Below are 68,064 nucleotides of genomic sequence, written 5' to 3' on the forward strand. Positions count from 1 at the left end.
AAATCTAAACTCTAACCACTTCATTTGTAAACTCATACCAAAATATAATTTCGTTTTAATTGTAAAATCTAATTCCTAATCACCTAATTTGTAAACCCAAACAATTCATAATTTTGTTATAATTGTAAAATATAAACCCAAACCGATATATAATTTTATTTAACTGTAAAATTTAAATCAAGCCAATATTTAAATTTCTATAATTAAAAGTATACATACTCCTACTGGTAACCATTAGAAGAACAATAAGAAAAATAATAAAAAGAACAATACGAAATGGAATAAACAGTTTTTGAAGAATGAAAAGAAAATCTGCAGAGAATAACAAAATAGTAAATGGTACCCAAACAACAAATATGTTTTTAAAATATATTAAATATTAAATAAATTAAATTTCAATGATAATATTAATATTATTTTTAATGTATATATAATAAATTTTACATTTGATTTAAAATTAAATTTTAGGTATATCATATTAAATATTAATGATTAATATTAACAAACAATAAAATTTTAAGAGTAATTTAAATTTGTTTTACTATTCATACATTTCAAATAGAGCCTTAAGATTAGTTAACATAAACTTTCTATCAAAAATATTTTTTTCTGTCAATACATTGTGAAAATATGAAAGTTTTTATATTACAAAATTGAAATTTTTTTAATAAACATATTTTTATTTATTTTAAAATAAAAATAAATTTTAATAATTGTTCTTTTTTTTGTTCCATTTGTTCCTCGTCAATTTTGGGAAGGAACATTTTTGTTCTATTGTTCATTATTTTTTAAAGAATGTATAGAAATGTAGGAGAAAAAATATTACTTTCAAATGGTAAAAAAACTGTGGAATAGAGAGGAATGTGATATTCCTCCTCGTTATTTTCCTAAATTTTGTTCACCAATTGAAGCCATAATTTGTTTTTTTTTTATTTAATTTTGATTTATTTTTTAAATAATTTTTTTTAATAAAATTTTATGATTAGTTGAAAAAAGAGGAGGTAAATACAATGATTCACTATTAGAGATGAACCCAAATATTTTTTCTTTGAATCAATATTTTCCCCAACTTATAGAAACATTTTATTCGCAAGATATCTATGTACATATTTCCAATGATTGGTGTCACAACCGAATAATCGATACGATAGCAAAAATTATCATGCAATCTTTGTTTAGCATAAACATCTATTTTATAAAACTAAGAAAGCTTTTAAAGAAGTTATAGAACATAATGTACTGTAAGTTTGGCTAAAAAAATAAAATGAATAAATAATACTGTAAGTTGAAAGACTTATAATATTTAGTTAAAAATGAAATATTTTAAAAAATCAATATACAATACATATAGACAAATAAGAAACAAAAACAATTGCAAGGGCGTTTATTATGTTTAACAAAAGCTAAACAAAAATGAAAAAATTATAATACTACAAAGGTTCATTATTGTTCCTCCCTGGCTCCCTGCAAAGGTTTGTTTTCTCATTATTCTTTTTCTTTATCTTTTGTGTTAAAGTTTTTTCTTAAAAAAATTTTGTTGTCCATCTCTTAGCTAAAAACTAAGTCAATGTTATAAAATTTCCGAACCCTAAATTCGATGTAGAAATCTACTGTAAACCACCAAGGCAAAGTGATTCCCCAAACAATTATATTTTCATATTACTTAGAATAAATTTTCAGTACCATTATTTTTGTGTAGAACTGTATTTTCAACGCTCAATTAAATCTTGATACTTATACTGTGACAAAATTAGATTCTAGAACACTAAAAAAAATGTGTTGATTCAAATTAAGCGTTTACGATTTAAAAAAAAAAAATACGAAATTCATAACCTCCAAAAATCTATTTGCTTTCCAATGATTTGTTTTTGTTTTATTTATTTAAATCTAATACACCTAATTTTCTATAGAAATACAATCGATCATGTATTAACTATTCGATTGATCCTTTAAAAAAACATATTATCACCAAAATCTTAAAAATTTAACATTATTACAAAATTTTGTTTGCGAAGAGTCCTTGAATATATGTACAAACATTTAAAATTTCAGAAACATTTGGTCATAAACATGAACATTGATAATTGTTTTAAATTTTAAATTTAAAGTTCTGTATATATAAAAAATATTTCATATTTAAAAGTTCAATATATATATATATATGTAATCTTCCGTTAACTAATTTTTAATTTTATGATTCTACTACTGAACAATGTTTATAATATATATTATATGGTTATTGTAAATTTAATTGAGTTGGGTTTTAATATGATTACTACAAGAAAGTATTTGACATAGATGAAAGAATCTCTAATGATAGTATGATACATAGAATATAATCGATAAGTTTTAATATATTTCAAATCTTACCCATCTTAATCCCAGAAAAAAAAATTTGTTAGAATATAGAAATCTGTGTCAAACCACTTCAATGTTAAATACTTAAATCACTAACTTATATGATTAATTTTATGAAATCCCAATGTACACACATGTCTTAGAAAATAAAAACACCTCTTCTCAACCGATCGATAGACGTAAACCAAAATCTCTCCGTTACCATAGTCACGACCGTAATTTGCGTGTCATAGCATGACTTTACAAAGAGAATGCCACTTTGGCTTTTCTAAAATTAAAATAATTAACAAGACAAAAGAAATAAATGCTAAACGCTTTAAAAATTAAACACGTTCGTGCAACTAATAACACAATTAATTAAATTAGATAAAGAACATAAATTAATTAACTATTTTTCCACTATTCCTCCAAAACTGTTTTACAAAGCTCCTGACAAAAACTACATAAATTATTAAATTAAAAAAACAAAAAAGCTCATGAACTAAAAAAAGAAAAAGAAACACCAAAATTTTTCAGTCGCACCATAGATTTTTTTTTTTTGCTGATGGGTTTCTTCATCACTCTCATCATCATCATCATAATAATAATCATCATCATCATTAAGCAACTAATAGATCTGATATCAACGAATCATCAAAATCACTAAACATAGAACCAATATCTTTGATACTAGAACTTGTCATCAAGTCATCTCCTCCAATGTTGATACTTTGACCATCCAAGAACATATCACCAAAGATATCATCATTTCCAGTAAACACTTGACCCATGCCACCCATCGTTTGATCAAATATAGACATCTCCGGCGGTGACTCGTTGAAATAGTTGTCTAGGAACGGAGTATCCAAAGGAAACGAATCGTCTGTTTCACCAGAACCGGCACCAAACCCGGTATGCCACCACGGTGCATCTGAAATCCCCGGTTCCGGTTTAGCTGATTTGAACGGTTGTTGTACTTGTTGAATCTCTTCGGACCCGAGATTGAGAACAGAAGTGGGAGATGAGAGATGTTGGAAGTCTTCAGTTGATTCAGAACACGATGTAGTTGTTGTCGTCGTCGTCGTAGTAATGTTGATTTCCGGTTTGGTATCAAGAACCGGTTCCGGTTCTTCTTCTTCTTCTTGAGGCGGTATAGAGAAATTAGTTAAAGCGTCCGGTCCACGGAGTCTAATAGCAGCGTTATCGTAAACCACGGCGGCTTCCTCGGCCGTTTCAAAAGTACCGAGCCAAATCCTTCGGCGTTGCTCTGGATCTCGAATCTCCGCCGCCCATTTCCCCCACGGCCGTTGTCTAACGCCGCGAAACTTCTTAGTTTGGCCGGCGACGACCGAGGCTTTTAGAGGACGTTTAGCCGGAGACTGAGATTCATCTGCGGAGGAGGAAGAGAGTCGTTTCTTATCCTTCAAAGAAACCCCTCCGGTGGTGGTGTTGTTACAGGCAGGCTCGACGGTGATCTCGTTAACGAATCTTTTAACTCTACGGCGAGGAAACAAGAAATCTTGTTCGTCTTCGTCGCTTGATGAATCCGTAGCGTCAGGATCGGTGAAACAGATACTAACCTTTCTCAATGACTGATGATGATGATGATGATGATCAACGGCTGAGGAGGAGAGTTTCGCCGGTGGTGACTTTTTGGTGTATTTAGTCACTGATGTTTTGTGCTCTGTGTACTTCAATGGTCTGAAATCAATAAACTCTTCCATTTTTCTTTTTTCCTTGTTTGTTTCTTCTTTTGTTTCTCTATATTCGCATCAAAATGAAGAAAAGAAAAAGAGAATAAAAAGGATGATAAAACTTGGGAATCAAGGAAAGCTTTCTGGGTTTGTTGAGAGAGATTTCGAGAGAATCAAGGGAAGAAACCAAAATATATTATATGAAGGAGATTTTTTTTTTAATAACAAGAAAAGAAAAGATTTTGTTGTTATATCGTTTTAGGGTGGGTGAGAGAGAGAGAGAGAGTTGTAATTGAAACAGTGATTTTGTTTGTAAAGCGATTTGTAAGTTTGGAGAGGACCTTCTCAAGTTCACTCTTGCAATCCTCATTTATAGGATCTCTTCGGGGTTTTTTTAGCCTTAATTTTTTTTATTCTTTCTTTCTACTAATAAGCTATGGAAAATAATAATTATTATTTTTTTGATATCTTTCCTTTCTTTGTCGAACCTGTTCTTTTTTCCGCTCCTCCCGTAATTAACCACAAAGTTAAAGGGTAGTTTCGGTATAGAGAAGATTTTTTTTTTTTTAATACGGGACGCCGCATTCATGAGAGCAAGTGGCATGATGACACGTGGCAATACGAGATATTTGGCTCCTTCTTGTATATGCTGCGTCAGCGCGTGGCTTTCAGTCTCGAACTTCGCGATTCATGTCACGTGACCCCCAAGATACCCGGTCCCGGTTTTTTTATTTTACTTTTTTTCAGTAATTTATTTTAATTACTATTACTACTGCTTCTCAACAAAAACATTATTATTAATTTGCTATATTTAATTATTTTATATATCACTCCACTAGGCTTTGACCGACATCAAGTAATTAATGATGATTGTTGAGGGTACTTTCGTCTTATTTTTTAACTCTCTCTTTTTAAATTTTTTTTTCAAACTTGTCACGTTCTAATGTTTTTTATTTTATTTATCTTAATGTGTTTTTTTTTTCTTTCTTGACAGTTGTAAAAATAAATGCGAAGTTGAATTCAGTGTATTGTTGTTACATTCGTATATTTATGTTTCCAAACGTGGAAATGATATAGTATTAATTTAGGAAAAGGATATATAATTTTTGTTTTTTTGTTTTGGGAAGTTTATGTATAAATTAGGTGAGGAGAAAAAATATCTTTGAAGAAGATATAAGGTAAGTTAAAAAAATGTTAGTACTATAACTTACCATTTCACAGCTAGAAGTAACGTGGCGAGCAACCTAGGATTTGCCGCCAAATTTATAAATAAGAAAGAGAGAGAGAGTGTGGTGTGGTACGTCTCTAGGCTTTTCTCTGTACTCTTTGTTCCCTCACTCGCTCTTCCACCACTACTTGCTATCGGTGTTTTTCACACGCTTCTACTTTCTTTTTTTTTGTTTTGAAAAAACACAATTTTTTTTTTTGAAATTCTTGTATGATTATTTTGTTGGGGTTTACTTGGGTTTAGGGATATCAAAGCTGTACATAATTGGTTCCCAATATTTTGGACTAGAAAATAAGATCTTCTCTACTTTCTTTTTCTGTAGATGCAATGAGATTTGATTTGTTTTTTTTTGTTTTGTTTCATAAGTTGTTAAAAAGATTTATTGTATAGCATTGAATATAAATTACTCGTTTATATTAGTATCACAATGAAAATTTTACGGGACATTCACAAGATAATTTTGCAAACACATGATTAATTATTTTTCTTTAACATCAACACATGATTAAATTTATAATAATTAATATTTGAACAAATAGTGTCATTTTAGAACTATTATTTTGGTTTCTTCTCGTGACAAAATAAAAAGATTTCTTCAAGAATATCATTAATTTGACACATGTCGCGATCATATTAAGCAGTAATTTGGACACGTGTCAACATTTTATCGATATAACTGACATATGTAACAATCTCGTTAATGAATAATTTTGACGTTAAATTTTATATAATAAGATGCTACACAAACAATAGTATCTGATTCACTGAAATTCAACATTTGAAAAAAAATGAACCATAGTGGTCATTTGTAATGGACCATAGACGGTCCATCGTTTGAACACTACCGATCCAATTACATGCATGTTCTAACTCTCCCTCCATGATAATTCTATGTTAGTGATAGTTTTGGTGATGCGGGTTCCCAATCGTTGCAACCCCCAATTTTATCCGGTAACTCTCCCTCCATGAATGTCCGTTATACTTTTGATGTGATTTAAATTAAAAAGAAAAATAGTATATTCAAAACTAATTATCTTTCAGTTTAAGTCATTAGCATTTAATTAGTATCACATTAAATAGGGACATTCATTTCCCGAAGTTGAGAAAGACTTTTTTTTCGTTGATCAATTTATTTGATTCTATTTTTTACACGTTAAAACTAAATCGTGTATATTAGTAGTAGACAAAATGTGTTACACGAGTTGGGGAAGTTACATGCATAGAATTTAAAAACCAAATGCAAACTCAATGCATGTACATAAATTAAAGAGTCAAAAGACATAGTTACATTAGCCAAAAACAAAAACTGGTCTAATGTAACTTTGTCTTTTGACTCTTTAATTTAAAACATAAAACCAATCTTCAAACTATATGAAGCATTGTGCAGACAATTTGTAGAACAAATAACTTATGGTAGTTTTAAAAAAAAAATAGAAACCAAATGAAACCCAAGTGTAATTTTATTCATAATTTGCTTTGTTTAGTTTCCCTTTTTTCATTAATAAATAGTTAAAATACCAGACAATCATACATGTATTGAGGGAAAGTCAATTTTTTTTTTACTCAAATAGCTCTTATATTGAATTAAGGCTGATCAATACATATTTGTTCATGTAGAACAGAGAAGAATTACATCCCAACTGGGCTAATGAATGAGCTTCATTATTACACTTTCTTTTTTGTAAAAACAGAGTTAATAGATTGAAATTTTGATATCCAAAACTGTAAGTCTTGAGGGAAAGTCAAGTCTAATTAATACACATAGTAATATAACGGAATAACATATAATCTCTCGCATAAATAATATTTTTCAAAAATTTTCTCGGTTACTAATATTTTCTATATAAAAATTTCATGAATTTTTAGAACATCGAAAAATTATCTACACTTTTGAAGATCTGACCATATATTATTGCCATGTACTTGCATATTTGTTACCACTGATAAGTTTTGAAAAAAAAACAAAAAAAAAAAATTATCTATCACCATCATTGCATTGCAGGTTCCTTTACTGGATCAACATATATATAATAGCTTGACTATATATATATGTATATCTTTCCTAGTGAAATTTTTTCATATTTCGTATCCATTATTTATGGTTGTGTGGACTAATCTGCAGCTACGAATCAATTATAAATATAATAGTATATGTTGATGTGGTTTGTCATCTAATAGTTTGTAATGATATTACCAGTCCACTGCCATAACCAAAATTCAAATTCGAGAAAAAAAAAAAACCTCGAGAGCATTATAGACTATAAAAGGGTCATCGACCCTACACCAATTTCTTTGATGAAGTGTTAGTAGCGATTAAAACACTACTTATGATTCAAAAGTTCCGGTAAATTCCATATCAAATAAATAAACAAAAAGGAAAAGCTGGTAAACATATTTATAAATTTACTTTTAACTTAGTAAAACATCATTTAAAAGTAAACAAAAAAGAGACCTAAAAAAATTTATAATTAATATATTTTTTTGGTACATCTAATCCTACATCTATAACGGTGATTCCACAGTATTTTCAGATTTAATTCTTAGTTAAAAAGATATACATATATATATCTTTAATGGTAAAACCGTAAAAAAAAATTATAATTTAGATCTCTCATGATAGTAGTCCCTTTTCTCGAAAGTAAATATTCCAATATAAAGGAAATCGATCAGTACTCCTTTTTCTACTTTCTCATTTTACATTTCACTATTCAGAATATATTTGTTGCAACTTAAGAATAAACTTGTTATCATCAGAACTTTGTATGTAGCATATTCTGACTATATAAGAAAAAAAAAAATAACATACTCATAGAATTGTAGGAGTAGGACACAGCATAAAGAAGAAGAGAAACAAAAAAATATATATAGAAGAATGAAAAAAAGGGACGTAGGCAATATTGAAGCATGCACGTGGACCCAAAAATCTAAAGAGTAAGATAGCTTTGACCACTTCATAGATTACTGCTGTGTCACTGTGTGTAGTAGGTTGTAACGCATCACTCACACACGTCCCCTTTTGTTTTTTTTGTTTTTTTTTTCTTCCAAATTTCCCCTTTTAATTTTATTATAATGTGTCATATCAGTTTTTTTTAACACTATTCCGTGTAACGAAAAACAATACTGTTCTTTTTGCAATCTTTCTAATTTTTTTTTTGTGTGTTTATTGTAAATTTTTTTTTTAATATAAACTTCCGATTGAATATCTGTAAAATTTGAATTGTAGGTAAACAAAGTAAATCATCAATTTATGTGTTTTTTTTGTTTTTTTTAAAAAAGGGCTTTCTAATCAATTTATGTTTTTTGTGTTTTTTTTTGCTGTCACAAAAAAAAAAGTTTAAAATTTGTTTTTATCTTCATCGGCGTTGAGTGTGACACTTTGATACATCGCTTTCGATGTGAAAATCTTCAAATATAAGGGATCACATTAGTTCTTTATTTTTTTTTTCGGTATTGACATTCGTTAACCAATAATTGCATGTTTTGCCTCAAATTTTTAAACTAAATGAAAACAACATTTTCTATTACGATTGTTCTTAATTTTTTTAAATGTATCAACAAGAAAATGAATTAATTGCTGATTCTATGCTAAGACAAATTGACATCACACTTGGAAACATAGCAAGCAGATAAAGAGAATCAACCGCGCCTGGCCTCGCCATCCAACCTCCAACATATGTGGTTTGTTGGATGATCCTCATAGATAGATAGGAAACTCTCAAACCAACTCGTAAACCCTAACTGATTGCTCTTCCATAGTTATTGATTGACTCGCTCTAACAAGTTGCAATGGCATCGATTAAAAAAATTGTCGTAATGAGAGATAAAAAAAAGTGACGAGCTTCATTTCAAAATTTATATGACGAAAAATACCAATATATCAAACCAAAAAGTCGAAGTGCATGTTATTGGTGTCTTAATTATATTAACTTTTGACGAACGATTTTGCTTAAATTTAATTTTAATGAATATAATGTAAAGGAATCGAACTTACTTGTCAACTACTTGTCCAAGTCAGTAAAATACTTAGATCGAAGCACAGTGCCACTTGTTGGTTCGAATTCGCCTACTTGTCACATTTATTTCATATATAAATCCTCCATAATATTCAGGTTGAAGTTTCATATTTTAGGTTAACTAAATGGAAAAAAAAAACATAATGAAAAAACAAAAAACAAAAAAATGAGGCGCGTGGGTACGCGTGAGGGGAAGAAAAAATGTTGAAGATCCAATGTGAGGAAGAGAGAGACATGAAGAATCCTTTGGATTGGCAAAGACAAACCCCAAGGTTTAGTGCAGTGTTCTCCTCCATTGAGCCAAGTGACCCAATAATCCCAGTTTACATTTATAATTTAAATGATTATAAACGTATTTATGTGTGTCGATTATAACGACAATTAAGTAAATACAAGGAAACTTAGACAAACTGAATCTTGATTGGCCTTCATCGATAAACACAAAGTTATACGTATACTTAAGATTAATTTGTTTCATGTGTAATCACGTTTTCCAACCATATGATTAATAAGTTATACTATACTAGTAATTAGTAATAACGTTACATTCGAAAAATTCATTAAATCTCTCACCTGCCCATTAATCTTTTTCGTATGCTAATAATGGATCCTACCTTCTTTTTACTATAGAGATTGTTTCTTACACGGTATTATAGAAAGAACAAAAAAACCGATGAAAGAATTGATTTCAAGAATAATGCAAAGGTAATTAAAGGTCCAGTCATAATTAATGTAAACATCCACTTGGTGTTCGGTAAAATTAGTCAAGACTAGAGAATATAATTCATTGCTCATCAAGTCCAAGATCCTCAAAGATTCTTCCGGATTATATGCATTGTAAACATATATTTTACATACTCATTGATATACTATACGTACATGCATGTATACGTAATAAACATATAGTTTTTTTTCTCAATAATTAGCGAATAGTATAATAAAAAAATAAAAGAATGAAAAACCTGAAAAATCATTCGATCAGATTATTTTCAGATGCTTCTATTATTGGGTTGAAAATATCGTCCAAGTAGTACGACGACACTTCCGAAGAAAAATGTAAAAGTCACCGCAAAATAGTTTAGTGTATGACTTCTTCAAATTATATAAGCCTGGAAGTGATAATAATAGTACTATCACAGATAAAACGTTTTCTTTTAAAATTTTGGAGACCATTTCATAATCAAGATTCTTAAACGTAAGGGTTATTGATTTCAGCACCAAAGTTGTTTTGTCTCAAAAAACGGTGATTAGAATCTTTTTCGAATAAATAAAGTGATCAATAATTTTTAACCGCGACTTGCATCGTATCTGAATTATTAAAACTTATTACTGCATAGGCCAAGTAGTTCCATTATTTACCATAACGTAAAAAAATTATTTTGATCAGAATATTTAACACGGTGTTATAGTGATTATCAAGGCCAGCTCAAAATCCAATAATTTAAATATTATTATATCATATTTATACGTGAATCCTTTTTGATAAAAAAAAACAGATTGGGTGCTAAAAATATCGATTAATTTTGTTGGGAATCATGTGCTGCAACATAAGTGAGCCTCTCCTACAAGATGCTCCTCGATTCAATGTGATTGTACTAGTGTTGTTAGTGTCAAATAAGAGGTTGGCCCCCATCCGGTTTCGTTAAAATATATCCTAATATATATGAAAACAAAACCAACCTTTGATTCAAAATTTATTAGTTTTACAACTTTTCTATAAAGAAAAATTCCAGAACCAAAGTTTTATTAAATTCCTTTTTCACATATTTACAGTTTTTTTCAGAAAATAAGTATGAGAAACCCAAAGTAAAAGTAAATTCAGTTCTATTCTAGCTTTATATATTAGCAGCTCACTTAGAAAAGGAGGGACGTTTTTTATTAGTGACCAAACCTATATACATTCACATTTCACAATATAACGTATATGGTTGACATTTAGTTTACTACATATGCGTGATGGCTCGTATATATTATTATAAAAACATTGACATTTAAAATCGATAGTTTTAAGAATATTTGGCGGATGATTGATCAAGAAATATTGTTCAAATTCAAGAACAGGTGAATGGAAATTGACATACATATAAATGACGATACGCTGCCAGCAATTTTATGCGAAAATGACTCGTTGGGGATGATCTCTTGGTTCACCACTTCACCGTGGAAGCAATGGGGTCCATTGGGAGAATGGAACGTTAAAACTGTGAACATATCGATAAGTAAGGCAAATGGATGAATAATTTCTAGAATGGATGTTCCTTCACAGTTCACATGCATGTCCATTAGTGTATTCGAGACGTTCCATTCTCACGATACTCGTCTCCGCATCACAATGGTTCTAACCGAATTTTATGGAGCCATTCTCATTGGAGACTGGAGAATATATCTTCGAACTATTATTTTCCTTTTATTTTTACTGCTAAAACAAACTTTATCGAATACACTGCTATAATTAAGTCTCATTGCATTTTCTCATTGCTTCCTTCATAAAACTCTTAAACAGGGATAAAATATGGCAATTGAAATGACACTGCATGGATCAAAGTTTTACTAGTATTAGTTTTGACTAGTTGAGCAAAACCAATTAAAGACGTTAGACGTATGACGTATCATAAAATGAGATTGCACATACCACATGTCGAGACCGCAAGGATCAAGCTAAAGAATATCCTGTTTTTAATTGATAAAACCTTAATGAATCACAGAGGCTAAATCATTTTTGTTTGAAATCGTGTTTAGCACGATCTATCTGCCACAGTGCCTTGTGTCATCTGATGAAATCGTTAAGATATATAGGACGTAAACTGTGGTTCTACACTGCAACATGTCATCAGAAAATTTCAGTACTCACCCATCTTTTCTCTATATATTTTTCTTTTTTAATAGTTTATCAATTCCTTGAATATTAAGAACTAAAGTGTATTAATTGTGCTGTAATAATTCCTTGACAATTATTCACATTAACTAACAACAAAGTATCATTTTTACTATGTTTTTACAAAAACAAAGCATAGCTACGTATTTGTGATTAAAAATATTATATTGAAATTAAAAACTATGCTTAACAAGAAAACCAAAAAGTTATTAAATGATATTTAAATTGACACGGAAAAATGTAGACGGAAATACTTATATATATGCAGTTCTTATTACCCTTCGATTATACAAGAAAACACAAAAACAAAAAATACCTTCCATAAAAATAAAATAAAGACTTTTACCAAAAAGAGAAGAAAATAAGAACTTTAGTGACATTAAATTAGCTTTTTGTAAAATATTTGGATGATTGATCAAATAATTTAGCTGTTTCGTGTGGGTTCTTTTTGCCTATGTAAGCGACCCGCTTCGAGTGACAAATGTACTTGTAAATACAAATGTATTATGTAATATGCTAAGTTTTCTAACTGTTATAGCTAATCATAAATATAATAGTATCCATATACGTGTACATATGTGGTTGTATAAATTTAAAACCGTGATTTCAAATACACTACAATTTATGTAACGGAGATATTTATAAGTAAACAAAAATAAAACTAAGGACAAAGATCCATTCTAGAAAGAAGGGCCACGTTTCAAAACACAGAAGCTTTATCACCATTAATTATGTAAGTATAAATGTATAATTATGTAAAATAAGTGCATGTACGTTGGTAAATGTGTAGACCGTAATCAAAAGCATAAGCACGAACTTTGATGGGCAAATATAAAGACTAGAGAAAGACACACCTTGTTATTTGTCATGACTGTATTAATATCAGTAAAATAACATTCACAATATATGTATTAGTAGGAATCGATCACTTTATACATCGATACATTGTAAGGGGATATTCGAAGAGAAGGTGATTAACAGTTTATCTCTACAGTTTTTATCATCAGGTAAACTCCGATAAATTACACACTCGCTCACATAGTAAAGATTTAAGCTATATAAGTTTTGGTCTTGATCCAAATTATATATGTATCACATACAAATAACGTAACTGATGATGATAAAGGACATACATATTATTTTTAAAAAAAAGATCAATGAGTCTAATCTATTTAACATTTAGTTCGTGAGGAAAACTAAGAAGTAATAAAACTACCATTATACTGCATGTTTTTGGTACCTGATATCTAAATTCAGTTGAAATATTATTTTATAAATACATATATAAACATCATTTTTTTCCAAATATCTAAGTTCACTCTCAATACTCTTTCTTCGCAAGAACATTACTTCTTAGGAAGGAAAACACTCGTCAGTACTGGTATTATAGTCATGTAATATCTTATATATGGGCATCTTAATATTCTATAAACTCTTAATATATATTTTCTTAATTAAACATTAAATATTCTTCGATACCATAACTATTTTTTCTTCAGGATAGGTTTATCGATTTCGACGGATCAAAAATGAGGGTTCCATAATCCGCTAAAACCTAACATATATATTTTTTACACGAATCATAATATTAGAGAATTAAAATATACCTTTTATATATAAGAAACAAACCAGATATCTTATAGTAGTATACGATAATATTTCATCAGATAATACAATTTGTATTCTATCACGTTTAGTTATGACATTATTATACATGATGAGTGATAACCACATATATGTGTGTAATATATATACCATCGGTGGTGCCCGGTTGAAACGGTATTAAAATGCTGAGTGAGTGATTTTATCAAAGTAATTAAGATAGTCTTGTTTTCACTAAAGTTTTTTTTTCAGATATATAGAACTGTAAAAAATATACTACTTTTAAGTTTTAACATATTTAAAAAAACGTCAGAGTGTCGAGTTTTCCAAGGTTAATAAGTAGAGAATGTGTGTAAATATGTTTCTTGGAGAAGAAGTAAGATGATGGTTATAGTAAAGTAGCACTCAAGTCATTCTCAATGACAGTCTTGGTTTAGAAGCAAGCGATGTTGGTCCTTATAATGTTTATGTACTTTTATGCCTTTCACTAACTTATTACTGTAACTTCTTACACAGCTCCCGTAATAAAGCATCATTATCGTATGTATAAGCTTCATTATATTAGTTGATTATCTTAATTTATCTTCGTGGATATACTATCATATATTCTTCTTTTCAGGTGGCTCTATAAAAAGTACGATATATATATATATATATATCTACACACAACTAATATATATTCGATAAAAGTTCTGATGTATATCAAATATATATAGGCGTCATTGGTATGAAAAATGGAAGTATTACATATACTTAAATTAGTCATCAATAATTAGGTCATAATTTTTAAAAAAATTCATTATCTTAAGATTAGTAATTTTAATGTGTAAATATTAATGTTTTTTTTACATGAATTGAGTATAATATTTAGTTATAATTTATTCTTCTTCTCTTTCACATTTCAGTTTTTTATGCAGATTAAAAATATTATTTCCAACAAAAATATAATATTATTTTGGTAAGATGCAACTAAATTTATTTATTTAATTTTAATTATAAAATATAAAGGTAAACAAAGATATAAAAAAAATTATAAAATTTCTGAAGAGAAAAAATGTAGAATTAGATATCGAACCAACTTAACTTTATTAATTCACAAACTAGAGTATTTATACAAGAGACTCTCCACAAACAATAGACTCAGGAAAAACAGACGGGTTGGAGCTAGTAGCATGTGCAACAATAGTGCTCTTCTCAGCCCTCTCCGTGACCACCGACATTGGAAGAAGACCCACGACCTCTTCCTTGTCCGCCAAAGCCACGACCAGCAGTGCTCTTCTCAGCCCTCTCCGTCCACCAATCCGGAAACCCGACGAGCTGCCAACAATCTCGTTTCTCATGACCACTCCGACCACAATGAGAACAAGAATGAGATTTACCCATGATAGAGTTTGTTGTACCGCCACTAGAAGTATCAGAACGAGCCAAAAACCCAATTGCTTCTTCTCGTTGTTCACGAAGACGAGTAGAAGACAACCGTTGTTCCTCTCGTATGACTCTGCTATACACTTCACCAAGAAAAGGAAGAGGATCCATGGCAATGAGAGTAGCACAAAAACCCCCAAATCTGGATTCATCAAGTCCCAAAAAAAATTGGTGAATCTTCTCTTCCTCTCTTTCTTTCACAGGTGCAGATGTAGCTCCACATGTTCACAAACCACACGAACACACTGTGAGAGGTTTGTAAATTTGGTATTCCTCCCACAAAGTGGACAACTTGCCGTAGTAATCAACGACTGTTTGTCCCTCTTGTCAACAAGCATTGAGCTGACTCTTGAGTTGATGAACACTAACCTTGTTGCCAACTGAAAAACGTTGCTTCAAGTCCAACCAAAGTTGATGAGCGTTCGCGATAAAGGTAACTGTCGATTTCACCTTTGATTCACTCGAAGTCATGATTCAACCGACGATCATAGAATTCACCGTCAACCAATTCTCCAAATTGGGATCGTCACCAGCTGGTTTAGGAATCGACCCATTGATGAAACCAAGCTTACGTTTGGCTTGGAGTGCGTTCAACATCTCCGTTGCCCATTCGTTATAATTTTCACCGTTTAAAAACACCGACGAGATCATGGAACCAGGATTGTCGGAGCTGGACAAGGTGTAAGGAGACACCACCGGAGTCACCGACCGTGGAGAATCATCCTTCTTTGTTGCAGAAGAACTATCTTCTACGGAAGACATGTTTACTTGTCACGCAAGAAACAAATTTTGAACGAAGAACAAAGAGAAAATCGAAACTATCGATTAAAATAAAAATTTAGAGAAATTTTTGTGATCTTTGCTCTGATACCATGTAAAATTAGATATCGAACCAACTTAATTTTATTAATTCCCAAACTAGAGTATTTATACAAAAGACTCTCCACAAACGATAGACTCGAGACCACGAGAATATCAGACTAGAAGACCTTATCAATAGAAGAAGATAAATACGACACAAGATACAAGTTTATCCGCAATAAAAAAAATGAAAAACTTTCATAATTTGAAGTGGAGATAATAATATAATCGACCCATGTGAATTTTGATCAAAAATATAATTATTTTGAGTGGAAACTGAGCATATTTATTTTAGATGTCTCTTATAAGTTATACCAGTAGAAAATATCGAGAATAATACTTTGGAATGTCTAAAAGGGGCATCAAGCATGAAACTAACCGTAAAACACTATTAATTAGAACAGTACTGTATCACAGTCACAGCTTAGTAGTAACTACAGTATTTTGTTGACTTGACAGAGTCAGTCCATACTCCATAATAGTTACACGTGCGACAACTTCGCATTTCTCTCCACTGACGGTTTCGATTCTGCCACGTCTGATCTTTCTGACATAGCCGGACCGTGGGATCATAAAAAAAAAAACTGCATGTTGGGTCTTTGAAAAAACTAAAGCATTGGTCATTCACTTATACCAGGAGCCGAATCCGAAATATGATGATATCATTGAGTTCCAAATTTCTAATGATCTAAAACTAAGGAATTGGGTACTAAAAATCTACATGAATCAGTAACTAATTAATTAGCAATGCACTATTGCACTAGCGTCTCATTCTGAGCATAAACTTTGTATAGGACCTCATCAGTAAATGCATAAATAAATTGCTGTTTTTTTTTTCTTGCTGTTTTTTTCTCTTTTTGGGGTTTTAATAGTTTTATTGTCATATTTATCCGCACAACAACAACAAAAAAACTTAAAAAATTGTTTTTCAACAGCAAGATTTTCATTTGTGTGGGAAAGTTGTTAGATCACTACGGAATTGGTGAATCAATTCATTAAATTTGTATTCGCTGATTTTGAAAAAGCCCTAATTATAGGAGAATTATTGTTAAATCATCTTCTTTTGTTTGCCTTTAAACATGCAAGCCACATAATAAACTTAAGCTATATAATATTGAAAGTGATAGTTTAACTATAATTTATCCGGGAAACTGTTCTAACAATCTTTAACGCGAAATTTGGCTAAAACGTTTTGACCTTTATAGCTTTTATATCGACATAACGGTATATAACAATTTAATAGTCTACAGACTATTAATTTATTATCGGTTACCAATTTCCATGATATCTTTTTCAATATAGTTAAATTATCATATCAAAATCAACTTTATGTAATTTTCTCATTAGACATAAGTATATATTAATAACAGCCTAAAACCTTATCATTTTGACAACAAGCTTTTGCACGATAACATGTTTTACAAAATGTTTCCGTGCGTGTGCTGGTTCTTTGCCGGTGTTAGCATAATTTGAGTAATTAAAAATGAGACACCAGCCAATAGAAAAATATGAGTAATAATTTCAAAACAATTTTTTTTTTCTTTCACAACGGTTCTTTTAATTTGACATTTAACCTTCAACAAGTAACTTTACTTAACAAATGCATTGATTAACATTAACTAACCGTCATTAATGACATTAATTAGTGGAGGCCACCAAGCTTACGATTCTGTGTTTCACTAGAAACAAAAAGGGAGATTAGTGTGAGACGTACTGTCTAAATCTCAGGCTGTTATGTTCTTCTTTTCAGACTTAATTATATGATTAAACCAAATTTCTAACATGGTTATTTTAATAAAACCTGGTTTTCAGGACCATGCTCTTCTGGGCACGACCTCTCGTTCTTAACATTAAGAAATGGTTTTAGTTTCTAAGTTATGGAGACTTTGGACATAGATTTATCATTAGTCTAATCACTGACACGTGTAGTTGTCATTCTTATATACATAATATATTACTTTGTATGGGTTTCAACTTTCGAATAAAAGGTTTTGCATGTTCGCAACAATTAAATAATCTTATACAAAATTCGATTGTCATACAGAATAGTAAAAAAAAAAAAAACTTATGGTTAGATTCTTTACAAAACGTAATATATATTGTAAGTGATACATCTTTGAAGTTGTCGTGTAAGAGACTCGAATTTGAGCCTTTTTCTTAAAAGCTGATTTTTAAAGTTAATAATAAAACTATTTTCTGTATTTTGGTATTCAAAAGAGATTTTAAGGTGTGGGTTGATAATTAATATTAAATTCACCATTTACTCAAACATTTTATTTCCGCACAAAACTAATCACTAGTGGGAATTAAACAGTACAAGATGTTTTCTTTTTGGTTCCTTCGAGTGACATTGTAAGAATTTTTGAAAACGGAATGGTGTGAGTATATTAGTTTATTACTATGAAGTATAATTAGCAAATGAAGAATTATTAAGTGAAGACAAAATTATTCAATGCAACTGTAATGAAACCTCAAGGGGAAGAAAGACCGTATGTGGTTCTGCTATTACCATGTGGCTGCGAGTGGTCCATCATACGTCGAAATGAGACTTGCAAAGAAAATAATAAAAATCAAAGTTTTGAGATAGTGCTTGAGTAGTGGAAACAATAAAAACCAGTTTACGTATAGACCTCGAAAGAAGCCTCGGTAAGCCCAACTGAAACATATATATAAAACGTATTGGTGATTCAAGAGAAATAAACGTAAACTAACAAAGAAAAAGAACAAGCAAATTTACAAAGATTACAAATTGAAAAAGCTTACACTACTAACAAAAAAGAAAACAAGCAAATTACAAAGGTTCCAAAGACAATGTGCCAAAGCTGAAAAAGGCTTATCTTCTAACGAAAAGAACAACGTTAACTTTTGGGGGAGTTTTGCTAAAATAGTACATTACCTTTTTTANCTTATAATGTTTCCTAAAGGCATTTATAGTCAACAGTCAATTAACCATATCAAAGACGTTAGAAACAATTAACATATTTGTTTTTTTTTTTTTTTTTTTTTTTTTTTTTTTAATTGGTGAGTACCATATCATCATGAGTTCGTAATGATGGCAAACAGAAGAACCTTGTTGAAATTCTCAAAAATTAATGAAAGACTCTAAAATTATCTGATTTGATAGAACAAATTTCTGGAAATTTTCACATATGTTTTCAGTTTTTTAGAAATTTGTTTTTTTTTTCAGAAAATTATGCATGCATAACCATATTAAATTAATAAAAAAATGTTACAAAAACATATACAATAAAATAAAATAAAACTTTAATAGATTTGATCGGATACGTCTATATATTAATCATAAAAGTTTACAAATGCTTTTGAATAAGCAAATCTTTAAACGAAAGAGGAGGATATATAAATTTGTTTGTATAACAAACTAGTATTGAGGTAATTTGGCCAATTTGATTACAATTTTGTTTACTGCACTGCTTACTAGTTTTAGCATTTTTTTAGGACAGAAGAAACCGAATAGGGAAGTTAATGCAGCCGACGTTTTTGACGAATTATTATTTTTGTAATGTCTCTTTAACCGTGCATTATTAAACTTATTTACAATTATTACTTAGCATCTCTGGAACATGGAACACTGATTTTATTTTATTGCTTTCAATGGACACCAATCTAGAGTGTCGTAGCCTACTTACTGTTGATAGATATCTAAACCAAATCGATTGTCCCTGTAGTTTGTTAGTATTTTGTTATATATAAGAACTAAATAGAAATTTCTTCTTCGATACATAAGTCGATGTTTCGGTCCTTTCATGGGAACTTTCATCTTATAGTAAGTGGTGGGGGAGAGGATATGATACTTTTAGCTTGGAGGAATGATGGATGTGAGGCCCATCAAAGCCCATTTACAAGGAAGCAAAGTTGAAGAACTATAGGTCAACCACAGAACCAACAAAGAAGCTATAAAGAGGGGAAGCTTTGATTGTAAGCAACCATAAACCAAACTCCACGATCATATAGATGAGGAGATTAGGATCTGGACCAGCACTTTAGAAGAAGAGGGCAACCCCACTTGGAGCCTTGATTTTGGAGGGTGAGAGCAAGGGTCTTTCAGTTCAATTACATGTTATTTTCGTTGAACTCATATAATGTTAATGATGTTCTTTACATGAGTAAAAGCCTAAAAGGATTGTGAGTATGGTTGTTGCATCACCATTTGAATTCGAGCAAGTGCTGTTAGTGGGGCTATATAAACAACAAAAATCGTTGATTGTGAAGCAGAGAGTGCTGTGAACAAGTGCGCAGTGCAGCAAGTTAGAGAATGCGTAAAAACATTTTCATTAACGAGAAGAGAACATAAACACACTGAACAATGATTTCATCAGAAGATCAAAGTCATGTACCCACTGCAAATTTGAAGCCTATGATAGTCAAATAAATTGAACAAATCTTTAGCTCAACCATCACACAACATAAACATAATTTCACCACAAGACGAAACACTAGAAGATTTTCAGATTCTAGTTTCACAAAGACGGATGTTTTTTTTTGGCTTTGTTTAAAACAGAACCCAATTGATTTGGTCCTGTTTTCAGAAAGTTAAAAGGAGGACACAAGAGAGAGATGTCTATTGAATCATTCATACATAGAAAATTAAGGCAGATTTTTTCATAAAGAGATAATTTAGTAGGCGGGATTTTCCTTTTTTTTAGCCCATGGCATACTTCTGAGTCCAGCTCCGTGCAGTTGACTCGTACTTGTTCTTGTCGGTCTTGTACATATGAGCTATCTCGGGCACCAAAGGATCATCCGGGTTTGGATCAGTTAACAAAGAACAGATCGATAACAGCACCTGTTGTTCATTGCAAAGTTAAGTAGTTAGAAATGGAAACAACCTTTTTCATCCTCAAATGAGTCTTAGCTAAATGACTTCACAGCTAAAATTCTCAAGCAAAAGAGAGACAAGACAATTGAAAACAACCATTTTTCATCAACAGGAGTCAAAAGCTTAATGAAGACAGCACAATGTTATTCACTTCAAATGGGAATAGAGCAGTGAAAACAAGTTTTGATAAGAGGGGATTATAATGTTTACAGAAAGCAAGACAAAACCGAACCTTGGAAATGGTGAGTGCAGGACTCCACTGCTCCTTCAAGATGTCGAGGCAAATGCTACCGTTGCTGTTAATGTTGGGATGGAACACCTTGGTCCTAAAGGCCACCTATAGATTTCATCAAACCATACAAACGAACAATGAGATAATGACACAAACCACAACAAAGAACAAAATAAAATAAAAAAAAAACACATAAAACCAGACTTTAATAGCAATTCTCAAAACATTCGGAATCACCTTAGGAGGCTTGAAAGGGTAATCCGGAGGGTAATGGATGGTTACAAGGAAAACACCTCCAGCGTAAGGACTCTCTGAAGGACCCATTATCGTTGCCTGCCAATGAAACATGTCTTCAGCAACTGGACCTGTAACACAAAAAACAAAAAAAAAAAAAAAACTCAAACATCATCCCTATACAAACAAACAAAGAAGAAATCAGGCTTATATCTTCACACGTATGAGTTGACACACACAGATCCCAGAAATTCACACAACGAAAACAAGTTTGGAGACTCAGAATCATAAGATCTAACATGAAACAAGATAATACCAAGCACTTTTAGCTAGAGATCGGTACAAAACAACACAAATCCAAACGAATCCAAGCACAAGCACGTCCCAAAAAAAAAACCCGATCTATCAACACCAGCTCAGATTAAACACAAAAGAGGTACCTGCGCTACATGACGTAGGTGGATCCTTTTGCAGATCCTTCAATTCCTTCAAGATCCGCTTCGACGCCATATCCAAACAAAAACCTAAGACAATTTCAAGAAAAATAAAAAAAAAATCAAAACAAAGATTCTAAACGGATCAGAGAAGCTACTACAAATCCGTGAGAATTATAAAACGATATAGATCTAAAAACGCTACAGGAGATAAAAAAAAAAACCTTATGAGATATTTCGCGTAATCGGACTGGCGAGCTTTTCGCCTTTTTCTTCTCGTATTAGGGAGAAGAAGAACCAAAGACTTTGGGGGAAAGAGAAGCCAAAAAAAAAAAAAAGAGAGAGATGGTGGTGGACGCTAGAGGAGGAGGAAGAGAATTATTATTCTCTGTGCTCACGTCCACGATATATACTTTTCTTTTGACTAGTTGGGGACTCAGCTTTAAAACGACGCGGCCGTTCTTATAAACAAATGATAACATCAAGTGGCATGCGAAACGTCGTCGTTTGGAATAAAGTCATATTAAACGGCTGAGATCTTGTGTTTAAAATTCAAAGAGAAAACAAATCAAGTGGCATTCAAAAAAAATCTAACGGCTGAGACCTTATATTTAAATTTTGAAATCAACGTGGCATCGAAACGCGTCGCTGCGGTAAAATCAAATAATCAAACGGTTGAGATCTTATCTTTTGATTTAGACGAATCGTTTGAAGACACGTCGTCTCTCTCTCTCTCTCTCTTACTTTTTGAGATGAATCTGAAGTGAACCGATTCCGATTTCGAGTCATCGTCGCCGTGAGTGAGGGATGGACCGGTCTAAGGTACAAAGACGGCCGAAGTACGATGGCGACGAATCTCCGCCGCCTGATTTTGATGGCGGAGATGAAGATCATGGTGCGGGTGATGTAGACGGAGGAGATCAGACGCCTTTCGCTGGTGGTAAAGTAAGGAGGAAAGCGTCTCGCTTTAGAGAGCACCGTGGTGATTATCTCCACGTCTCTACGCGTCCTGGATTGATGCGTATTCTGGAGAAACAAGGTTTGCCTTTTTTTGATTTGATATCTTCGTTGATTTTGATCAATTCAGCTGCTGGTTTGGTCCTTTATCTCCTGTAATCGGATCTAGTCGATTGTATTTTGATTCTTATGTGATTGTTGTTTGAAGTTGCAATGTGGTTTGTGAATTTTGTGTGATGAGAAGGTGATTTATGATTTGTTGTTATAGGTGATACGTCGATTCTATTTGCTGATAAAGTTTTGAAGTTCACCGGCTCGGGGAAGATGAAGAGGCGTATTTTTATCCTCACTGACTTTGCTATCTATCTAATTGATCCCGAGACTGAAGCTATGACCAGGAGAATAGCCCTGGCAGCAGTAGAGAAGATGTGTTTGAGCAAATTGAGCGATAACTTCTTTGCTATCATTATCCCCACGGAATATGATCTATTCATGGCCAGCACTCGAAAGACTGAACTTGTTCAGGTTATGGTAGATGTGACTAAAAGTGCATCTGACTATGAACTTGAAGTGCTTCTTTCTAACAGGTAACTGGATCCCATTTTTGTTGTTGTCCCTCTGTTCTTCATATGAATATTTAACCGTGTTTTATTTGTCTCTTCTTAGAATGCACATAAGTCCTTTGTTTTTTTTAATCTCATTTCCTGATAAATTGGAAATACAGCTCTTGTCTTACTGAGAACAACTGTTGTGGGTCGTTTTAGTCTCTAAGATTTAGTGAGCTCTTGTTTCTTATGTGACTTTGCTATTAGTGGTCAGAAGATCCTCTTTTATGGAACAAAATAAAGATTGAACACTCTTAGGGGATAACTACTGAAATTAGTACTTCAAATTATACATGATTACAACTAATACCTCTAGTTAGAGCTGAAAACTTCAGAAGGTTAGCAAAGGGTAATTTTACATATTGTGAGAGGACACATGACAGGTCCCAGTTTTGGTATAAACTTTCTAAATGGATATCACATAGTCCGTATAAACATGTTGTATATCTCTGTTATAGTAAAACTCAGCTTTTGATTATGTGTGTGTAGTTTGTGTTTTATGCTGATAATTGTTTCCTCTTCTGTTCATTCCAGATTTGAGTACAATGCTTCTGCCTCATTAGTAAAGGAAGTTTCATTTCAGGAATCTGAAGGTTTGAAGGACAAATATTCTGAAATTTTGTTTTTTGAATCTATCTAAGTTTGTGCATGTTTCGTTTGCTCATCAAGCACTACTACTCCTTTTCAGGGGGTATCAAGACCAAATTTTTGTGGAAGTGACTATCTCAACTTTCCTCGTTGTTCATAAACTTTGGAGGGAGTCCACTAGTAAGACCTGTTTCGACTTTGGAATGTGAATGGATTCTTTCCTGTTGGCTACTAAAAGCTGAAATCAGGGCGGTATGTGTTGTTTATTATATTTTGTTTCGTCTTGTTTTCTGTTCTTCACTACAAAAAACTATGTACTTTTTTATATGGAGTTTGTTATCTAAATTAATGTGTGAATTGAGTTCCTTTTCTGGTCTTTCTTGAGAGTGACTGATCAATATATACATCATTCACTAACCCCATTTTTTTTTTTTGTTAAGCTAGGTAGCTTTATGCCTTTTTTCATTGACTGAACTGAAAAATTGAAATCCTTTTCTGAACAAATACATNTCTTCATATGAATATTTTAGCCTGTTTTTATTTGTCTCTTCTTAGAATGCACATAAGTCTTTTGTTTATATTCATCTCATTTCCTGATAAATTGGAAACAGCTTTGTTTCTTATGTGACTTGGCTACCAGAAGATCCACTTTTATGGAACAAAATAAAGATTGAACACTCTTAGGGGATAAGTACTGAAATTAGTACTTCAAATTATACATGATTACAACTAATACCTCTAGTTAGAGCTGAAAACTATGAACAGGTTAGCCAAGGGTAATTTTAAATATTGTTAGATGACAGATTCTAGTTTTGATATAAACTTTTTAAAATGGATATAACAATACTAGTCCGTAGAAACATGTTGTATATCTCTCTTATAGTAAAACTCAGGCCTTGATTTTATGTGTAGTTTGTGTCTTATGCTGATAATAGTTTCCTCTTTTGTTCATTCCAGATTTGAGTACAATGCTTCTGCCTCATTAGTAAAGGAAGTTTCTTTTGAGGAATCTGAAGGTTTGAATGACTAATATCTGAAAATTTTGTTTTTGAATCCATCTAAGTTAGTGCTCATCAAGCACTACTACTCCTTTTCAGGGGGTATCAAGACCAAATTTTTGTGGAAGTGACTATATCTCTCAACTTTCCTCGCTGTTTTTCATAAACTTGGGAGGGACCATTAGTAAGACCTGTTTCGACTTTCGAATGTGAATGGATTCTTTTCTGTTGGCTACTAAAAGCTGAAATCAGGGGCGGTATGTGTTGTTTATTATATTTTGTTTCGTCTTGTTTTTTGTTCTTCACTAGAAAGAACTATGTACTTTTTTTATATGAAGAAGTTTTTTATTTAAATTCATGTGTGAATTAAGTTCCTTTTCTGGTTCTTTTTTGAGAGCGACTGATCAATATATACATCATTCACTAACTTTTTTTTTTTTTTTGTTAAGCTAGGTAGCTTTATGCCTTTTTTCATTGACTGAACTGAAAAAATGAAATCCTTTTCTGAACAAATACATAAAAGGAAAGATGAATAGTCTTTCTCACAGTATATACGGCGATCCTGATAGACTTCCAATTGGAGTTGTTGTTGCGCCTGTGGAAACCTCTGATCTGTATCCGCTGGCTAGTTTTTCTGGTCTTATTTCTTCCACCATTCTCACTACCTCAATCATATTTGGTCTCTTTTCTGGTAATCTCGCTGTGCAAACCATACCAACCTGCAGCATCTCCACCATCTCTTCCTCTACTTGGGTACACCTCAGTAGCTCCTCATCAAACACCTCTCCGGTCCATTCTTCTCTAACCACGGAGTTCACCCACCTCACCAGGTTTGCTACTTCTGATTTTCCTGTTAGTACCTCAAATATCAAAATCCCGAAACTATACACATCCGACGGTTGGGTCCCCTTTCTTGTGTCCGTTATCTCTGGTGCTCGATAGCCAACTGTATGCCGGGGTAGCGAATGCATCAGTGTGGCCATTCCTGCTCCAGAGATACAGCCATATCCTTTTGCATTGAGGAAAATGTTTGAGGATTTAATGTTCCCGTGGACTAGTTTGCCTCCGCTTTGTGAGTGGATATGAGCTACTCCTCTTGCTGTGCCATACACCATATTCAGTCTAGTTTCCCATTCTAGAGGTTTCCGTTCCCTAAGACCTCTCTGACCTGAATAGTGAAAACACATATCGATGCACACATAGACTAACTTAGTTTTGTAAGATATATATGCTAAGGGATACTCATACAGTAGACTAACTTAGCCACCTATGCATTAGTAAATTCAAATAGTGACAATATCAACGTACCGTGTAGTAATGTGGAAAGACTTCCATGTTCGTAGTAATCATAAACCACAAGCTTCTCATCCTTAGAGTAGAAATATCCTCTTAAAGTGGCAACATTCTCATGCTTGATGTTGCCAATATTTTCGATTTGCTGCTCGAATTCCCGCTGAGGCACACTCACTTCCTTGATCCTTTTCACAACAATGGTCGCTGAGTCCTCGAGATCAACCTTGTAGGTTGTCCCAAATGGACCTTTCCCTAAAACTTCTGCAGAAGCTCTCAACAAGTCTTCTAAGTCAAAGACAAGATTCTTCCCTTCGAAAAACACAATCTTGTTATCTCCTTCACCCACGTTTGGATCTGAATCCTTCCTCCTCTTGCTCGGTTTTTCCTTTGTAGATCTTCTTTGCTCTTCTCTGTTATGGATGATTACCAATAAGATAGCAAGCAGAGCTAGTATCGCAAAACATGCGCTTAATGCTATGCCAAGAATTGCATGGTTGTGATGTTTCGTGTGTTTCCTTAATGATGAATGAACAGGCACCAGCTTTTTGGAGGAAACTTTGTTTCCGACAAATGCTGAGAGTGGAAATCTCTGCAATGACTCAGGTATGGTTCCTGTCAGATTGTTGTGAGCTAAGTCGAGCAGCTTCAGACCCGGAATACGGAGATTAGGAATCTCACCTGAAAACTTGTTATTCGCAAGACTCAGAGAGTGTAATCGAGTTAGCTTCTCAATCGAAGATGGTACACTACCATCAAACTTATTATTAGAGAGATCAAGAACTTGTAGATGCTCCCAAGAAGAGAAAACAGAAGGCAAAGGACCAGAAAACTCGTTGAAGTCGAGTTTAAGCTCGGTCAAGTTCTTCAAAGCTTGTAAACTTGGAGGAAAACGTCCAGAGATGTTGTTAGAACTGAGAATAAGAAACCGAAGATTGGTTAACCTGGCTATGGTGCTTAACTCGATATGCCCCCGTAGACCCGTGGATGCTAAATGAAGTGCAACGACACTGGAATGATCGGAGTTGCAGGTAACACCGGCCCATTCGGTACATATAGAAAGTTTTGGTGACCAGTTTAGTGAATGAGAGTGATTGACGTTGTTAACGAACTGAAGAAGAGCGTGTTTAGCTTCTTTTATCGTCTCTGCTTCTGTGTTACAGATGTTGAACATTACTCCGACGAGTATTAAAACAACTTGAGTCTTCATTTCCCCGGAAAATATTCAGTGTTTGTTGTTCTTTGGGTGGTGGAGAACAGAAAAAACTGGTTCAAGGGTAAAGTGACAACCTTATAATAATGGATGAAGGAAGTGAGTTTATATAATAAGTTTACAATTATTGACTTTGAGGTGTAATAAGATATAAACAATAGGTGTAATTTTTATTTAATCTGTGTAGTATTATATAACGAGAGTGGGTTGCTTTAGGTTAATGTTAGGTTCGGCGAGTTGTTGACTTGACGCCTAACAACTCTGTTTTTGTTTTTGTTTTGTTTTTTTTTTTGCTGAGAAAATCACGGTGAAAGGAACTCAAAATTTTCAAACTTTTGTTACTTTTTTTTGGTTTGGAGTTTTCCACATTAGATTTCAACCTTTGAACAATTGATTTTGGTGGTGTAACCTAAGTCGTGTTTTTTAACAGTTGAAATTACAAAAAGAGAGTATCATGGCTCATGCTAATTGCCTAGTATCTCTCTTTATCCACCCACCCCCACACACAAACTCGAGAAAAGAATCTTTGAGAATATGAGATAATACAATAAACTTCGCAATCAAACACAAACTTCTTCGATTCAATACCAAACAATGAATAATCAATCCAATGTTCATCAGAAACACAAAATCGAAATAGTCAGCTCTCTAGATGAGAGAAACCCAGCCAAAAACAGAGAGATTGTTTTTTTTTGTTTTTTTAGAGAATTTTTACAAATGATTCAATATGAAAATGAGAAAGGAGCCAGCTAAATATCTTCTAACGGCCACATCCAAATCCGCTTCTCTTCTCTTGCCACGCGTCCTTCTCTGATACGCTTTTATTCAAATGACCCTTTCACACGTGAGAGCCACACGCTTGGTTCTGTAACACATCTCCCCCCTTCAACAGAACCTTGACCACAAGGTTTAAGCATCAAACTCCGAAAATCTCCTCTGAAGATAAAAAAAACTCCCAAGTTGCCTCCTCCTCTGGTTCATGAACCCACTGAACCAAGACTTTAGTCACAGCATGGCCCTGGCGATTCACCATCTTCCTCTCAAGAATCTTTGTCGGTTCCTTCCTAAACACATCAGGCATCACAGTAGGCAATTGAGTTGTAGTAGAAACGTTATCTACTAATACCCTGAGCTGCGAAATATGGAAAACAAGGTGAATTTGAGACGAGGAGGGTAACTCCAGACGATAAGCAACTGCACCACATCGATCCAAAATTTTATACGGTCCATAGTACTTCGGAGCTAGCTTCTGATTCGCTCTCACGACCACCGAATTCTGGCGATATGGTTGTAACTTCACATAAACAAAATCACCAATTGAAAACTCACGCTCCGTACACCTGCGATCCGCCATTTGTTTCATACGATGTTGTGCTCGTAAAAGATGAAACTTGAGCAGCATCAACATATTCTCCCTCTCCTGCAAGGATCTCGCCACCACATCAACTTTCGACTCTCCCGGCAAATAAGGTAAGTGAATTGGAGGAGCCTAACCATACAAAATCTCAAAAGGTGTCATTTGGCTCGATGTGTGATAGTCAGTGTTATACCAATATTCTGCCAAAGCAAGCCATTTACTCCACAAGTGCAGTTGATCATGACACATGCACCTCAAGTATCCTTCGAGACATCTATTCACCACTTCTGTCTGACCATCACTCTGAGGATGATAAACGCTTGACATTTGGAGAGTCACACCCTGCAATGTAAAGAACTCTCGCCAAAATTCGCTTGTAAAAACAGTGTCTCTGTCACTGACAATAGAAGTAGGACACCCATGGAGCTTGAAAACATTGTCCAAATAAGCTTGAGCTACTGATAATGCACTGTAAGGATGAGCCAAAGAAATAAAATGGGCAGCTTTACTCAAACGATCCACCACCACCATGATTACCGATTTCCCAGCAGAAACAGGTAACCCTTCAATAAAATCTATAGACACTTCACTCCAAACTGCATATGGTATTGGTAATGGTTGAAGCAAGGCAAGATACGCAGCATTATCACTCTTACACTGCTGGCAAGTTGCAAAACTTCGAATATAAGCTTGAATATCCTTAACCATACATTTCCAGTAAAAAAGGCCCTTGACACGCTGATGAGTCACCTCCCTACCAGAATGTCCTCCCACTCCAGAACAATGAAGCCACTATAAGATAGTATCCTTCAAGGTAGCATCAGAAAGAATCACAATTTTGCTCTTCCTACGCAAAACATTTTGACTCCAAGAGTAATTCCTCTTAGCCGCCGGATCTTTCTTAAGCTCTTCTATAATAGCCTTTAGAACCGCATCTGAATCATATCCAGCTTGAATCATCTTCATCAAGTCACACTCCATAACAGACATTGACATATGCAACACCTCTGATCCGTCCACTCGAGACAAAGCATCCGCTACTAGATTCTCTTTACCCTCCTTATACTGAATCTCGTAGTCAAATTCAAGCAATTTCGGTAGCCATTGTTGTTGAATCGGAGTGTTCAACCTCTGCTCTAGCAAATACTTGAGACTCCTCTGATCAGTTTTAATAATAATATGACCAGATAACAAGTAATGCCTCCACTTCCTGACAGGAAATATAACAGCCAACAATTCTTTCTCATAAATCGACAAGTGAAGTTGTTTTCCCTTTAACTGCCTGCTTATATACGCCAATGAATGCCCTTCTTGCATCAACACAGCACCGATACCATGGCCACAAACATCAGCCTCCACAATGAATTGCTTGTTAAATAAAGGTAAAGATAGTATTGGAGCCTGGCATAACGCAAGTTTAAGATGCTTAAAAGCTTGTTGTGCCTCCTTAGACCAAGTAAAAGAATCCGTACGAGTTAGTGCATGAAGAGGTCGAGCAATGGTTCCAAAGTTCTTCACAAACCGGCGATAGTAGCCAGCTAACCCCAGGAATCCTCGCAACTACTTAAGAGTTTTCGGTACAGGCCACTCCTGCACTGCCTTAACCTTGATCAGATCAGTAGATATACCCTCTGCACTAATGAAATGCCCCAAATATTCCACTATACTCACCGCAAAAGCACATTTACTCATCTTAGCATACAACTTATTTTGTTGCATAAGCTCAAACACACTCCTCAGATGTTGAATATGCTCTTCCAGATTCACACTATATATCAATATATCGTCGAAAAACACCAACACAAACTTCCTCAAGAACGGCCTAAAGACAGAGTTCATCAAACTTTGGAAAGTTGTAGGCGCATTAGTAAGACCAAATGGCATTACCAAATACTCGTAGTGGCCACTATGCGTCTTAAATGCTGTCTTATGAACATCATTCGGATCCATCCTAACTTGATGGTAATCTGCTCGAAGATCAATCTTAGAATAAATCTTTGAACCACCAAATTCGTCTTCGATCAGAGGAATATGAAACCGATCTTTAACCGTCATACCATTTAGCTCCCTGTAATCAACACACAATCTCCATGAGCCGTCTTTCTTCTTCACTAGAACAACAGGAGATGCATAAGGACTCGAGCTTATCTGTATAGTACCACCAGAAACCATGTCTTCGACAATCTTATCAATTTCATTCTTCTGTTGAACTTTATAACGATAAGGTCTCTGATTCACAGGATTAGATCCCTCCAACAGCTTAATCTTGTGATCATGTTGATCTCTGAACGGTGGTAGTGCAGTTGGTTCTACAAATATCTCAGGAAATCCTTCTACCAACTTCTCAACAGCACTACCTTCCTCACAAACTTCAGTAATTGCATTCAAACTACACAATTCACTCACATGTTCCTCCTGAACTTGATGTACACACACCATGGTGAATTGTGCTTGTTCCTCCTGTTTCTTCTGCAACTTTTTAGCCTTAATGTCCCTTACTGATCCATTCTTAATTCCATGTAATAACACCCTTTGCTTGTTAAACCTGAATCCCATTTCCAGCTCCATGAAATCCCAAGTAATAGGACCCAAGGTTCGTAACCACTGTACTCCCAGTACCATGTCTATCCCTTGTAATGGAATTAACAACACATCAGACTGAAACTCTGTAGTTTGCAACTTCCACTTAAAATCCTTGATACTACCATCAACCTTCAGTTTCCTGCCATCCGCTACCGACACACGTGTTAAACCCGCATGATCCACCTTATATCCTAGCCGAGTTGCCATCTTAGAATCCATGAAATTATGCGTTGATTCGGAGTCAATCAAGAAGAAAAGAACCTTCTTGTTATAAGTTCCCCTTACTCGCATAGTCTAGTAATCAGAGATACCCGAAACTGCATTGACAGATATTTGTGGCATATTCTCCTCTTCACACATCAACACTTCCTCAGCATCCACAAACTCATCCTCCACTTCCAAACTAAACAACTGAGTTTTCTTATGCACCAAATAATGCTCTGGATGTACTTCTCATCACAGAAATAGCACAATCCCTTAGGCCTTCTCTCGCTCATCTCTTGCTGAGATAGCTTCTTTGGTGCTGGAGTAAACGGTTTTGTTTGACCCCGTCCTCCTTGAGACTCAGTTCGAACTTCCAACTCCCTTGCAAACTTCGGATTACTTGCAGAATTGTTTGCTTTAGGCGACCAAGTTGATTGAAAAGGTTTCTTAGAATGCGCCTTTTCATATAACCTTCCTAACAACAAACAATGCCTCACAGATTGAGGTTGGAACATCCTTACATGCATTTGTGTATCCAATCTCAAGCCTGCCAAGTAAATACTCACCAAATAGTCTTCAGAAAGATTAAGCCTAGTCTTAATCAAGTCAAACTTCTGGTGATAATCTACTATACCATCAGTCTCTTGCAACTGCTTAAGCTCGGCCATAGGATCATCACAAACATCTTCAAATCGCTCCTTCACTACAAAAAAACAAGCCTTTTGCGAGGACACATTGCGACGGAGTATAGCTCTCGCAAATTTGCGATAGATTTGCGAGGGATTTACTAGGAAATAAAAAACCATAGCACATCCCTCGCAAATTTGCGAGGAACTCAGTCGTCGCAAATCCGCTGCTCATTTGCGACGCATTTACGACAAATTCGCTGGGAAGGTCCCTTTCCTCGCAAATCCATCGCAATATTGCGACGATTTTGCGAGAACAAACTCCATAGCAAATTTGCTATGGAATTGCGAGTGATTTGCGAAAGCCATAGCAAATCCATTGCAAAGTTAGGATAATAAGTTTTTATAAATATTACAAAACTTAATAGAATTATTCTGAAATACATTTGAATGTGTTCATAAGGTGAATTTACTAACTTTTAACATTATTTTGATGGTTTTTACAAATTAGATATTCAAGGTTTGCGACAAATTTGCGACTGATTTGCTAGAGCCATAGCAAATTCGTCGCAAATCCATTGCAAAGGACTCAAAACATAGCAATTCCCTCGAAAAAAAAACTTTAAACCCTTAACCCTAAACCCTAAACCGTAAAGACTTATTACATTACTATTAATGATTAAAAAAGATGAATCCAAAACTATTAATCAAAGATAGCAGTGCAACACAAAATTGTTAGAGAATTGGACAATTTGGCAAAAATTTGTCTCAATGTATTGAACATATATGTGATATAGTGTAGAACATCATCATGTTTAGAGTAAGATGCAAAATTGGACAATTTTGGAAAGTTTGATGATAGAAAAGAGTATGATGACACCATTGGACCTTATAATATACTTGAAAGTTAATTTGACTAATTTGTTACAATTATTTTGATGGTTTTTGCAAATTAGATATTCAAGGTTTGCGACAAATTTGCGACTGATTTGCTAGAGCCATAGCAAATGCGTCGCAAATCCATTGCAAAGGACTCAAAATATAGCAATTCCCTCGCAAAAAAAACTTTAAACCCTTAACCCTAAACCCTAAACCCTAAAGACTTATTACATTACTATTAATGATTAAAAAAGATGAATCCAAAACTATTAATCAAAGATAGCAGTGCAACACAAAATTGTTAGAGAATTGGACAATTTGGCAAATATTTGTCTCAATGTATTGAACATATATGTGATATAGTGTAGAACATCATCATGTTTAGAGTAAGATGCAAAATTGGACAATTTTGGAAAGTTTGATGATAGAAAAGAGTATGATGACACCATTGGACCTTATAATATACTTGAAAGTTAATTTGACTAATTTGTTACAATTATTTTGATGGTTTTTGCAAATTAGATATTGAAGGTTTGCGACAAATTTGCGACTGATTTGCTAGAGCCATAGCAAGTTCGTCGCAAATCCATTGCAAAAGACTCAATACATAGCAATTCCCTCGCAAATAACAACCCTAAACCCTTGAACCTTAACCTTTAAGACTAATTACATTACTAATAATTATTAAATTGATATAATTCAATATTTATAATATAAGATAGGGCACTAATGACAATTGCAAATCCTAAACCCTAAAGATTTTGCGAGGGATTTGCAACGTTCCCACGCAAATTGGTCGCAAAAAACTCTAAATAAGAAAATTTATATTAATTATTGTTTGCGATGCTTTTGCGAGGGACTCTAGTAAATCCCTCGCAAATTTTGCGTTGGAATTGCGACGCCATTAATTTCCTATATAAGTAAAAAACCTAGTTTGAGCGAAGCTCAAACCAACACCCGCAGCCGACAAACCCTAAAAACTTCTCTTCTTCTTCCGATTTCATTCTTCTCCGGTTGTCTTCTCCGGTTGTCTACTCCTTTCTCCGGTTGTCTACTCCTCCTCTCATCTCTTCTCCGGTGTCTACTCCTCCTCCCATCCCTTCTAAGGTTAGTCTACTCCTCCTCTCATCCCTTTTCCGACTAATCTCCTCCTCCTCTCTCTTCTTCTGTTGTTTTTTAGATGGGTTTCGATTTAGGATTTTTCGATTTAGGGGTTTCGATTTGATTTAGGGTTTGTCGATTTAGGGGTTTCGATTAGGGTTTCAATTTAGGGTTTGTCGATTTAGGGGTTTCGATTAGGTTTTCGATTAGGGTTTCGATTCGATTTGAATAGGGTTTTGATTAGGGTTTTGATTAGGGTTTCGATTAGGGTTTCAATTAGGGTTTCGATTAGGGTTTCGATTAGGGTTTCGATTCGATTTTAGGGGTTTTTCGATTCGATTGGGATTAGGGTTTCGATTGGGATTAGGGTTTCAATTCGATTCGATTGGGATTAGGGGTTTTAATTCGATTCGATTGGGATTAGGGTTTCGATTCGATTTTAGGGTTTTTCGATTTAGGGTTATATCGATTTAGGGTTCTAATTATATCGATTTAGGGTTTTTCGATTTAGGGTTATATCGATTTAGGGTTTCGATTTAGGGTTCTAATTATATCGAATTTGAGGGTTTTTCGATTTAGGGTTATATCGATTTAGTGTTTTTCGATTTAGGGTTTAATTTAGTTTTTTTTGGACTTGTTTTTTAGATGTCTTCACAAGAGAACCAAAATCATTCTGGGAGCCAAAACGTTTACAGAAGATTTATATCTTCTCAAGGGTTATCTCCTCCCATCCCTTCTCGAAGGTTACCTTCTTCTGCCTCTGCTCCAAGGGTAGCTTCTCCCGCCTCCTCGCAAGGTACCTCACCGGTGATCCAAGAGAATCGTCAAGGAACCTCACCGGCGGTGGAAGATCATCTTCCACCACAGCAATCGACTTCGCGTGTCAACGATGAGTCTACTTAGATCTCTTTTTTTACTTTGGAAGAGCTACTTGCAAGTCCTGGTCGTGCTAGCTTAAAGAAATTGGACCCTAAACGCCCTCCGGGTACTCTATGGTAAGAATGTAGTTAGGGTTGTCTAAATTTTTAGATATATTTTCATTGATCCTCATTCCTTTTTTTCTTGTGTTTTGTAGGTTTGACGAAGATCCTTCGGTTGCTGCTACTGTTCGGGCCATCTTTTAAAGAGATTTCAAAGGAGCTCATGCCAATTGGACCCAAACACCAGATGTGGTTGTAAACCGGTGGTTTGAAACGTTTGCGGTAAGTTAAATGTTTGTTGATGTGTTTAAATTACAGATTTTGTTTTTACTTACTTGATTCTGATTTTGATTCATGTTATGTTTTTACAAGCAAACATATAATTGGGACCAGTCCATCAATGGGAGAGTTCGAGCCGAGTTTGAAAGCAAGTTGAAGACCCGGATGACTGATCAAGTGTCTCGGTGGAAGTCTAAGTGGAGAGTAAAAGGTGATGATGCAAAGCCGCGGTGGCTTGATGCGACAGTATGGGACGGCTTGGTCAAGTTTTGGTGTGAACCAAAATCTGAGGAAAAGAGCGTCAATAGTCGAAATGCTCGATACAGTGATCCTGATGGCACTGGAATGCATAAACACCGGTCGTGCACGAAAACATGTAAGTATGTTTAGTTAGTTATTTAGTACAATTACCTATAAATTCTTGTTTTAGTCTAATACTTTGTTGTTTCATATCTTTGTTAAGTCGGAGATTACTGGTGAGGCACTTCCTGATTTCTTGAAAGTCCTAGAAGATACTCATAGGAAACCTGATGGGTCGTTTGTGGATGGATTATCTGAGAAAGTATACCATGAAGTGTCATCGAGGATAACTGAGGCTGAAACTGGGCTATGCTCAGGGGACAACATAGAGAGTAGTACTTCTGGCGGATTGTCCGTTAGTATGAAGAACCGAATTTTTGCTAAGGTAAATTCTTGAACTTTACATAGTGTTTTGTTTTATATCTTTGAACTTTACATTGTGTCTCTGTTTTTTGTTGTTTGCAGGTTGCTCCGAAGAAGAAAAATAGGATATATGGAGTCGGTACTATGCAAACTGAAGCATCTTCAGCTCAAGTTGTTCTGACGCCTACTCCGACTGAAGATCCAGTCATTCTAGCTGAGAAGCTTTCTCAGGCCGAAGCTGTTCTTGCGAGTCAGTCTACTCAGCTAGAAGATTATGCATTGAAGTTGCAACAAAATACTCAGAAGATGCATTGCTACGATGCCTACTTCGATTATCTATCTGAGAAGGACCCTGACTTTGTTGCAAGATTTCCCCGACCTGAGACTGCTGCCACCAATGAGACCGGAGCAGGAGATACCGGACCTGAGACCGGAGCAGGAGGTATCACCAGACCAACTTAGGATCTCTTGTGTTTATGTGTTTATGTGTTTGTATCTGAGAACTTGTGTTTGTATACTCAGAAGATGTGTTTGATTTATGTTTTGAACTTATATTATTATGTTTATGTAAGTTTAACAACATTTTGTATTACAAGTTTAATTTCAGTTTTCATTCAAAGTTTTTTTGGGCTAATTATGAATTTTAGTTTGCGTAATTAGAAATTAATCATAATTAATTTGCATAATTAAAAATAAACATAATTACAAAATGAATAATTCCTAATTCAAATCTCAGCTGTTGCGGCGGACATAAATGTTGCAAATCCATCGCAAATTTGTGAGGGATTAACTTGAACCAAATTGCGAGGAATCTGTTATTGATATTGTCCCTCGCAATTTGCGTTGATTTTGCGACGGCATTTTTTTCCTCGCAAAATTTGCGAGGGATTTGCGATGTTAACCAATTTGCGAGAAGCGATTTGCGAGGGAAGTGTGTTCCTCGCAATTCCATCGTTTTTGCCTATTTGCGAGGGATTTGCTATGAATCCTTCCATCGCAAAAGGGTTGTTTTCTTGTAGTGCTTCAACAACTTCACATAACCTTCCCAGTCATATAATACCTCCAAACCAACTCCAGATTGAATGAACGAGTGATGCCATGTGGAAGCATGACTATCAAAGTGTATCGCCGCCGTTTTGAATTTCATATCATCCGGAGTAAAATCAACTCCAAAGAACTCTTCCGCCTTGAACAACCACTCTTTAATCCTACTACCATCAAATATAGGAAAATCTATCTTCTCTAGCCTCGTAACGCCACTATAGTAGTAGTGAGAATCAGATCTTACCATTTCAGGTCGTCTCTCACGGCTTGGATCTGAGAATCCGGAACGAACCTCCCTTGACTCCGATGAGCTAGGATCCTTCTTATTTGGTTCAGTCGGAGTCTCCGAAACCTTCGCGGCAGTTGATCCGCTCATAATATCGAACAAATCTGCCATATTCTTCATAACTTCCCGATGCTGCTCAGCGCTATCTCTTCCAACCGTGAGACTCTCTCTTCCACCGGAACCTCCGCGAACTCCTCCTTCATCGGATCCTTATCCTTTTTCTTCATCGCCTCCATCGTACAAGATCTCGTCTCAATCATCGTTTCCGAGGAACGTCTTCGCTCTGATACCTTTAATACAATAAACTTTGCAATCAAACACAAACTTCTTCGATTCAATACCAAACAATGAATAATCAATCCAATGTTCACCAGAAACACATAATTGAAATAGCCAGCTCTCGAGATGAGAGAAACCCAGCCAAGAACAGAGAGATTGTTTTTTTTTGTTTTTTTAGAGAATTTTTACAAATGATTCAATATGAAAATGAGAAATGAGGAAGGAGCCAGCTAAATATCTTCTAACGGCCACATCCAAATCCGCTTCTCTTCTCTTGCCACGCGTCCTTCTCTGATACGCCTTTATTCAAATGACCCGTTCACACGTGAGAGCCACACGCTTGGTTCTGTAACATGAGATTAGAGGAAAGAGACATATCCGAAGTCAAAAAAGAAATAATCGTTGAGTATGTTTATAATTTTAGAAGTTAGAACGACATACATAGCCTGTGTTTTTGGTTTTGGATGGTATGGATTCCATCATAAGTTTCAAAAGACAACAGAATGTGATTTTATGGGCTTAATGATTGATTTTTGGAACTTGTATTGTATTATATATCCTCTTCTCAAGACGGAGAGTTGATTTCTAAATCCATATGGAATTGTAAATTTTAAAAATCAAAACACATGGATTTTGAAATAACATGTTTTATCCATGGATTTGAATCCTTCTATTTTACACTTTCAAATCCATTTAAAACATAATATGGATTTTGAAATCCAAAAACAAATCATTAAATGAATAACATGAGATTTTAACAAGTATTTGTAACCAATAACACATAATTTTGATAAGTATTTTAAAATCAATGATTGAATAACACAAGATTTTTGTTTAGATTTCCAAATCCATTAAAATCATAGAACCAATAACCCCCTCTAAAAAACTACACCCAAATATGGTTGGTTACAATGTTTACACATGAGATCCCAACTAAGAGAATACATAGGTAAACATCACCTCCATTAAATCAATCCCTATGCACCAAAACATTGACTCAGATCGGATCAATCCAAACATTAATCCTAGATATGTAGTCTAATGGTTTCTGTAGATGACATTGTTGTGTAATCATTCATATACAAAGGCTGTGTCATCTACACAATAGGGAAAGACATTAGAGTTCTTTTGGCAAAGAGGTAAAACTTAGCTAAAACTTTAATGGACTTTTATCAAGCCCAATAAAAAAAAAGTCAACCAAAAACAAAATCTAAGTCAAAATCGAGGTAAGTATTAAAATATCCTCATATCCAAACAGATCTCATCATCTCCCCTTTCAAGACTTCTTTGTTTCTTTCTTCTTCATCTCCTCGATTCCTTCTTCGTCTTCTCTCCAGAGATCCTTTCAAACTTAGAAAAAAAAACACAACAAATGGACTACGATTACAGAAGCAAGTCTGGACCATCGTACCCTCGCCCTATGTACGGACCTTCCTCAGCATCTCCTTCTCCACCATCTTCTAACCATCCTATTTACGCACCTTCTGGATACCCTAAGATAGGTCAACAAATCGGTCACGGCCAACAATTTTTCCCTCCGCCGGAGAGAAACCCTTCGTTTCAGCATAACTCTTCTCCTTCAACCTCATGTAAAAGTCTCGTTCTGATCTCGAATTTGATTTTGTAAATTGATGATTCGTTCGTTGATTTTGTGGTTTTTGGTAGCTGGATTAGGGATCAGGGTGAATTTGAAGCCTGAGTATCGGATTACTCCACCGGTATGAATGATCATGTTTGAATTTGCCACTGTTTTTGATCTTTTAACCCTGTAATTGTAGATTATGAAGTAGTTTATACAAATTGTTGCAGCCTCAGTTGTTGCCTCGAGTCGGAGATATTCATCGGAGTAGTTTTCAGTTCGATTTCGGTTTAGAGGGGAAAGTTCTTGCGGAAGCGGAGAAAGATAATCCAGATTGGAGTAAATTCGGAACGGAGAATCCACCACCGGCTAAGTTTCCAGAACCATCGTCGTCTTCAGTGGTAAGGCTCTCTTTCAAATTCTATGGTAGGTTTATTAGAATTGGGTCTGAGGTTGAGTTAGTGGCAACAAAAGTGTAGTAGTATCAGTGTGTTCTCTATAGTACGACAAAGTTTGAATCATCATTGGCAACAAAATTGGAAGCTTTGTAGAGTTACTCTTGAGGGGATTTATGGTACCAATGTATAGTATCAATGTGAGCAGGAAGAACTAGTGTGGATCATTTGTGAGGTTGAGTTAGTGGCAACAAAGTGTAGTAGTATCAGTGTGTTCTCTATAGTACGACCAAGTTTGAATCATCAATGGAACAAATTTGGAAGCTTTGTAGAGTTACTCTGAAGTGATTTATGGCACCAATGTGTAGTATCAATGTGTGGTAGAGGAAGAACAAGTGTGGATCATTTGTGAATGTAACTAGCAGAGTAGATTTGTTTTTGCATTACAGTGTATGATCCTTGGATTTACTTTAGCTCTATCTGCATTTGTTATTGTTAATAAGGGATTCCTAATGCAGGGTGTAGATCCTGTAGTGATGAAATATGCTGGACTCAACCGAGAAGCTGTTAACATAGCAGTTGCAAACTATGGTGATAATCCCACTAAGGTGCTTTATCTTATTTCCTCCTACAGATCCTATTCTTGTATTAGCTAGAGTTAAGCTACACTGATTCTATTTAGTGTTTATAGCGTCAAATATATACTCTTTGAGTCCAAAGTTTAAAACCGTGATCAAACCGTCAGTTAAATTCGTGGCTCTTAGAAGCTTCATCATTCCTTCCCTAAGGAGAAGCTAATCACAGTTTTTATGCGTTTCAGGTTCAAGAATTTGCAAATGGGTTCACAGCAATACGAGAGATGGGTTTTCCAACAAACTCTGTTGCAGACGCTCTCTTCATGTTTGAGAACGACACTGAAAAGGCATTGGCACATTTGCTACATGGTTCTTCCTGAATTGGCTTTCGACTTCTTTTTATTCTATATAGTTTATATAAGTAAACATCAAATTTGATAACACAAAAGATTGACGAAGTATAGATATTTGGTTTTACTTGTGTAAAAAATGGATGATTTGTGGTTTTACTTTGTTTTATTTGGTCGGTGAGAATATATGTTTCCCAGTGCCCTCATCCAAAACCTAGACTTTGTATAATGCAATGACCAATAAAATGGCAAGTTTAGAATACAGAGAGAAAATTGTGTGTAATTAGCCATTTTCATACAAATATCATTTGTGTTTTCTTTCTCTATAAGCATCAAAGAGCAACGCCTCACACTTGGATTTGTCTTTGGTTCTACTACACTCCTGCGCATATAGCTTCTGAAACGTATGGAAGTAAAATTAGATACATGTCATACGAGATGATTTGAATAAATTAAGTTCATAAGCAGTAGAAGCTAAGTCATATATACCTGAGGACCACGCGGAACAGCAGAACTTTCCTTCATCTACATGCTTAACATCAAGACCCACGAACCATGAACCCGTACTGACATCATCGTGAGCATACGAATGAAGGATGTCTCTGTCACCATCCATTCATCAACAGTATACAAAACAAACAACACAAAAACTCAGTTTCAATCTATTTCTCTGTTTGCGAGTGAGTATTGAAAGATATTTGTCATCACGTGTAACTATGAGTTGAAAACACTGACCTATTGATTGATACAAATCTAGCCAATGCATGCGTTATAACATACATCTCCCCATAAGCATGGCGGAAGTACCTGCACGATAAATGAAACAAGAGCAGGTGGTTCTTACTCATATGGAAGAAATGAATCTAGTCAATGCATTCTATGATTATTTTTAGAACTTACGCTTTCTTGTCACCGAATTTCCACCATTCTGGTTCATACCATTTGTGGTTCCTGCCAGAAAAGCAAAAACTTATGTTAAAATTACATCAGACTGAATAATTTCCTGACGATCAAATTGTCCTAATGGTGCTGGCGTTTCAAGCATAAACTCACGGTTCTGAGAAAACTTCGCCTGATTTCATGCAACCGATGTAAGCCCGTGGGTTTTCCAGATGTGCTGCAAGTGTACTTCCAAGAGCATCTGCATCGGAATAATTACATTCATAGCACATAAATACATAATCATGTCAGCAAAATGCCTACATGGAAACTCTTTGACCTTAGAACTATCACAATAGAGGAGATAAAAAGACCTTTAGATTGGCATGGAAAAATATTGCAAGAACATCCTCCACTGTATTTCACACCTTAATAATAACTCTAACTGTGTAACTTCTCAATTTCACTAAACCACCTACCCAGGGATTTTGCGTCTTTCTGGAGAGTGTTAAAACTTTTGGAACCCCAAGAAGAATGACATAGACAATCAACTATCCATATTCCCAATCACCCCAAGCAACTCAAACAACCAAAAGGATTTGGCTGTAAAATACTCTTTTAGTACTAACTTACCTATATTTACATAGATATTGTCGATGGCCTTTGCATAAAACTGTGCATCCCACCTATCTGCTGCATAGGAAAAGAACAGTTTTACCTTCTTAGAAGCTTCCTTAGGTGCCTCAACTACATTATCCTGGAAGTCAATAAATGGCCAAGCTCTCAATTGTATAACACAGGAGCTGGTAAATGAATGCTTGAGGTAATAATATAGAGAGAGAGAGTCAGTAAACACATACGAGAATAATGAAGTCATCGGTCTGACTATTTTCAGTATCAATGCTCTTGTCCATGCTGTCCCCTTTATTTGCACTACATAACACAAAAAAACAACATTTCAAAACAAGATTCCATTACCGCATAAATCATCAATAAAAGGCATAGATAAATCAACGAGTGATAAACCAAATCCAAACCTTCTTCCAATAACAAATCGTGCAATCACACCCTTTTCAGTTTCAAGTTTTTTAAGTGATGCACCTGCAATAAAAGGACAGAGCTAACTGCTAAGCTAACAACATCTGGCAAATAACAGACTGGTACTTCTTACAAAAAAAAAACATGGAAAAGGAGAAGAAACCTTACCCGTCCCCAACCATGCTTGACGGACTGCATCCCTCTTCTTCTTGTTACCCAAACTCGTCATTATACCGATAACCACTAATAGTCTTTTCTTGGTTTCAGTTCCATCAGTAAGTTTAGGACTTTTCGAAACAAAACCTTCTTGCCTGGCTGCACTTAGTTCCATCTCAAGACCTGCTAGCGTCTTCTTCTGTTCCCTAGAAAGAAAAAAACATGTATTCAACAGGTTCCATGGATACACAAAACAAGGAAATCAAATCGAACAAAAGTACCATAATTTTTACCTGCAAGCTATGATCTTCAAAGTATCATCCACTGATATAGCAGATTTACCCTAAAACCCCATATAAAAAAAGAACAGTATAATAATAAGCATTCAAGTACATTACACCAAACAAAGATTCCAAGAAAAGTGACATATAAATACTCACTACTGTGATGAAAGTGACATCCAAATACAATACTAACCTGTCCTGTTACTCTATCGAGCTCCTTGATTAGATGAACCCTAGTTTGAGATTCTTGCCATAAACTAGAAGCAACAAAAAATAAGAATCAGAGGAACACAAGTATATATATATATTTTTTTTGTTAGAGATGGGATCAAAAAATGCAGAACTAACCGGCCAGCTACATAGAAAGAAGCAAAAGTTGCAAACATTGAGAGCAAAAGCGAAGATATCCTCGAACTCGATGATCTTATACTCGACCCTTTCCTCGCCATTTTGATTGAAAAACAGATCCACCAAAAATCAGATCTCTCTCTCTCTCTCAATCAAATTCACCCTGACGCAACGCAAATGCTTCTTCACTATATTAATCAAATCTCCAGATATGGAAGTTTCTGCTGGATCCACTGATTCGGTCGTAAAAAAAAATCGAATAGGAATGTGTCTCGTTGGATCTGCTATACCGGTGGACGATTCCACCAGCGGAACACTGAACCGGAGATCACTGACTTCGGTTTATGATTGTGGATCTTCCGATGAGAAAATTGGAAGAATCTGAGGGATAAGAGAGAGAGAGTGCCGTTGAGATTTTTATCAAAAAAAAAATTATTAGTTTTAGGGAAATGTTGAATTTGGTGTAATCTAAGTACTATAGAATCTCTATCTCTTAATTACTTTCAGATCAAAATTTACCAAACCTATACCTCTAATAGGGGATTAGGGTACTATAAATCTCTTTTGTTTTTGTTTTTGTTTCTACATGTATGCATGATGAATCAGCCGCATTTATATATATTTGAGCATAATTAGCCCTTAAATTAAATATATCTTTCCCTTCTAAAAATTTTAAAATTGAAGTTTATTGTTTTATTAGTCATATTTATTATACCAAAATATATCTGATATATTTTGGTTCAGTTCAGTATAAGTATTTTTTCCCCATTTAGAACCAAAATACCTATATATAACTAAAATACCCTGTATATAAATTGAATAACTATATCAAATTTTGTGAAGTTATAACTAAAAAATCATACCAAAATAACTAAACCAAAATTAGAAACTAAAGACAAGCAAAACAAGTAAGAGAAAACATAATCCAAAAGTCTAATCCAAAACATAAACAAGTAGCAGAGTAGTAATATCTAAAATCAAATTCAAAAGTCTTATAAAAGCTAGACGTAGGTATTGAGAAAATTGAAAGAAACAACAAGAATTAAAAAAGAGATCAGTTGCATATGGTGAAGCATTGTAAGCGTCTTCACTGTTTTCCTGTTTTAAAAGCAGATCAGATTGTTACTAGGTGTAGTAGTGTACTAACAAGTAACAAGTAACAAGCAACAAAAGATCATGAAATTACCTTATATCCGATTATGATTCTAGCAATATCAACTAAAAGTGTAATCATTGTGAATGCAACCTCAACTGATAAACGCACATAAGGATTACATATGTGAAAAATGATAAACAGCATAGGTTCGGATATACATGGGTACTAATTGGGTATCGGTTCGGATCGGGTAATACCCGATACCCAAGAGTATTTACAATTAAGATCCAACTAATATATTGGGGAAGATCCATACCCGATCAGAACCGGGATTTTTCGGTTTAGTTCCAATACGGATATTTCAGGTCGGGTATTTTGCCGAAGCCTACTCAAAACTCTCAACTATGAAAAATTTGATGTACTCCAAATTTAACCTCAAACCTCAATTTTAAGGGTTCATTAATTCTTTTTTATTTATTTTAGTCCTAACTCATTTTACTTAGTTTTTTCTTTTTAAACACATTAGTCTCAACAATTATATATCTTCTAAATATAAATTAAAATTTTCACATCTAAAATGAATACATCAAAATTTCAAAAAGAAAAAGATCCATCTATTATTTCAATATGCACTCACTACTAGATAGGATGCATTACATAAATCGTTTTTCTAATTTTTTGGTAATTTATTTGTAATTTATGATACAAATTGTATACATAATGTAACGTTTTATTAATTAAAGTTTCTTGTAAGTTTTTCTTATTGTATGTTTTATAGTTTTTAACTTTTTATAAAAAATTTATGATCTTAATTATTTATAGTCATTATAAGTTTGTATATTAGTTATTGTAAAACATCACAAACTATTAATTTAAATGTCTAAATCACAAAATAATAATTCATTAGCTCGGTCTTTAACTAAAAAAGACTCGTCTCTCGAGCGGTTTCTTTTCAGCGATCCAACACAACCTTTCGTAATCTTCACCGTTTCCGACCGGCGTCGGTCGGCCTTCTCTACCCTCTAGACTTACCATCTTTCTCTTTTGTTAAGTTTTTAGATAGTCAATAATGGCAAATCGTGGTTTTCAAACTTACGTCTTTGGCCTCCTTGCAATGATGGTGTTACATGGTCTAAGTCCGATGGCTTCAATTCAGGCTTTGATCTCGTTGATGGCTCCATTGTTGGATTGGGAAAAGCATCCAATCAACCAGTTTTCACCAATCGATCCAAACGATGCTGATTCAAGCCATCCCCAGTTTGGTTTCTTCTTTGTAATTTCAGTTTGGTGGAATCGTGATGTCCTTCCTTGTAAAAGGTTTGTTTCCAGTGAGTTAATCCTTTTCCGGTGGAATGTCCGATTATCAATCGGTGAGTGTCTCCCTACCTATAGGTACAGAATTTTCATTTGGGTTTTTGATCCTGGAATCAACAATTTCATCACGGTGGCTGAAGGATATAGTCTTCCAATGGATCGAATCTGGAATTTCATTCATATCGTGATGGGACTTCACATTTTATCAGGCTTGAATCTGAACTTTTCTGCACTAATTGGGGATGAGCGTGTTTATTTTGGTTTTGTGGATGTTCTCCTTGTTGAGTTTGTGGTTTTAACACAAACTGTTTTTCAAGATAGTGAGAGATACACATCGGAATCGATTGACAAAAATGGTATGGGCACTTTTACTAATAGACGAATACGACTTGATTTAATGATCAGGAGACAGAACTTATGTTCTCTCATCAACAATCTCCTTATGGAGTTTCAAGTCGACAATGTGACTAGAAGAAAGAAAGTCACGTGTGTAAACAAGCCAAAACACATATGTGTCCACAGTCCTCTTGGTTTTATACTAGGTGGAGACGAAGATGAAGGACTTTCAAATAGTCTTAGGAGACGTTGGAGACGTCGTACACTATGGAAACAACCATGGATAACAAGACAATGGATTTCTCTAAATGATCATAGAGAATCCTTGCCGGAATTATCAAGTATATCGATCTCAAGAAGGCATCAAGATCTAGAATCATTTCCAACAACATTAGATTTATTTTTCTTAATTAAAGTAATGTCAATGACATTTTGGAGTTTCAGCACCAAGTTGATAGCCAATAAAAAGTGTGTGAAGTGGGGACTTAACAGATTTCATCTGTTGCCTATAAGACTAAATAACAGCAGGGTCACTTCCACTCCTTCACTGAAATTGTATCAATTTCATGTATTTGCGTATAACGGTTGTTTAGGAATGTTTATGTATTTTGTAAACACTTTTTGATATCAATATAATTGATTTGTGGAAAAAAAAAATTCATTAGCTCGAAAAATAACCGATATACAAAAAAGTAAGTACAAAATAATTGGATTAGACGAGTTATAATTAAATTAAATAGATATAATCGATATTAGACGGATATTAGTTATTAATCAAGGTGTAGAGGATATGTTTAACGATTTTATATATTTTAGCAGAAGTTTAAAAAACGGGGCGAAGACCTAAACAACAACTTAGAAATATATGAAAAAACTCTGCGACTTTGTCTTTATTTTATTTTTTTGTTGTTACCCGGCGGTTGAAAAATCAATAGAACTGGTGGTAACGGAGAACAAGACGACGACGTTTTAAAAACAATTGGCCGTCCAAAAAGCTCCTCGTCAAACTCATACCAGAAGATGATTTGATTAGAGAAGATATTCTCTTCCATTTTCATTTTTGCCCCTTTTCGAATTTTGCGTTTTCGTCGGCTCTTCTTCTTCTTCTTCTTCTTCTTCATCCTTTCCGTGTGCTTCACTCTCACAGATTTCGTCATCAATTGAAACCCTTTTTCCTAAAAAGTTTCACTTTTTTCTATTTCGTTTCCTTACAAACCCATCGATCGGATTACTATGTCAATCAATTGCTAATAAAGTTTTTTTTTTTTCTTCTCTGGCTTCTTCTTCACACAATCCGTTTGATTTCCCGGCGTAACGAAACCCTCGCCATGGCCGCGGCTTTAAGGTCTAACACGTCAAGAGAAACCGCTTCTCTCACTCTCTCTCAGTTTAGGTACTTCATCTTCAACCGTATCCACACCGCTCGAACCGCCACGACTCGCTCTAGACCCGATGATTCATCCAACAACAGATTCCCAAATAAAATCTCTCCGCTTGGAACGAGTTTGTTTGGTAATTCGAGTAAAGGCTATGCTACTAATTGTGCCCAGAAGATGAACGGTGTTGCTTCTTCTTCTTCTTCTTCTTCTTCTGTTGTTATACTGAGCTCACAAGGAGACCCACCGGATCTGTGGCAGCCTCCTGGTGATGGTGTTTCCGTTAGGGTTAATGGGTCTAGTGTTAATCTTGGTCGTGGTGGCGGTGGAGGTGGAGGTAGTCCCGGTGGTGGTCCTGGTGACGGGACAGGGTCTAATTCTAAAGAAGATTCTTGGGGTGGATCCAATCTTGGGTCTGAGTTTCCTACACCAAAGGAGATTTGTAAAGGTTTGAACAAGTTCGTGATTGGTCAGGAAAGAGCCAAAAAGGTGAAGTCTCTACAAAAAGTGCTGTGATAACAACACTTTCATGTTATTAGTATCAATCTGAAATGACTTTTTCTTTTTTTGGTTTGCTTACTTTGTAGATAGCTTAATTCTAACTTAACTTAACATTTGAGTTGCTAAAGCTTAGGTTCTATATTGGTTTCTTCGTAGATGATTCATTTGGGGCTAAACATTTTTTGTGATGCTTTAGGCTTTGAATGGTACTAACCACACTCTCACACCCACAACTCCTTTTTGGAGCTTAGTTACAAGATGTAATTACAAAGTTACTTTCGTTGTTACAGAAAAATATCAAAACTGAGTGTTTATTATCTGATGCTGAATTCCTTGTTCAATTTGTGTGCTTCCGGCATGGTGTCTGTCCTCAGTATCATTTTCCATACTTCTGCTCACTGTTGAATGCTAACTTTAAGCTCTGATTCCTGAATTTTTATGCTTTTATTTGGTTTAGACCTTGAGAAATATCTTTTTAGTTCTTAACGCATTCTTTTGTTATCTCGTTGATGCAGGTGCTTGCAGTGGCAGTTTACAATCACTACAAGAGGATTTATCACGAATCAGCACAGAAACGGTTAATTCACTCTCTTATGTTTACCGGAATGAAATGTTTTTATATGTATATAAAATATATTTGGAAAATATTCTGTCTTCTATATATAGCACCGTTTAGTTTCCTCAGCATCTGAAAGTAAACAAAAATACCTAGTGATTTAGTTAAATCATGCCAGTATGCATTTCCATTACATGGGAATATCGCAGTTTCATGTACTTGCAATTGTTTGTTTCTTTGTGATTTCACGTATCCTGTAAGAGATTGGTTAGTTATGATGTTGAAACTTGTTGGGAAGCTAGGTCCACTGGAGAAACTGAGAGCACTGCAGCGAAACCAGCAGATGATGATATGGTAGAACTAGAGAAGAGTAACATTCTCCTGATGGGACCAACTGGGTCAGGTAAAGTCTGACCCCAATCTGCAAAATGCGCAAACCTGATAGCTTACTATAATACAATCATTATTTCAATCTAGCATGGTTCTGAAACTTCAATTCCAGCCTTCTCACATCATCTGTTTTGGTGTTTTTCTACAAGCACAGGGAAGACACTACTTGCGAAAACCTTGGCACGGTTTGTGAATGTTCCTTTTGTCATTGCGGATGCGACGACACTAACTCAGGCAATTCTCGTCTTTCTTCTAGTCTTTTTGGCGCATGTCCTTTTCATATTGACCAATCTCTGACATTCATTTTTGTGTTCGGAAATGAAATGATTTGTCAGGCTGGTTATGTGGGAGAGGACGTCGAGTCTATATTATACAAACTTCTCACAGAAAGTTTCTTCAGCCCAAACATTTTTATTTGTATGCCACTATAATCAATCTTCTTATATAGTTAATGTGTGGATTTTGTATCTCTGTCCAGGTTGCAGATTATAATGTTGCAGCTGCACAACAGGGGATTGTTTACATTGATGAAGTTGACAAGATCACAAAGAAGGTTAGGGAACAGAACCTTTTTTTTCCTTGGAAAACGTGCTTGTTATTTTCTGTGCTTCTTAGATAAATTTTGTTCTTTGAACCTTTTGGTTACCAGGCAGAAAGCCTTAACATCAGCAGAGATGTATCAGGAGAAGGTGTTCAACAAGCATTGCTAAAAATGCTGGAAGGAACAGTAAGTTTACTGTTTAAGTATGCTGCAATAGTCTTTAATAAACTTACCAAAGGAAGACATGTATCATTTGATTTGAGAGCTCCACTATGTAAAATCGCAATACTTTTGTGTTTGATGCCTTATTTCCAACTCCCTCTTTCTGGATATAGATTGTAAATGTACCTGAGAAGGGCGCTAGGAAGCACCCTAGAGGTGACAATATCCAGGTTTGTCGTGCTCTACTTTACTCTATATGTCATATGTATTTATTTTATGGTGAAGATGAGTCAATATTGTTATCATACCATAATGTCAATGATTAGAAATAAGAGCTTTCCAATTTACTCTTCTTAGCATGATGATTGGAGTGTTGGTTTAAAAAGGTTAATCGACATGGTATCTTGTTTTCATGTTAAACAGTTGATTAGGTGTCTCTCCTGTAACAGCTGTTTCTTACTCACATTATTGTTGACTATACGCAGATTGACACAAAGGACATACTTTTCATATGTGGTGGTGCCTTTGTAGACATTGAAAAGACGATCTCAGAGAGGTCTGACTAAAAACAGATTCCAAAAATCCTTTTTCTTTTATATTCTTATCCTCTAACTGAATTGCCATAATAAGTGAACTCAGTATTTCTGTTCCAGGCGCCATGATTCTTCAATAGGGTTTGGTGCTCCTGTGCGTGCTAACATGAGGGCTGGTGGTGTTACAAACGCTGCTGTTGCATCAAACCTAATGGAAACTGTAGGTTTTCCCCATATCTTCACTTACCAAATGTTGGGGATTCTTCTGCTTGTTTTGGTTTGTATCGAGGTTTACAATGTGATATTTGGTGTTGGCAGGTGGAAAGCAGTGACCTGATTGCTTATGGTTTAATACCTGAATTTGTTGGAAGATTTCCAGTTCTCGTCAGTTTGTCTGCTTTGACTGAGAACCAACTTATGGAGGTAATAGGATTGACATAAAAGTGTGATATTCGATGTGATTCTCTATCTCTTTCTTGTTCATAGAATACGCAATAATATAATTGGTTTGCAGGTGTTGACAGAACCCAAGAACGCTCTTGGAAAGCAATACAAAAAGATGTACCAGATGAATAGTGTAACTACTTTTCTCTCTTATCTCTCTATCTCTCTTTCTGCTTCAAATCACAAGACAAGTCTCTATCTCTTTTCTCTTCAGGTAAAGCTGCATTTCACGGAAAGCGCACTGCGGCTAATAGCTAGAAAAGCAATAACGAAAAACACTGGAGCTCGTGGCTTAAGAGCTCTTCTAGAAAGCATCCTCATGGACTCTATGTACGAGGTATATATATATATATATATATATATATATATATATATATTTTCACCACCCCTTATGATTTTCAAACCAATGCTGCTAGAATCAGAGTTCAGATTCTTGTACATTTATGATGCAAAATGTCTTTTGTCTTTAGATTCCGGACGAGAGTACAGGCAGCGACATGATAGAGGCAGTCGTGGTGGATGAAGAAGCAGTTGAAGGAGAAGGACGTAGAGGCTCTGGAGCAAAGATTCTCCGCGGTAAAGGAGCATTGGGTCGGTATCTCTCTGAAACCTATTCCAAGGATTCTTCTCCTCAGGTAAACCGAGAAAGCAACCCCTGTTTGATTTGACCGAATAATTATTGTGTGTTTGGTTCGTTTGATAACCGGATGATCTGAATTATTTTGTTGCAGACAACAAAGGAAGGATCAGATGGAGAAAATGAAGTGGAGGCAGAGATTCCATCAGTTGTAGCAAGTATGTAATGTAACGTTCGATGATCACGATCACTACCATCCATGCATCATCATCATTCAGAACATCTGGTGAAAATGTATCTCTCTGTATGCTTTTAACTTTATCGTTCTCTGTACATATAAAATGAAGGAAAGAAACCAAAGTTGGATAATTAAAAAAGAACACAACGAAGGATGCACAATTTGCATAATTGATAAATGATCATGTAACTTTTGTGCAACCCCCATCTTTTCAGTATCTTTAATTCTTAATTGTTTTTTTATTAAATCTTAATTAATTTAAATTGTTTATGAAAATCTAATTTTGTTGACAAAAATGCCTCTAAATTTTAAAACTACCTTTAGGCTTTAACAAATAGAAACTACAATTTAGGAAAAATCAAATAAAACACCCATGTGCCAGATTCTATAACCGTCGGATTAAAATCCGGAAAAGGGAGCTTTTAATCTGGACGGCTATATTTAATTCCTCTAAAAACTTTTTCTCAAACAACAAAGCCAACGAAGAAAAGCACCTCTTTGGCTCTTTGGGCGCAAACCATTTGATTGAGAGAGAGAGAGAGAGAGACAGAGACAGAGAGAAAAGGGTTTTGATTTTCCTGGAAAATCCCAGTTTCCTCCCCCTTTTCTCTTTCTCTCTTGTTTCGCGATTTCGTTCCTTTTAACTCTTTTGATCGGCGTGAAAAGAAAAGAAAAAAAGAACCGATTTTTATTTTCCAGGAACAAAAAAAAAAAAAATGATCCCCAATTTCTTGTTTTTGAATTTTGAATTGTGAGACTTTTTTGTTTGGTATTTCGAAATCATGGTGCTAATGGAGACAGATACTATCGAATGCGCGATCGATAACGATGAGATTCATCTCAACAACAACAACAACAACAACAAATTCTCATCAACCAAGTCTCAGGGTGGAGCCACCGTTGTAATCTCTCCGGCGACTAGCGTTCACGAGCTCCTTGAATGCCCTGTCTGCACTAATTCTATGTACCCACCTATTCATCAGGTCCGTATCTCATCATTTGAGGGTTTTTAGATAGATCTCGTTGAATTGTGTTGCCTCTTACCGGTATAAAGTTACCATCTTTATGATTCCCCAATTCCTGAATTTGTTGGAATCTCAATGGAGATTTTGGTGTGTTGTTGTTACAATTTGAGGTTTTTGAGAAGTGACAAAAAGGTTTCTTTCTTTTTTGTAGTGTCATAATGGACATACGTTATGCTCGACCTGTAAAACAAGGGTGAATAATCGGTGTCCGACGTGTAGACAAGAGCTTGGTGATATTAGATGTTTGGCTCTTGAGAAAGTAGCTGAGTCGCTTGAGCTACCTTGCAAGTTTTACAATCTTGGTTGCCCTGAGATATTCCCTTATTACAGCAAACTTAAGCATGAGTCTTTGTGTAACTTCAGACCTTTTAGTTGTCCCTATGCTGGCTCGGATTGTCCTGTTGTAGGAGACAACACTTTCCTTGTAGCTCATTTAAGGGATGATCATAAAGTCGATATGCACACTGGATGTACGTTTAACCACCGTTATGTCAAATCCAATCCACGAGAAGTTGAGAACGCTACTTGGATGCTTACGGTTAGCAAATTGTTTGAGATTATGGACTTGTGAGATGTTCAATTATCTTTGAGATTCTGAGGGTTCTTTTTTTTGTTTTGTAGGTTTTTCATTGTTTCGGGCAATACTTTTGTCTTCATTTTGAAGCGTTTCAGCTCGGTATGGCTCCAGTGTACATGGCGTTTCTGAGATTCATGGGGGATGAAGAAGACGCACGAAACTATACATACAGTTTAGAAGTTGGAGGCAGTGGGAGAAAACTCACATGGGAAGGAACACCAAGAAGCATCAGAGATAGTCACAGGAAAGTCAGAGACAGTCACGACGGTCTTATAATCCAAAGAAACATGGCACTCTTCTTCTCCGGTGGAGAAAGGAAAGAGCTGAAACTTAGAGTCACCGGAAGAATCTGGAAAGAGCAACAGAATCCAGATTCTGGTGTTTGCATACCAAACTTAAGTGTGTAGCTGGAATCCGAACCAGCCAACTCTCTAAACCTATTTTCCAGTTGTTCGATCTCTTTGATCTGTCTTATTTGGTTTAGTTTTTGGCTTGGTGTGCTTTTTGATTCAGACAGCTTCTTGTTGTCCAAAATTGTATTTAGAGAAGAAAAAAGAGTTGCTCCATTTTGCCAGAAATGTGCAGACAGATCGCAAAACTTGCCATGTTTCTTTAGTGATCCAAATCTACAGACAACATATATAAGCACATTGTAAGATTTGAGCAAAGAATCCAAAACAGAACATACACAAATCATAATCTTTATTTCATTGAAGATGTCCTATAAGTATACTTAAAATGGTTTTGTGGACTATATTACAAATCTTGAGTTCGTATATAAAAATCTTTCGTATACATTACATACAAGGCTGAGACAGTCTATTGTGACAACCCAGAGAAAAACGCCACGCCGGTTGATGGCAACCACGAAGAACCAGAAATAAACTGAGCCACCGTAAACTTGGTAGCCTCGACAGCTGAGGTAATAACATGATAACCCGGCCACTTGATACGTTGACCCATTCCTGAACCCGGCCCTTTGTTCATATACTCACCATAGTACAACGTGTCCAACGCAAAAGGACCATTCCACTCCAACCATCCTCGCGGGTCAATATGGTCACCCATATCAGACATCATGTACACAACTCTAGAATACAACTTCCACGGACGGCCTAGATACGTCGGAAAGCTACCCTTGGAAGCTTCAAGATCCGGCGTGGCTAGTAGCTTACAAGCATGGATCGAAATCCCCGTGTTCTGATTCGGATCTTTCCGGTTCTGAGCCGTGATCGTGATCTTCTGCTGAGGCATAGGTTTACGCGCATAGATGTTACAACTCTGTAAGATCACAGCTGCGTTACCGAATATAAAATCGACCGTTCCATAAATTTCGCATTCCCGAAAAAACTGTCGGTTGGAATGTACATAAAGTGCATCTTGGTATCCGATAATGTTGCAACGGTAAACCACCGCGTGGTCTCCACCAACACGGAGTGCCACGGCTTGATGCTTAGCCGGACCGGCGTAATTCTCGAACGTCATGTCCCTCACTATAAATCCAGCTCCAGTCGCAGCTACAACAACAATACCAATAACTCAATAATCATAACAGAGAACAAGAACAAAAAAAACAAAAATTATAAAAGTTTTAACTTTTTTACCAAAAGTGGCGGTGTGAAAAGTAGTAAGATCATCGGCGATACTTTTACCACCGGTAATGACTGTTTTACCCTTGCCGTCTCCGATGAACATCAAGTTAGTCTTCTTCCTCCCAACTTTCAAATTCTCTTCTTCATACCTTCCTGCTTTAACGTAGATGACGAATCGACGGCCACTATGCTCCGGAGCTTTCTTGATCGCTTCCGTGATCGTCTTGAACGTTCCGGTACCGTCTTTAGACACCGTGATATCAGCTTGAATCGCTGACGTCGGAGTACCAAGAAGCTCTCTGTCTTCTCTCTTCAACCAATTAGGTAAATGTAATTCCTCTGTTTCTTCTGCCCCAAGTAACCTCCTATTATTCACCACCGGGACTCCAGACAAATCTTTGACTTTTCCGGCGAATATCGCCAAACAGTTACTAACCATCTCCGACAAATCTTTAACAGCTCCGATCACTTGATCCTTCACTCCTCCTCCTTGTCCTCCAGTTTCATCGAATCCGTCGGTGCAAGTGTCGTGGTTGGTCATAGCTGAGCTAAGCAACGTCATCACATCGGAATGAGACTCATCTCCGAAGACGACGACGACGGAGGAGAGAGCACGGGAGAGAGCGTCCACCGAGTCATCTAGCAGCTCGAGGCAAGAATCGTAAGCTGACCGTACACGTGGTGGCATCTGAGTGTATGTGATCGTAGAAGAAGAGTAAAGAGCTTTGCTGAATCTTTGAAGCGTTGCGTTGAATGAGATGTGAATGAGTTCGTTCTCGTCGGCGGTTAAAGATCCCGGGAAATCAAGAAGTGTGTCGATGCATAGGTTCGGGTATAAGGATTTGCTACAGGTTCGGGAGATTGCTTGGGTCGGTTTTCGGGTTAGCTTGGGCTCGGTTTTATCCGAGCCTACTGCTCGGATACCGGCAAATATCCCGAAGCAGATCACTCCAACGACTAAAACTGCCAAAGTGAAGAGAATCAGCTTTGTTTTAGTTTTCTTATGTTGCTCCGGGAGTGACGTGGCTTGGTCTTTCTGGTTCGGGTCTGATCGTCCGGACCGACCGAGCCTATCGTAACCCATTGTGATGTTTTTTTTAGGTGTTTAGAATGAAGTTTAAGAGTTTGGTAAGGAGAGAACAAAGATGAGGTGGAAGGCTCTATAAATTATTATATAGATGTAAGCTATTTAGGAATTAAAAAGTCATGCGTTATATATAAAAACTACGGTCGTTGTCAAAAAAAAGAAAAAAGAAAAGAAAAAAAAAACTATGCATATTGGTAAAATAATATACATTATGCCTGATAGCTGTAATATTATACTGATAATGAATTCAAATTGTAGTAATTAAAACGGACCACAAACGACCAAAATTTGTGATGGCTCTATCTATAAATATATATTGATGCGTAGGTGTATGTACGAGTATCATTTGAGTATAAATGCATCTCTTACTACTTGCATCATGCAAATAAGATTTGGAAATACGATCAATTAATTGGTGATTTGGAAAAATATTAGTATATTATTATATCAACACTAATTGGTGCTTTTCTCAAATAGTAAATAAGATTTTGTTTCAAAAGAGTTTCCTGCTTACCTAACGGTGTCGGTGATCATTTTCTTAATCTCGTTTTGTTTAATTATTTATTTTGGGTCGAAATCTATTTTCTACTCTCCATTACTATGGATAGCAAGAGACTGGTGGTTCAGTTCTAGCATTGCGCTCTTTTCAAATGTGATAGACCACGGATGGTGCTTTTCATATATAACTTGTATATACCAAAACAACATCAGTCTTTGACAATAGTTTCCCGCAAATTACCTATACTACGGATTAAACACCAAGTTCAGAATCCAAGTGGCGTAACATGCATGCATTTTAAATAGTGTTCAAAACATGATATGAACGTGAATTCAATTCACGGTTGCATGCCGCTCAATCAATTCGGATCGATACGGGATGATCAGGATCAATACATTGCTAAATACTTACAAACGCATACATACAAATTACAATGAGTATCAGGAAGAGTCAAAAAGCACGCGCTCATATGGTCTAAAAAACGTTGATGGGACAAATCTACATCGTCCACCAACTGGCAACTGGAGCCCCATTGAATTAAAACGGAATAGTTATTGAGATAGACTTCTATACCAATATTACACACACAAACACACAAAATGTACATAGTCCACTAACATATACGTACGTATGTATATGCAAAAAGGTGAAGAAACTGTAATGATTTTTTTCCGGTTATTTTGTTGTGGTTCAATCATTTCCGGTTCAGTGCTCTGGTTAAGGAATGAAATTAGTATGTTATCCACTAGTACATCGAAAACCTTGAAAATTATTGTTAATCATCTTCGAGGTTGCGATGAAAAAGATTGTTTGTTGCTGACTGCTCAGAAGCAGTTCTCCCATGATATTGTATGTATCTAACATTTGTTATTTTTCATGTTATGGATATACACATTAGATTCCTATTGAATCTTGCTTCCATGGTTTATATATTAGTTATTATTGAAGATAATTTGGCAGACAAACACTAAAGATACCTTTTTTAGAATGGTATGTTTGATGTTTAAGTCAATGTTTTGCCAAGAAAAAAAAGGTATCTCAAGTCACGCGGTGAAGTAGATGTTGATATGATAAGAATGATGTATACGATGGAGTAGCTAATGTCGCTATAGCCTAAATGATAACAAAATTAAAGGTTGGTTACGAAGTCAATGTCAATAAGGGAGTGAGCTGTCCTCTACCATAAGTCTTCTGTCCATTAAACCTCTTTTTTCCTTTTTCTTATCTTAGCCTTTTGTGCTTTGTCTCCTTCACAAAAAGTTTTATTTCATGAGACCACTCACGTTTTGATTAATGATTCTTGTTGTTCCCAATTACTTTTTTTTAACAAAAAGGTCTTATGTGGTTCATTTACGCATTTGTTTATTACACATTATATCTAATTATTATATAAAAATCTTTGGAAATTCGTACGTAAAATATTTCCATGTTAGTTGCATACTTGCATATAAAAAGAACCTCGAAAATCATCACACCGTCGATAAATGATGGATTTACTGTTTAACCTTTGCATATAAAGAATTTGTCACGTTAAACATTAAACATGGCTAAGAATGATTTACGTTAGAAACATAAATCATTTCTTTTGTAAATTTTGTACATGAACACATGTCCGTCAGTCCATGTGTCACTTAATTAATACATGGACGTGCATGTTTTGATATCCATTATTGGCAGTATATAGATAAAACTGAATATTGCTTTTTAGACATTATAATGGCTTTACTAATCAGGGTATCATTTGTAGACTTTTCTCATGTATCATGAGACTCATGAAAACCATATATACACATCTCACATTACCCGATACTCGGCATTTCGTTTCCTTAAAAAAATATTTTATAAAATCAATTTAACATTAATATATTGATAACGAATTAAAAGTATATGAAAACACTATCTTAATTATCATTCAAAGATTTAGTGACTAAAATGACATCATTTAATTACACTTATAATGCTAAATACAGTTGATGAATTTGACAGGAGCATTCATAAGATTGGTTGTTGGTAATGCGTTAAACTTTCCACTGAATAATTTAGATTCAACCATTGGATAAGAGCAGAGGTTAAAGTCAAAAGTGATTAGAGATAACTAACTAGACCAAAGAACGTTACAATTATTATTATTTGGTTTGATTTTACGTTAGAAATCATAGTGCTTTATCTATATCTTCATCTCTAATTAACCCATACCGACAACTTCTTTCTATGGATTAATCATTTTCAACAAATAAAATTGCAATTCTATTAGTGGCTTCTGATCGTTTATGGATCAAGATTAGGTTTGAGCTCTGGGCTTTGGGCTATAAGCTTACTATATAAATACTTCATTCGAGCATGTCTTGTTGTTTGGACTTTGGAAGAGTTAGCTATTAAATTTTAGTATGTGGAGAGTGGAGTTTTAGAATAACATGATCGATGTATAGCTGCTTCGTTAAGAATAGATAAGTCGCTCGTAAATATACATAAATCTTGAAGCAATGTCACATGGGAAAACCTGTTAAAAGGTATTAACAGATAAAAATACTGTCAGAAATTATTTACTCTACCTATTACGTATGCTAATGTAACCATTAGATGCAAATAATATATACTTTATTAATAATTAACGTTTAGTTATTTTCACATTTAAGTTTAATATATGAATCAAATTAGAGAGAACAAGCTAAGGGAGACAAAATTGAGACGTAAAAGAAAATGAAAGAGAAATTGACGAAGGAAGAAGAAGAGGAGGAGGAGCCTCTAAGCCCGATGGCTCGTCTATTCCAATCGACAATTGCATTATCACGATGATCGGTTTCAAAGCCAAGATTAATCCTGACATCATTTTAGATGACTTGAAGCATAACGTTTCCAAGCATCCTCGTTTCTGTAGTAAACTGGTAATTGCTACACACACACACATACACATGTTTTACTTAGGATTTAACATTTTTTTTTTTTTTTGTAAACTGTATGCATTGTGTAAAATTTTGTAGTCAGATGATGGTGCTAGATGGATGAAGACCAAAGTCAATGTACAAGACCATGTGTTTTCACCAGACATAGACCTACAAGAGATCAACGAAGATGGAGATGGCTTCGTCGATGACTATTTCTCGCGGTTAACGCTGAGTCCTCTCGATAAATCGAGACCATTGTGGGATATTCACATCCTCAATGATCGATGATTGCTTTAACAAAAAAAAAAAAAAACATCTGACGCTGAAGCGGTCGGGGTAATGAGATGTCATCATTCTTTGGCAGATGGAATGTCCTTGATGTCTCTCTTGGTGTCTTGTACCCGAAAAACATCCGCTCCTGAGGCATTTCCTACAATGTAGATGCAGTTGGCGCAGTAGAGTGTTGTTTCGAACGAGGACCTGCTGGGTCACAGGACTCTGTATCTAAGAACAGACAAGTGGAGATTGGCAAGGAAGCACAACTGACGTGGCAAGTCCGGTTTGGATGGAATAAGAAGATAAAGCAGAACTGGGAGAGAAGATATCTGGAGAATATCGTTCGCGATGGTTAAGGAAAGTGAGATTGTGGCAAACAAGAAATTGCCTTACTTGAAGACTTGAAGATCTTTTTAGGGTTTTAGGGTGATCGAATATAAAAGATCTAGGGTAATGTGTGGTAGGTTTTTTCTTGAACACTTGAAAAAACCTTTTGCGTGAGATTGTAACTTCAAGGCTGATCAAAGAAAGCTAAGAAGGTGAGTGTTGGATAATTTTCTTAGATCTATACTGGTGAGAGTTTAGATAGAGAAGAGAAGTGTGTTTAGATTTATTCTTGTAACGGGTTAAGAGTTTAATAAGAATAAATAGTAAAAGTGTTCGCTTGGCGTTTTCCAAGCAGAAGATTGTGGTGTTATTCCTCTATACCTTTACAATTGGTATCAGAGCAGACACCTGATAAAAGTCTGCTTGTCTTTTCAACATGTGAGATCTTGTGACAAGAGGTTTGGAGAAACCACAAGCTTTTGTTGCGATACTGAAAGCTGAAACTAGATCCAGAGCATTATGGGCATTGGAAGGTGTCGGTCAAACATGCCATTCAAGGTATCAACATGGAGGCCTGGTTTGCTGTTGAAGATGGCTGGACCGAACCAATGGTGAAAAATGACAAGGGTGAATCGATGCTTAAACCTCGGAAGCAGTGGACTGCAGAAGAAAAAGCTGAGGCTAAGCACAACTCCCAAGCCGTGTCGGTGATTTTCAACTCCCTGCCACTGGATCAGTTCAATAGTGTCCAAGGTTGTGTGTCTGCGAAAGAAGCTTGGGATATCCTCCAAGTTACCTTTGAAGGAACTAGCAATGTAAAAAGGACACGCCTGGACAATCTGGCTTTAGATTTCGATAATTTGTCGATGGAAGAAGGTGAGACCATTGCGAGTTACATCAGTCGGTTGAGTGCTATCGCAGATGAAGCTGTTATCATGGGAAAACGTTACAAGGACAAGACGCTGGTGAAGAAATTTCTTAGGAGCATTCCAGACAAGTTTCAACCACATCGATCTGCCATTGATGTTTCCTTTAACTCAAATGATTTGAAGTTCAGTCAAGTTGTTGGGATGATGCAGTCGTTTGAGATGCAGCTGAAGAAAAAAGAACATCGCGCTGAATGATCATTTGCTCTAAAGGCTGTTGAAACGTCGAAAAATGCTGAGACACAAGATACTGCAGATGAAGAAAAAGTTGGGTTACTTGTTAGGAAATTCTTCAAGAAGATGGAGCGTGGTCAACACTAAAGAATGAGCTTAGCGGCTCTATACTCAGCTTCAGTGGAGCTTCGAGCCACAGAGTCCTGTTTCTGAGATGCCCAAGAGATCAAATTGGTACCAAGGTAAGAACAATATCCGCCTGTTGATCTGCTTGTTTCTGCACAACCACCATGGTCACTGTCACTGTAAATCCTTATGGTGCTACTTGTGTTCTTGTTAAAGTTAAGCCCCATTGTAGTTGTACCTTTTATGTAGCGCAGGATCCGTTTGAGAAGATGAAAATCAGCAAACTTCGGAGCATGCATCTTCTGACACACAAAATTCACCACAAATTGAATGTCGGGTCTTGTAAGTGTCAGGTACTGTAGCTATCCTGCCAAACTTCGAAAATATGATGGATTTGTGAATGTTTCCTTGTTCTTATCTCTTGTGTTTTTTAGTTGTTCATGCAAAGGTGTTGCAATAGGAGAGCACTCACTCATAGCTGCAATAATCAACAAGTCTTCTGCATACTTTTGCTGGGATAGAAAAAGACCTGAAGGATGAAAGTGAGCCTGAATTCCGAGGAAGTAATGCATTTGACCCAGGGCTTTCATGCGGAACTGGGTGTTGAGAGAGTCTAGGAAGGTAGTCATAGTCGTGTAGCTGTTTCCTGTGATGAGCCTGTCATCCACGTAGAGCAAAAGTACAATGACTGCTCCATCCCGTTTGTAAACGAAGAAAGATGGATCTGGTATGCTATAGGCAAACCCAAATTCCAATAGAAAAGTGCTGAATTGTCGTACCAAGCTCGCGGGGCTTGTTTCAACCTGTAGAGTATTTTTTTCAGTCGACACACATGGTTTGGTTTTTCAGGATCGACAAAACCAGCTGGTTGTTTCATATACACTGTCTCTGTGAGATCTCCATGAAGAAAGGCGTGTTCAACATCCATTTGTTTTATATCCTAACCCATTTTGATGGCCATATCCAAGACAGCCCTGACAGTTGTTGTGCAAACCACAGGGCTATATGTTTCCAGGTAATCAATTCCTTCTTCTTGATTAAAACCTTGAGCAACCAATAGAGCTTTGAGTTTCTGTAATGATCCATCAGCATTTCTTTTTGTTCTAAACACCCATTTACTTCCTAACACATTCATGTCTAGTGTAGAAGGTGTCAAATCCCAAGTATTTACTGCTTTGCAATTACCCATTTCTTTTCCCATGGCTCCATTCCAACCAGGATGTTTAAGAGCTTCAATTACTGTTTTTGGCTCTGGATGAGATACTTTATGAGACAATAAAGCATATCTCGTATTTGGCTTTCGTATCCCATCTTTTAATCTTGTTGTCATTCCGTGAGTCGATTGAACTTGTTTTAACAAGTTCTACTTGTGATGATTTTGCAGAGACCTGAGAAGACTGATCAGATGACACATAAGAAGCCGAGGATTCACCTAATCCTTGAGTTGGAGTACTTGAACCGGAAGAGTAATCTGAGGTAGATGTGTCTATTCTTGCTGAGTCTTGTATTTCATGAGTGCTTGTGGTAGATACCTGAGTTTGATCTGGTGTATTGTTGACTGTAGGTGTTGAAGATGGAGTTGAAGTCACAGGAGAGGTGCAAGTTGGAGTCACTGGAGAAGTATGAGCCACTGATGAGTCAGAGCTAGCGATGTCTTGCAGAGGAGTGTCCGTCTTGATAGGAGAAGGAGGACAACTGTTGCCAATAGAAGTAGGATCAAAGCCTGTCGTACACTCAGTTCTATCCTCCACTCCTTCAGTGGACACAACCTGAGACCTTGTGCTTGGCAATGGCGGAAAATCATGCGGTGAGAACAGTGATTTATTCTTTTGTTGTTCACCGCTTGTTTCCACTAACTCATGTATCTGATTCATACTTTGATCTTGTTGAGGATAACTTTTGTGCCATGCATCCATGAGAAGAGTACATCTTTGAGAGTTACCAGCCAAAAAGGAAAAAGGGAAGACATCTTCGTCGAAGATGACATGTCTGCTGATATAAACGCGCCATGTGGAAGGTAACAAACACCTGTAGCCCTTATATTTTTCATTATATCCCAAGAACACACATTTCAAAGACCTTGGATCAAATTTTGTTGCAGCATAGTCACGAAGAGTCGGATAGCAAGCACAACCAAACACTCTGAGGGCAGTATAGTTATGAGCTCGACCTGTCAAAGCTTCATAGGGACTCTGATTCTTGTCCAACGCAGTGGTAGGCAGAAGATTGATGAGAAAGTTAGCCGTGTAGAATGCTTCTACATAGGATTTTTGTGTGTCTATCCTAGCAGATTCAATTAACCTTAAGCAGTTGTAATACTTAAGGTGTCAATCCAGTTGGGAAACTTAACTAACAATTAAGATGCAATCAAGATATCACAAGTTAAGCCAATTCAATAAGCTTGTTTTTATCTAACAGTCCTAGAATGATCATAATGAAAAACGGAAATGTGTTCTAGAACTAGAAACGAGAATGTATGACAAGAAGCGAAAATGAATGAAAACAAAAACGAGTCTAAGCATGAACTAAATAGCAAGAAGTGAAACAGTCTCAAGAATACAATAAAAATCAGAAAGAAAGAAGTCCTAAGGATGGGGGTAATTGATGTTGGTGGATTATCCTAGTCTATAGAGTGTTTAACATGCCACAAGCAAACTATCCCTAAACAATGAACATCACGACTTCGCGAATCCAATCTCTTGACATAAGCTACTCAGACTCAACCACTTCCAAATCTAGCTCTCGATAGAGAAACATGATCAAGCGTGGCATGACAAACAAGTTCATTCACGTCAACAAAGATCCTAGACAACTAATCTCTTAGGCTAGGAACGTACTAGTTGGTCAGACATTTCATCGAACACCTTTTGGGTGCGGAAATGTCTAAGACCTAGTTCCAATTGATCATAGAGAAACTAGTATTTCTAACTCTAGTCCAGAAGGGATCATACAAATCAAAGCTTAAACACTCTACATCCTAAGATCCTCCACCTAATTTATCCCATCCTCAAGAACTACTACACTACTCAGATCCGAAAATCATCATCAAGGATGCAAACCCAGAAAACATTGAAACAAGCATTCTTAGATAGATAAAAATTAGATGAACAAGTTTGTAGAAGAAATCAAATGCAAAAACTCAATGAATTAAAAGATATTTGTATACAAAGTTTGAGAACGTTTTAGGAGGCTAGGTAAAACCTTAAGAACAAAATGAGATAAAAGATAAGATGTCTTAGCAAAGACTTAACAAAATGTATATATAGTAGTCCAACATGGAAAACCCTAAAACTTAAAACGACAAGGTAAAGCGTCGGTTCGGTAATCTCCTGAAGAGTGTGAAACCAAACGTCTTTCTTCCTGACATGTGCGATCGAGTTCGTGCGCATCGAATGGAATGCAATGTCATCATGGCTCGGACGGACGCTAGGGAGCATGGCTCGGACGGACGCGCTGGGGAGCATGGCTCGGACGGACGCGCTGGGGAGCATGGCTCGGACGAACACGCTNGCTGGGGAGCATGGCTCGGACGGATGCGCTGGGGAGCATGGCTCGGACGGACGCGCTAGGGAGCATGGATCAAACGGATGCGCTGGGGAGCATGGCTCGGACGGATGCGCTTCCAACGTCTCCTCAATACCTGAAATACTCCGAAATGCACAATGTATGCAAAGATGATGCAAAAACTACCGAGAAATGCAAAATGAAAGAAAAGAGTAGAAAATGATGCAAACCAATGAGTTATCCTAGCTAAATGAATGATAAATATATGCTAAGGAGAGACAAAATATAGACATATCAGTACTTTTCCTTCAAACATCATGGATAATCCTAACTCAACAATATGTTTATGCTTTCTTTTTGCTAACCCATTTTGATGTCGTGTGTGTGGACAAGATATAAGCTGTTGGATTCTGTTTGCATGCAGATGAGTCATAAACTGCTTGCTAGTGAACTCACCACCACCATAACACTGAAAGGTACCAATCTTGCGTTGATATAAATTTTCCACAAGAGCTTGAAAACCATAGAATGTTTGTAGAAAATATGACTTGAGTTTGAGAGGATGGAGCCAACAAAATCTTGAATAGTTATCAATAAAGATCACATAATATTTGAAACCTTGAACTGACATTATTGGTGAAGGACCCCATAGATCACAATGAATTCTTTCCAGGAGTCTAGTTGATACAAAAGTTGAAGCAGAAAAAGGTAATTTAGCACTTTTCCCAAGTTGACAGGCTTCACAGATCTTGGTAGTACTCTTATTGTTGATAACTATAGCCTTTATTGCAGATAATTGCTGGAGAACTTGCATATGTGGATGCCCCAATCGTTTATGCCAAATATCTCCGGTAGTTGTTTGTTGTCTTGACGAGAAATTGACTTGGAATGAAGCTCCACCACGTAAGTTTCCCAGTGTATAAAGCCCATTACTGTGTCTGCCCTTTGTTAACAACCCCCTTGTTGCCTTATCATAGATACACATATCAACATAGTCAAATTGAAAGCTACAAGGATAATTGGTGCAGATGATAAGGAGAACTGGTCACATGAGAGGTCGCACCAGTATCAGACACCCATTCACTTCCATTTTGATCAGTGACATCTGTTATCCGAAGAGCAGCTAACGCTTGAGGCAGATTGTCAAACTGATAGCTGTTATCGAACCTATGCTAACACTTTGAAGCAGGGTGGCCTGGTTTACCACAGATTTGACAGATCACCTTGGTAAGTCCGCTTACGTCTTGAGAAATCTGCTGGTGAATCCCACGACCTTTTGTTGTAAAGTTGTTTCTTCCACGATTACCACCATTTCTTGAGTTTCCCCTTCGTCTGTTGTTGTTGTTGTTGTATCCGGAGGAACATGGGGCGATTGGGTTGAAAGCCATGTGTGGAGAAACCTCTGAACCACTACTGTAACTTGCAAGACGGTCAGAGTAGCTGGTAAGGCGTGAGACCACATCATCTAAAGTCAGGGAAGGTTGAGTATCCATGGACCCTTCCACTGAGGTCTTGATAGGTTCATACTCTCTACCTAGACCTTTCAAAGATCTTCATTTGTTCACTAACCGGACTACCTATTGAGGCAAGTTGTTCGCAAACTCTCTTTACCTCCCTAAGATAATCATCCATTGATTTGTTTAACTTTTCGACAGTTTGAAGCTTATGTTACAATTCAAAATGTCGTGAAGCTGATACCTTATTGAAATGTTGTGCTAGAGCTGACCAGAGATCTCTTGCAGTGGTGGTATGAACGACATCACGAAGAATATCTTCAGAGAGAGATCCAAGCAACCATGCTCGGACAACCTGATCTTCTCTATCCCACGACAGGAAGTCAGGGTTTGGGACATAACCGACTTGACCGTCGATAGCAGGGACTGGTATGGACGCTAGCGGTTGAATGAAATCACCATTGACGAAGCCGAGAATATTTTAACCTGAGAAGAAGGACTCGAACTGAGTTTTCCAAAGAAGGTATTTCTTCTCCGTTAGTTGCACAGTAACACAATTTGAGATATGAAGTGCAAGAGGTGAATAAAGTTGGATAACTTGATCCATGGCTCTGATACCATAAAGAATGAGCTCAGCGGCTCTTTAGGTAAGAAATATTTTACACTTTATTTCCTTGACTTGATAAGTTACATCACTTGTTCTTTTATAGTCATTACAGTCCTAGGGTTTTCTCTAGAGACACATCATCAATCCAATCATTAGTCACATGAGTCCAAACACTGAAATTTGTTCTGCAGTAGTATTGGCTCTGTTACGGTCCATCGTTCCTTTTGTTTTGTTGACTGTTTTGTCTATATGCACATGTGGAGTTAGCCGTTGGAACCTTGGAGAAGATGGAACCGAAGTGAGCTTTTCTCTGTTGGACTAATTTGGGGAAGCCTTGTTGATCTTGACGTTAATGGGCTTTTTAATGGGTTTGTGAGAGATAGAGCCCATTAACCCTTTAATTTCTTCATTCTTCGAAGAAGCCTTTTCATCTTTTTTCTTCAGCGTGTTGCTTCGATTTCTTTCCTGGTCCAATTCACTTGCGATCTTGACGGAGGAAGTCGGAGCTGTTGGATTCCTCCTGATAGTAACTACGTCACCTTAGCTTTTATTCCGTTCTCGATCAGTTTAGAAACCGATCCATTGGTTCCTCTATTGAAAGCTAAATCAATAATGGATCGAATGAAGCACTCTTTTTTTGCGGCTGTGCATTATTCAATCATCAACGTCATCCTTAATATTTTCGGACCTGATGCTAAGGTATATATTGTGATAACAGAACTCAAGGTTTGTTTGCGTTTCAATGTAAGGACGACATTATTTCCTCATACGACACTCATGGCATTGTAGGTAGTCAAACGAACATTTTCGAACACAACAACAATCTTATCAAACATCGTTGGCCCTGTTGAAAAAGTTAGTTTACACGGCAATCATATAACTTACATCGCTCTAAGTGCCTATGGACACTCGCAAGTACGTGTTTCTTCACAATAATTGAATTGATAAGTTTTGAAATTAGTATTCGTGGAGAGAGCTCTTTTCTATATTTCTTCTTACTAGTTAATATCCATATATGTAATGTGTTTGGTAGGCATTGGGGATACATTTCATAAGTTAACGCTGAGAAGATGGTAATTTCGATAGCCGTTGATCCTGCGGTCATACCAGATCCTCACAATATTTGTGATAAAATGGAGGAGTCTTTGAAAGCTATGAAAGACGCTCTATAGTGATATGATCGAATTGTATAGTACATAACTGAAGCTACTAATCTCCATCTGTTAAAATTTGATATATGCATGGGTGATTGTGTAATTAAGTGTGAAATAAATTTATGTGTAAAAGTTTATATTGTGTGTGCAAACCTATAAATATCGGTATATTGTAACAAAAGCTTTCATCTTTTCATTTTCTCTTCTTCCCACAAAGTTTATTCTCGTTCTGATTTGTTGCTGAGTACGTTCTCACAAACTTATTCAAAGATGAAATTCGCTTTCGGAAGTGAATTAGTATCTATTAAAATGTCTAGTGAAATCTACCAAGTAACTAAAAAAATATCATCTTAACCTAACAAAGTCATCGACCTGCTCAAGAAAACTTATAGTCTTACAATTTTCATATATATGTATCGATATGTCTAATTGTTATAATAACATCGTAAGGTATTAATTCAGAGTAATTATGGAGGGACCATAGTACATAAAAGAAATGGAAGAATCCACAGTGTGACAAAACATAAGAGTTTTAACTA

At 35.7% G+C, this 68,064-nt stretch overlaps 10 protein-coding genes across 14 annotated transcripts; 5 read left to right on the forward strand and 5 right to left on the reverse strand.

Annotated features, from left to right (window-relative positions):
• LOC104725846 (ethylene-responsive transcription factor CRF3-like) lies at nt 2,886-4,358 on the reverse strand. Its single transcript, XM_010444584.2, has one exon. The coding sequence runs from the start codon at nt 4,059-4,061 to the stop codon at nt 2,958-2,960; it is 1,104 nt and encodes a 367-aa protein (XP_010442886.1). The 5' UTR covers nt 4,062-4,358; the 3' UTR covers nt 2,886-2,957.
• Nucleotides 20,412-22,170, reverse strand: LOC104725847 (ubiquitin-conjugating enzyme E2 10). Its single transcript, XM_010444585.2, has 5 exons — nt 21,997-22,170; nt 21,779-21,862; nt 21,342-21,469; nt 21,105-21,209; nt 20,412-20,839 (listed from the first exon to the last, which is right to left on the reverse strand). The coding sequence occupies exons 2-5, from the start codon at nt 21,846-21,848 to the stop codon at nt 20,696-20,698; spliced, it is 447 nt and encodes a 148-aa protein (XP_010442887.1). The 5' UTR covers nt 21,849-21,862; nt 21,997-22,170; the 3' UTR covers nt 20,412-20,695.
• On the forward strand, nt 22,417-25,286 carry LOC104725848 (myosin IB heavy chain). Of its 2 annotated transcripts, none has more exons than XM_010444586.2 (4): nt 22,417-22,811; nt 22,998-23,316; nt 23,869-23,927; nt 24,023-24,301. In XM_010444586.2, the coding sequence occupies exons 1-4, from the start codon at nt 22,580-22,582 to the stop codon at nt 24,052-24,054; spliced, it is 642 nt and encodes a 213-aa protein (XP_010442888.1). In that variant the 5' UTR covers nt 22,417-22,579; the 3' UTR covers nt 24,055-24,301. The 2 variants fall into 2 exon arrangements, with proteins under 2 accessions (XP_010442888.1, XP_010442889.1); XM_010444587.2 differs by lacking the exons at nt 23,869-23,927; nt 24,023-24,301 and adding exons at nt 24,880-24,938; nt 25,020-25,286 and having other exon boundaries at nt 22,429-22,811.
• Nucleotides 25,363-27,646, reverse strand: LOC104725849 (probable inactive receptor kinase At5g53320). The gene is made up of 2 exons (XM_010444588.2): nt 26,229-27,646; nt 25,363-26,088 (listed from the first exon to the last, which is right to left on the reverse strand). The coding sequence occupies exons 1-2, from the start codon at nt 27,418-27,420 to the stop codon at nt 25,463-25,465; spliced, it is 1,818 nt and encodes a 605-aa protein (XP_010442890.1). The 5' UTR covers nt 27,421-27,646; the 3' UTR covers nt 25,363-25,462.
• Nucleotides 38,899-40,805, forward strand: LOC104725852. Its single transcript, XM_010444592.1, has 5 exons — nt 38,899-39,233; nt 39,310-39,362; nt 39,454-39,624; nt 40,137-40,226; nt 40,439-40,805. Exons 1-5 carry the CDS (start codon nt 39,017-39,019, stop codon nt 40,571-40,573), a joined length of 666 nt encoding a protein of 221 aa, XP_010442894.1. The 5' UTR covers nt 38,899-39,016; the 3' UTR covers nt 40,574-40,805.
• On the reverse strand, nt 40,747-43,817 carry LOC104725850 (hydroxyproline O-galactosyltransferase HPGT1-like). 2 transcript variants are annotated; one of them, XM_010444590.2, is made up of 13 exons: nt 43,779-43,817; nt 43,249-43,629; nt 43,094-43,157; nt 42,910-42,959; nt 42,629-42,822; nt 42,460-42,523; nt 42,283-42,355; nt 42,056-42,179; nt 41,597-41,684; nt 41,444-41,494; nt 41,279-41,350; nt 41,033-41,145; nt 40,747-40,940 (listed from the first exon to the last, which is right to left on the reverse strand). In XM_010444590.2, exons 2-13 carry the CDS (start codon nt 43,347-43,349, stop codon nt 40,918-40,920), a joined length of 1,017 nt encoding a protein of 338 aa, XP_010442892.1. In that variant the 5' UTR covers nt 43,350-43,629; nt 43,779-43,817; the 3' UTR covers nt 40,747-40,917. The 2 variants fall into 2 exon arrangements, with proteins under 2 accessions (XP_010442892.1, XP_010442893.1); XM_010444591.1 differs by lacking the exon at nt 43,779-43,817 and having other exon boundaries at nt 40,747-40,937; nt 43,249-43,772.
• Nucleotides 46,921-51,501, forward strand: LOC104725853 (CLP protease regulatory subunit CLPX1, mitochondrial). 3 transcript variants are annotated; one of them, XR_757974.2, is made up of 15 exons: nt 46,921-47,859; nt 48,387-48,448; nt 48,730-48,830; nt 48,972-49,051; nt 49,153-49,203; nt 49,296-49,370; nt 49,467-49,544; nt 49,694-49,750; nt 50,006-50,076; nt 50,174-50,273; nt 50,372-50,476; nt 50,568-50,630; nt 50,712-50,827; nt 50,968-51,132; nt 51,229-51,501. XR_757974.2 is itself a non-coding variant. In XM_010444594.2 (15 exons), the coding sequence occupies exons 1-15, from the start codon at nt 47,323-47,325 to the stop codon at nt 51,298-51,300; spliced, it is 1,740 nt and encodes a 579-aa protein (XP_010442896.1). In that variant the 5' UTR covers nt 46,925-47,322; the 3' UTR covers nt 51,301-51,501. The 3 variants fall into 3 exon arrangements, 2 of the variants coding, with proteins under 2 accessions (XP_010442897.1, XP_010442896.1); XM_010444594.2 differs by having other exon boundaries at nt 46,925-47,859; nt 50,712-50,834; XM_010444595.2 differs by lacking the exon at nt 49,153-49,203 and having other exon boundaries at nt 46,923-47,859; nt 50,712-50,834.
• On the forward strand, nt 51,789-53,498 carry LOC104725854 (E3 ubiquitin-protein ligase SINAT5). Its single transcript, XM_010444596.2, has 3 exons — nt 51,789-52,295; nt 52,489-52,875; nt 52,959-53,498. Exons 1-3 carry the CDS (start codon nt 52,095-52,097, stop codon nt 53,319-53,321), a joined length of 951 nt encoding a protein of 316 aa, XP_010442898.1. The 5' UTR covers nt 51,789-52,094; the 3' UTR covers nt 53,322-53,498.
• LOC104725855 (probable pectinesterase/pectinesterase inhibitor 61) lies at nt 53,600-55,693 on the reverse strand. Its single transcript, XM_010444597.2, has 2 exons — nt 54,519-55,693; nt 53,600-54,431 (listed from the first exon to the last, which is right to left on the reverse strand). Exons 1-2 carry the CDS (start codon nt 55,588-55,590, stop codon nt 53,734-53,736), a joined length of 1,770 nt encoding a protein of 589 aa, XP_010442899.1. The 5' UTR covers nt 55,591-55,693; the 3' UTR covers nt 53,600-53,733.
• Nucleotides 60,147-60,704, forward strand: LOC104728845. The gene has a single exon (XM_010447776.1). The coding sequence runs from the start codon at nt 60,147-60,149 to the stop codon at nt 60,702-60,704; it is 558 nt and encodes a 185-aa protein (XP_010446078.1).

This window comes from Camelina sativa, chromosome 11 (assembly GCF_000633955.1).
Source record: "Camelina sativa cultivar DH55 chromosome 11, Cs, whole genome shotgun sequence".
NCBI classification, from domain to species: domain Eukaryota; kingdom Viridiplantae; phylum Streptophyta; class Magnoliopsida; order Brassicales; family Brassicaceae; genus Camelina; species Camelina sativa.

Coding starts and splice junctions, on each gene's coding strand:
- LOC104725853 (XM_010444594.2), top strand. CDS start 47,323: ATGGCCGCGGCTTTAAGGTCTAACACGTCAAGAGAAACCGCTTCTCTC. Junction 48,831..48,971: donor GATGGGACCAACTGGGTCAG/GTAAAGTCTGAC, acceptor CTACAAGCACAG/GGAAGACACTACTTGCGAAA. Junction 49,204..49,295: donor TATTATACAAACTTCTCACA/GAAAGTTTCTTC, acceptor ATCTCTGTCCAG/GTTGCAGATTATAATGTTGC.
- LOC104725846 (XM_010444584.2), bottom strand. CDS start 4,061: ATGGAAGAGTTTATTGATTTCAGACCATTGAAGTACACAGAGCACAAA.
- LOC104725849 (XM_010444588.2), bottom strand. CDS start 27,420: ATGAAGACTCAAGTTGTTTTAATACTCGTCGGAGTAATGTTCAACATC. Junction 26,089..26,228: donor TCTTTCCACATTACTACACG/GTACGTTGATAT, acceptor TTCACTATTCAG/GTCAGAGAGGTCTTAGGGAA.
- LOC104725847 (XM_010444585.2), bottom strand. CDS start 21,848: ATGGCGTCGAAGCGGATCTTGAAGGAATTGAAGGATCTGCAAAAGGAT. Junction 21,210..21,341: donor ACCCTTTCAAGCCTCCTAAG/GTGATTCCGAAT, acceptor TGAAATCTATAG/GTGGCCTTTAGGACCAAGGT. Junction 20,840..21,104: donor CTGCACTCACCATTTCCAAG/GTTCGGTTTTGT, acceptor AATGAACAACAG/GTGCTGTTATCGATCTGTTC.
- LOC104725855 (XM_010444597.2), bottom strand. CDS start 55,590: ATGGGTTACGATAGGCTCGGTCGGTCCGGACGATCAGACCCGAACCAG. Junction 54,432..54,518: donor TTTTCACACCGCCACTTTTG/GTAAAAAAGTTA, acceptor TTGTTGTTGTAG/CTGCGACTGGAGCTGGATTT.
- LOC104725850 (XM_010444590.2), bottom strand. CDS start 43,349: ATGGCGAGGAAAGGGTCGAGTATAAGATCATCGAGTTCGAGGATATCT. Junction 42,356..42,459: donor CGATTTGTTATTGGAAGAAG/GTTTGGATTTGG, acceptor TGTGTTATGTAG/TGCAAATAAAGGGGACAGCA. Junction 41,146..41,278: donor AGATTTGTATCAATCAATAG/GTCAGTGTTTTC, acceptor GGATGGTGACAG/AGACATCCTTCATTCGTATG.
- LOC104728845 (XM_010447776.1), top strand. CDS start 60,147: ATGGAGGCCTGGTTTGCTGTTGAAGATGGCTGGACCGAACCAATGGTG.
- LOC104725848 (XM_010444586.2), top strand. CDS start 22,580: ATGGACCGGTCTAAGGTACAAAGACGGCCGAAGTACGATGGCGACGAA. Junction 22,812..22,997: donor GCGTATTCTGGAGAAACAAG/GTTTGCCTTTTT, acceptor TTGTTGTTATAG/GTGATACGTCGATTCTATTT. Junction 23,928..24,022: donor TTCATTTCAGGAATCTGAAG/GTTTGAAGGACA, acceptor ACTCCTTTTCAG/GGGGTATCAAGACCAAATTT.
- LOC104725854 (XM_010444596.2), top strand. CDS start 52,095: ATGGTGCTAATGGAGACAGATACTATCGAATGCGCGATCGATAACGAT. Junction 52,296..52,488: donor TGTACCCACCTATTCATCAG/GTCCGTATCTCA, acceptor TCTTTTTTGTAG/TGTCATAATGGACATACGTT. Junction 52,876..52,958: donor ACGCTACTTGGATGCTTACG/GTTAGCAAATTG, acceptor TTTGTTTTGTAG/GTTTTTCATTGTTTCGGGCA.
- LOC104725852 (XM_010444592.1), top strand. CDS start 39,017: ATGGACTACGATTACAGAAGCAAGTCTGGACCATCGTACCCTCGCCCT. Junction 39,234..39,309: donor CTCTTCTCCTTCAACCTCAT/GTAAAAGTCTCG, acceptor GGTTTTTGGTAG/CTGGATTAGGGATCAGGGTG. Junction 39,363..39,453: donor AGTATCGGATTACTCCACCG/GTATGAATGATC, acceptor AAATTGTTGCAG/CCTCAGTTGTTGCCTCGAGT.